Here is a 72,089-nt window from a genome sequence, read left to right as displayed (position 1 = left end):
AAATAGGTGCAGGAGTAGGCCATTCGGCCTTTCGAGCCATTCATTATGATCTTGGCTGATTATCCAAAATCAGTACCCCGTTCCTGCTTTCTCCCCATATACCTTGATTTTATTAGTCCTAAGAGCTATATCTAACTCTCTCTTGAAACCATCCAGTGAACTGGCCTCCACTGCCTCCAGTGGCAGAGAATTCCACAGACTCACAACTGTTAACAATTGAGAAAAGTTAGGAAAAGTTAAAAATCAACCCTTCCTTAAATAGCAGGGTCAACCGAGGAAAGGGTCTCGACCCTAAACGTCACCCATTCCTCTCTCCAGAGATGCTGCCTGTCCCGCTGAGTTACTCCAGCATTTTGTGTCTATCTACAGAACAAAGGGAATGTTCAGGATGGTGCAGGAGGAACCGAATGACATGACTGGTAGGTGTACTGGCAATGGAGAGAAAGTAAGGAGAGGAACAATGTATATGCAAACAATATTTAAAGCTTGCACCATAGAACATGGAACAGTATGGCACATGAACAGGCCCTTCTGCCCACAATGTCTGTGCCGAACAAGACCATCATACCCCATGGGTCTCTGCGCATCCCTCTGCAACTGGATCCTCGACTTCCTCGTCCACAGACCACAGTCTGTTCGTATTGGTGGAAATGTGTCAGCCTCAATAACAATCAGCACGGGAGCACCTCAAGGCTGCGTGCTCAGCCCCCTGCTGTACTCACTCTATACCCATGACTGCGTAGCGAACCACAGTGCGAACTCCATCATCAAGTTCGCTGACGACACCACTATTGTGGGGCGTATCACTGATGGGGATGAGTCAGAGTACAGAAGAGAGATCGAGCAACTGTCCATATGGTGCCAGCGCAATAACCTGGCCCTCAACACCAGCAAAACCAAGGAACTGATTGTGGACTTTGGAATGAGTAGGAGGGGGACCCACAGCCCCATTTATATCAACGGGTCGATGGTTGAAAGGGTCAAGAACTTCAAATTCCTGGGCGTGCACATCTCTGAAGATCTTTCCTGGTCCGAGAACACTAACGCAATTATCAGAAAACCTCATCAGCGCCTCTACTCCCTGAGAAGATTACGGAGAGTCGGATTGTCAAGGAAGACTCTCTCTAACTTCTACAGGTGCACAGTAGAGAGCATGCTGACCGGTTGCATCGTGGCTTGGTTCGGCAATTTGAGCGCCCTGGAGAGGAAAAGACTACAAAAAGTAGTAAACACTGCCCAGTCCATCATCGGCTCTGACCTTCCTTCCATCGAGGGGATTTATCGCAGTCGCTGCCTCAAAAAGGCTGGCAGTATCATCAAAGACCCACACCATCCTGGCCACACACTCATCTCCCTGCTACCTTCAGGTAGAAGGTACAGGAGCCTGAAGACTGCAACAACCAGGTTCAGGAATAGCTACTTCCCCTCAGCCATCAGGCTATTAAACCTGGCTCGGACAAAACTCTGATTATTAGCAACCACTTTCTGTTATTTGCACTTTATCAGTTTATTTATTCATGTGTGTATATATTTATATCATGGTATATGGACACATTTATCTGTTTTGTAGTAAATGCCTACTATTTTCTGTGTGCTTAAGCAAAGCAAGAATTTCATTGTCCTATACAGGGACACATGACAATAAACTCACTTGAACTTGAACTTGAACATATCCATCCATTTCCTGCATGTCCATACGCCTATACAAAAGTCTTTTAAATGCCGCTAACGGATGTGCTTCACCCACCACCTCCGGCAAAACATTCCAGGCACTCACCACCCTCTGTGTGAAAAATAACTGTCTCAGCACACCTCCTATCAACTTTGCCCCTCTCACCTTAAGACGTACACATAAGGGCCTGTCCCACTTACGTGTCCTTGGCACGCAAATTACGCGACCTCGTGGTCGCGTTGAGGCGCACGGGCATCGTATGACCGCGCGGGGCCGGTCCCACTTAGAAGCGCGGAGGGGTATGTAGTTATGTGCGACGTCGCGCGGGGCTCCGAAATTTTTGTAGCGAACAAAATCTTCGCGCGCCAACGGCCTGTTGTGGCCAAAGTGGGACAGGCCCAAGACCCTGGCATGATGCAACGTCTCATCTTCAACAGCAGCAGAAGCAGACAAACGATCGCCGAGCTCGGCCTGGGGCTCACGGCCGTTGCGGTCCTGATCCGCCCCCACCTCTACTACCAGAGCGGGACCAAGAAAATTGAAGATGGACACAAAATGCAGGAGTAACTCAGCGGGACCGGCAGCATCTCTGGAGAGAAACAATGGGTGACGTTTGGGGTCAAGACCCTTCTTTTCAGACTGAAGAAGGACCTATAGTATGATGCATGCAGACTTTGAGATGTGCTTCTGGCATTTGAGGTTCCCCACCCAGTGGGCAGACTGGGGAATTACATCATAAGCATTGTCTTGAGAAATTTACAGATTGGATTTGTAGATCTCAACACAAGGTGGCAGTAGAAAGCAGCAGTGTAATCCATTTGTAGAAGGGTCTCGACCCGAAACGTCATCCATTCCTTCTATCCAGAGATGCTGCCTGTCCCGCTGAGTTACTCCAGCATTCTGTGTCTATCTTCAGTGAAACACATTACCCAGTGATTACACCAAGTAGAGAGACTCTACCATTTTTAAGAACTTATGAACTTGAAGGATGCAAACTGGCGCCGGAAACATGGCAACCCTTGTGTACAGCCTCAGAGTAATCTACTATTCTCATACAGAAGACGTTATTACACTGAGCAGCGGACTGGCTTGCGAAGAAGCAGACGGGATTCGAGGATGGTGTGCTGCCTTCCTGGTGCCAGGATCCAGGATGTCACGGACAGAGTGCAGAAAATCCTCAAGGGCGAAGGTGAACATCCGGAAGTGGTAGTGCATGTCGGCACAAACGATGTCGGAAAGAAGGGGATGAATATTCTGCAGCGTGACTTTAGAGAGCTCGGAAAAATGCTGAAAAGCAGGACCTCCAGGGTTGTTATCTCCGGTTTGCTTCCAGTTCCTCGTGCTGGCGAGAGCAGGAACAGGGAGATACGGGACCTGAATGTGTGGCTGAGGAACTGGTGCACGGGGCAGGGATTTAGATTCTTAGATCACTGGGATCTGTTTTGGGGTAAGGGGGAACTGTACAAAAGGGACGGATTGCATCTTAACAGGTGTGGGACCAGCATTCTGGCAGGCAGGTTTGCCACTGCTACACGGGTGGTTTTAAACTGAATAAGGGGGGTGGGGTGTCGAATGGGATAGTGGAGGATGGAGTTAAAGGGAAAGGGTTTCTTAAATGTGTGAGCGTAGAGACAGAGGGGTGTAAAATGAGGGTAGAAGCAATAGGTAGCAAGGTGAAAAGTAAAAGTGGCAGGCAGACAAAACCAGGGCAAAAATCAAAAAGGGCCACTTTTCAACATAATTGTATAAGGGGTAAGAGTGTTGTAAAAACAAGCCTGAATGCTTTGTGTCTCGATGCAAGGAGCATTCGTAATAAGTTGGATGATTTGAATGTGCAGATAGCTATTAATGACTATGATATAGTTGGGATCACGGAGACATGGCTCCAGGGTGACCAAGGCTGGGAGCTGAACATCCAGGGATATTCAATATTCAGGAGGGATAGACAGAAAGGAAAAGGAGGCGGGGTAGCGTTGCTGGTTAGAGAGGAGATTAACGCAATGGAAAGGAAGGACATTAGCTTGGAGGATGTGGAATCGATATGGGTAGAGCTGCGAAACACTAAGGGGCAGAAAACGCTAGTGGGAGTTGTGTACAGGCCACCTTACAGTAGTAGTGGAGTTGGGGATGGCATCAAACAGAAAATTAGAAATGCGTGCAACAAAGGTAAAACAGTTATACTGGGTGACTTCAATCTACATATAGATTGGGTGAATCAAATTGGCAGGGGTGCTGAGGAAGAGGATTTCTTGGAATGTATGTGGGATAGTTTTCTAAACCAACATGTAGAGGAACCAACGAGCGAGCAGGCTATTCTAGATTGGGTATTGAGTAATGAGGAAGGGTTAGTTAGCAGTCTTGTTGTGCGTGGCCCCTTGGGCAAGAGTGACCATAATATGGTTGAGTTCTTCATTAGGATGGAGAGTGATATTGTTAATTCAGAAACAAGGGTCCTGAACTTAAAGAAAGGTAACTTTGAGGGTATGAGACGTGAATTAGCCAAGATAGACTGGCAATTGATTCTTAAAGGGTTGTCGGTGGATATGCAATGGAAGGCATTTAAAGACTGCATGGATGAACTACAACAATTGTTCATCCCAGTTTGGCAAAAGAATAAATCAGGGAAGGTAGTGCATCCGTGGATAACAAGGGAAATCAGGGATAGTATCAAAACAAAAGATGAAGCATACAAATTAGCCAGAAAAAGCAGCCTACCAGAGGACTGGGAGAAATTCAGAGTCCAGCAGAGGAGGACAAAGGGCTTAATTAGGAAAGGGAAAATAGATTATGAAAGAAAACTGGCAGGGAACATAAAAACTGACTGCAAAAGTTTTTATAGATACAGGTGCACAACCTTTTATCCGAAAGCCTTGGGACCAGACACTTTTCGTAATTCGGAATTTTTCGGCTTTCGGAATTGAAGATTTTTAGCGTAGATTTTAACGGCTGGCTCAGTGGTAGAGTGCTCGGCTCATATCCGCAAGGTCGCGAGTTTGCGCCTCGATCCCGGCAGTTACTCGATCGCGAGTTTGAGTCTGCAATGTAGTTTTTTCTTGCAGAATAGGAGAGAATAGGGAGGGTTAGGCTGGGATCATTCTCTGCGAGATGATCTTAGTGCGGGAGACAAGTGTAGGAGAGGTGTACTGACTGGGCAAAACTTTGGAAGTGATTGCCCACCATTCTCAAAAGCCGCTGTGTCTCCCTGTCCCTGGGATAGCAGGGGGCGATCAAACAGCACAATACCCCCCTCCCCCTCCAACTCCAGAGGAATCCGCTCCCCGATGGGCCGCTACGGCGACAAGTGGCAGTTCGCCCACAGCCCGAGCTGCGCCACCCCAAGAACAAGACGTACCTTGCACACCATCAGTTTCTGCCCCTACGGGGAGCATGTTCCTCTGGAGTTGGAGCGGGGCTGGGCTGGAGTTGCTGATCTGGGATCTCCGTGCTTGCAGTGGGCCTGGGGGTCGGTGTCCCGATGAGGGGGCGCAGCTCGGGCTGTGGGCGAACTGCCACTTGTCGCCGTAGCGGCCCATCGGGGAGCGGCTTCTGGTGGTCCTGAAGTCTCTCAGCTCCTGTCCAGGGGGGTGGCCGGAGACGTCAGGACCAACAGGAACCCGCTCCCCGATGTGCCGCTACAATCGTAACCCGGGTTCCTCTGGAGTTGGAGCGGGGCTGGGCTAGAGTTGCTGCTGGCTGTGAGTCTCTGGGATCTCCGTGCTTGCAGTCGGTGTCCCGTTGGTCCTGACGTCTCCGGCCACCCCCCTGGACTGGAGCTGAGACTGGGAACTATACCGCCCTTGCCCCCTCCCTCTGCAACTGCAAACAACCCCACAGTTCCCAGTCTCAGCTCCTGTACAGGGGGGTGGCCGGAGACGTCACAGCCCGAGCTGCGCCCCCTCATCCGCAACCCCAAGAACAAGACGCACCTTGCACACCATCAGCTTCTGTCCCTACGGGGAGCGTGTTCCTCTGGAGTTGGAACGGGTCTGGGCTGTGGGTCTCTGGGATCTCCGTGCTTGCAGTGGGCCTGGGGGTCGGTGTCCCGTTGGTCCTGACGTCTCCGGTAACTGGCACTGACCTGCTGGCATCGCCGACGTGAAGACAGTGCAAAGCCCCCGCGCCGGTGCAATGGGCGGGGAGCTGGAGAGGGGAGGGAAGGGGTCACACACATGGCCGGGAAGCAGAGGGGTGTAGGTGGGGTGAAACTGAAGGGAGCGACAATCTGCTGCTGCCTGCCCGCTGAGTTAAAAAGTTCCCACGCAAGACTCACGATACACTGTGTATCGTGAGTCTACCGTGGGAACTTTTTAACTCAGCGGGCAGGCAGCAGCAGATTGTCAATTATTAACCCTCCCGCGCAATATACCCTCACCTTCTCTTTTATGAATGGGGATTTAGTTCCCCTTTCTTCGCGGACCGACCGGAGGTTCCGCTGTCACCGCTGCGGGCCGCCCACGGTGAACGTCTTCAAGGACCGAAAAAATGTCCGCTATTCGGAGCTTTTCGTTATTTGGAACTTCGGATAAAAGGTTGTGCACCTGTATGAGAAGAGAAAAAGATTAATTAAAACAAATGTAGGTCCTTGCAGTCAGAAACAGGTGAATTGATCATGGGGAACAAAGACATGGCAGACCAATTGAATAATTACTTTGGTTCTGTCTTCAACAAGGAAGACATAAATAATCTGCCGGAAATAGCAGGGGACCGGGGGTCAAATGAGATGGAGGAACTGAGTGAAATCCAGGTTAACCGGGAAGTGGTGTTAGGTAAATTGAATGGATTAAAGGCCGATAAATCCCCAGGGCCAGATAAGTTGCATCCCAGAGTACTTAAGGAAGTAGCCGCAGAAATAGTGGATGCATTAGTGATAATTTTTCAAAACTCTTTAGATTCTGGAGTAGTTCCTGAGGATTGGAGGGTAGCTAATGTAACCCCACTTTTTAAAAAGGGAGGAAGAGACAAAACAGGGAATTACAGACCAGTTAGTCCTACATCGGTAGTGGGGAAACTGCTAGAGTCAGTTATTAAAGATGGGATAGCAGCACATTTGGAAAGTGGTGAAATCATTGGACAAAGTCAGCATGGATTTATGAAGGATTTATGAACATCTCCAAGTTTGCGGATGACACGAAGCTGGGGGGCAGTGTTAGCTGTGAAGAGGATGCTAGGAGGCTGCAAGGTGACTTGGATAGGTTGGGTGAGTGGGCAAATGCATGGCAGATGCAGTATAATGTGGATAAATGTGAGGTTATCCACTTTGGTGGCAAAAACAGGAAAGTAGACTTTATCTGAATAGTGGCCGATTAGGAAAAGGAGAGATGCAACGAGACCTGGGTGTCATGGTACACCAGTCATTGAAAGTAGGCATGCAGGTGCAGCAGGCAGTGAAGAAAGCGAATGGTATGTTAGCATTCATAGCAAAAGGATTTGAGTATAGGAGCAGAGAGGTTCTACTGCAGTTGTACAGGGTCTTGGTGAGACCACACCTGGAGTATTGCGTACAGTTTTGGTCTCCTAATCTGAGAAAAGACATTCTTGCCATAGAGGGAGTACAGAGAAGGTTCACCAGACTGATTCCTGGGATGTCAGGACTTTCATATGAAGAAAGACTGGATAGACTCGGCTTGTACTCGCTAGAATTTAGAAAACTGAGGGGGGATCTTATAGAAACTTACAAAATTCTTAAGGGGTTGGACAGGCTAGATGCAGGAAGATTGTTCCCGATATTGGGGAAGTCCAGAACAAGGGGTCACAGTTTAAGGATAAAGGGGAAATCTTTTAGGACCAAGATGAGAAAAACATTTTTCACACAGAGAGTGGTGAATCTGTGGAATTCTCTGCCACAGAAGGAAGTTGAGGCCAGTTCATTGGCTATATTTAAGAAGGAGTTAGATGTGGCCTTTGTGGCTAAAGGGATCAGGGGGTATGGAGAGAAGGCAGGTACGGGATACTGAGTTGGATGATCAGCCATGATCATATTTAATGGCGGTGCAGGCTCGAAGGGCCGAATGGCCTACTCCTGTACCTATTGTCTATGTTTCTTGTACCTCAGTATGGTTGGTCAAGGATACGCTGCCGAGATCAAAGAGGGACCTGGGGGGGGGGGGGGGACATACTCTGTGTATGCAACAATAAAGTATGTGACAATTAAGTATCATCACCAACAGATAGATGGATTCAAATACAATTCTTCATATTCCTTTTGGCATTGGTATTGATTTTTTTATTATCACATGTGCCGAGATGGAGTGAATAACATGGTTTTGCGTGTTATCCAGGTTAAATTATCCATAGAAGATTTCAATCTAAACAATAAATGAGTACAACAGAGAATGCAAAGGGAAAGGAAAAAATGCAGAATATAGTTTAACAGCCACTGAGAAAGTACAGATAATAGAAAGGGTGCAAGGGCCACAACAAGGTCGATGGTGGCAATCAGGACTACATCCTTAGTTTATGGGAGGTTGGTTCAAGGGTTTGACAACAGTGGGGAAATGCTGCCCTTGAATCTGGTGGTATGTATCTTCTGCCCAATAGGAGAGGGGAGAAGAGGGAATAACTGGGGGTGCGAGTGCTGCTTGATTAGTTGGTTGCTTTCCATGTAAGTGTGACCTGTACATGGAGTTACTAGTGGGGTGAGGCCGGTTTATGTCATGTACTGGGTTGTGTTCAACTCTCTCCAATTTCTTACAGTCTTGAGCAAAGCAGCTGTGACCCAAGCTGTGACCATTCAGATAAGATGCTTTCTATGATGCATCTATAAAAATTGGTAAGTCATCGGAGACATGCCGAATCTCCTTAGTATTTTGGTGAAGCAGAGGCTTTCTTGGCCTCAACATCAATGTGGTTGAATCCCTACAAATTATTGATCATATTTATGTCTAGGCAGTTGAACCGCTTGACCATCTCCACTTTAGCACCATTAATGTTGACTGGGACCTGTACACCACCTCATTCACTGAAGTCAAAAACTAGTGCCTTCGTCTTGTTGACATTGAGGTTCTTCCTTGCACCCAACGTTATTCCCTGTCATGTACACTGGGTGGCTCAATTATAATCATGTATTGTTGTCCGAGACACTACATTTGGAAAATATTGGGCTTGTCTTGGCAGAAAAACCAGACCAGTTTTTCAAGATATGGAAACCCTTTACCGAATTCTTACAAGGATAGTATGGCGCAACACAAATTTGGATTGTAATCCAATTATGGGTTGGGTGAGGTGTGCGGGGGGGGGGGGGGGGGGGGGGGGGGGGTTAGAATGAACTGAACTGAGGACGTGAATTGAACTGAGGAAGTGTTTGTAGTCTTGGCACCATGTTACTAATTTCTCAATCTCCTTCCAATGCTCTTTCTCATCTTTGTTCAAGATCCTGCCAACTACTGTGGTTTCACCTGCAAACGTGCAAATACAATACAATACAAATTTATTTGTTATTTGAACCTCGAGGTCCAAATGAAATGTTGTTTCTGCAGTCATACATACAGAAAGAAAAAGACCCAAGACACAACACAATTTACACAGACATCCATCACAGCGCATCTCCTCCTCGCTGTGATGGAAGGCAAAAACGTATCTCTCCCCTGCACTCCCCTCTCCCCCCCGATGTCAGAGTCAAAGTCAAAGCCACCGGCGGGCGATGGTAATTGTCCCGCGGCCATTAAAGCCACGCCGGGTGATGCAAGGCCACGCTCCGGGTCTTGTTCTTGGAGCCCCCAGCGGGGGCTAGCAAAGTCCCGCAGCCATTCCAAGCCGCGCGGGGCGGTGATGTAAGGCCCCGCTCCAGGTACTCTTCAACCCCGCAACTCGGGCGGGTGAAGTCGCCGTTGCAGAAGCCCCGAAAAGCGGTCTCCCAGCAGAGACCCGCGGGCTCCCGGTGCTCCAGTCTGCCAGACCTGCGGTTGGAGCCTCCGAATCTCCGGGGGTCGGGTCACAGCAGCGCGCCACCACCGCTCCACCCGCTCCGGACTCGGCCAGCTCCGTGATGGTGAGTAGGTCCGCAGCTCCGCGACTGGAGCCCCAGGTCGTTCCTGCCGGAGGCCGCTCCACGTTGCAGCCCCAATGACAACGGAGACCCGATAAAGAAAAGGTCGGGTCTCCCGTGCAGGGGAAAGATTTTAAAGTTTCACCCCCCACACATACCCCGTCAAAAAAATAAATAAAAACTACATTAAAACGAGACAGAAAATAATAAAAAAGACAGACAGACTGCAGAGGCCGCTGCGACGCGAGTCGCGCCGTTGGAAGAGAATTGCAGTTGGAAGAGAATTTGGCTGCACAGTCATGAGTATAAAGTAAGGGGCTGAGATTGCAGCCCTGCAGGGCACCAATGTTGAGAATTGTATCCTGTCGGAAGGAACTGCAGATGCTGGTTTAAACCGAAGAGGGACACAAAAAGCTGGAGTAACTCATCGGGACAGGCAGCATCTCTGGAGAGAAGGAATGGGTGACGTTTCGGGTCAGGTTCCGACCCGAAAAGTCACCCATTCCTTCTCTCCAGAGATGCTGCCTGTCCCGATGAGTTACTCCAGCCTTTTGGATCTACCTTGAGAATTGTATTGTTGCCTGGCTTCACTGATTGTGATCAATGGCCAGGAAGCTAAGGATCCAGGTCCTTGGATCCAGGTCCTTTGCTAGGTCTAGGAGTTTGAAACTGAGTTATGGTATTGAAGATGGAGCTGCAGTCAATGAATAAGGAGTCTGACACGGGTGTCCTTGTTATCCAGATGTTCCAGGGGTGATTGTAGGCCAGGGAGATGGTGTCTGTGATAGACCTCTTGCGGTGGATCAAGGAAGTATGGGAGACTGGAGCTGATGTGCATCTTGACCAGTCTCTTGAAACATTTCATGGTGAATGTCACAGCCACTGGACAATTGGCATTAAGACACACCACAGTGCCTGTCTTTAACACCCGGTGATAATAGTTTTCTTAAAGCAGGTAAGAATCTCAGAATGGAGTGGTGAAAGATGTCTCTGAATACTCCTGCCAGCTTATCCCAGGGCTGCCAACTCTCACGCTTTGAGCGTGAGACTCACGCCCTCAGGCAAACTCTCACGCCCTCACGCTGATCAGAAATTTCTCACGCTCTGTGGTGAGAAATTCTGTGATCAACGAAAATGTCAAAACTCGGTTAAACTGCATGGGCCGCGGGTGTTGGAGAGCCGGGGCCGAGGGAGGGATGGGAGCAGAACCAGCGACGAGAACAGATGCGGGGAGCCGGGACTGGCGAGTGTTTGCGGGGCTGACGAGTCGCTCGCTGCATCTCCGGCCATGGAGCAGCTCCAGTGCGAGTGTCCCGGGCCGTCGGAGGCGTCGGAAGCGTTGCGCAGCTGCCGTGAGAGTCTCTGTGCCGAAGGGACAGACTCTCAAAGGGAGGTGAAGAGAGAGAGAGAGGGGAAGGAGACAGTGAGACAGTGGGGATAGAGAGAGGGTGTGAGGGGGGAGAGACAGGGGGGCGTGAATGGAGAGAGAGAAGAAGGGGGGGAGGGGAGAGCGATGTCGGGGAGAGAGATAGGGAGAGAGGGGGGAGAGTGAGGTGGGAGGAGAGGGAAGAAAGAGGGAAGAGAGAGAGGGGGAGGAGAGGGTAGGAGAGAATGGGAGAGAGGGGGAAGAGGGAGGGGTGGTAAAAGAGAGAGGGAAAGAGGGGGAAGAGAGGGTGAAAGAGAGAACGGGGGAAAGAGAGAGAGAGATGGGGGGGCAAAGAGAAAGAGGAGATAGAGACAGAGGAGAAAGAGAGAGGGGAGAGAGAGCCAGGGGAGAGTGAGGTGGGAGGAAGAAATGGGGGAGAGATGGAGAGAGGAGAGAGAGAGGGGGAAGAGAGAGAGGTGAGAGAGAGAGAGAGAGAGAGAGAGAGAGAGAGAGAGAGAGAGAGAGAGAGAGAGAGAGAGAGAGAGAGAGAGAGAGAGAGAGAGAGAGAGAGAGAGAGAGAGAGAGAGAGTGTGGAGAGAGAGCGGGGAGAGAGTGTGTGGAGAGGGAGAGAGAGGGGGAGATAGAGAGGGAGGGAGAAAGAGAGAGAGAGAGGAGGGGAGATAGAGGAGAAAGAGAGGGGAGAGAGAGGGGAGAGAGGGTTCGGGGAAAGAGAGGGAGAGAAAGAGGAGAGAGGGGATGAGAGAGAGGGGGGAGAGTGAGGTTGGAGGGAAAGAGGGGGGAGAGAGAGTGGGGAGGGAGAGGGGGAGGGAGAGAGGGGGGAGAGAGAGAGGAGAGAGAAGGGAAGAGAGGAGAGAGAGAGAGGGGGGGTGAGAGAAGACAGAGGGAAGGGGAGATAGTGAGAGGGGGAGACAGGGGAGAGAGAGGGGGTGCGAGGAGAGACAGAGAGAGGGGAAAGAGAGAGGGATGGGAGAGAGAGGGGGAGAGAGAGGGGGGTTGAGAGGAGAGAGAGCGGAAGAGAGTGGGGAGAGAGAGAGAGGGGGGAAAGAAAGAGGTGGAGAGAGAGGGGAGGGAGAGAGTAAAGAGAGAGGGGGACAGAGGAGAGAGAGGGGGAGAGAGAGGCGGAGAGAGGGGGGAGAGGGGGAAGAGAGAGAGGGAGGGAGGGAGAGAGAGAGAGAGAGAGGGGGGGAGAGTGTATAGAGAGGGGGATAGAGAGGCAGGGCTGCCAACTCCCATGCATTGAGCGTGAGAATCACGCATTTCACCAAATTCTCACGCTGATCACAAATTTCTCTCGCTCTGTTGTGAGAAATTCTGTGATCAATGAAAATTTCAAAACTCATATCAACTGCATGGGCCGCGGGTGTTGGAAGCGGAAGCAGCGGCGGAGACAGATGCGGACGGGGAGCGGGGCTGGAGAGTGTTTGCCGGGCTGGCGAGTCGCTCACTGCAGCTCCGGCCATGGAGCAGCCTCAGTGCATGGCGTCGGAAGCGTTGCGCCGCTGCCGTGAGAGTCTCTGTGCCAAATTTGCCCAGGCTGAGGCTCGGTGCATCCAGGAGGACAACCAGTGGCTGCTGAAAGTAAGTACCAAGCACTGGGTAGAAACGGTGGATGATAGTGGACTTCAAATGGGGGTGGTTGGTGAAAGCATCCTGCTTGCCTGCTAGATTTTCACTTACTGTAACTGCAGGAAAAATGTTCCCGATTTTGGGGGCGTTCAGAACCATGGGTCACTGAGATGAGGACAAACTTTCTTCTCACAGAGAGTTGTGAATCTGTGGAATTCGCTGCCACAGAAGGCAGTGCAGGCCAATTCACTGGATGTTTTCAAGAGAGAGTTACATTTAGTTCTTGGGGCTAACGACATCAAGGGATATGGGGAAAAAACAGGAAAGAGGTACTGATTTTAGATGAATAGCCATGATCATATTGAATGGCAGTGCTGGCTCGAAGGGCCGATGGCCTATTCCTGCACCTATTTTCTATGTTTCTATGCTTGAGTATATGGCAATAAAACTTGATTTTGAAGCATTCATGCATGGTGGAGGTATAATGTAGTCATAGAGTGATACAGTGTGAAAACAGGCCCTTCGGCGCAACTTGCCCACACCCGCCAACATGTCCCAGCTACGCTACCTGCTTTTGGTCCATACCTCCAAACCTGTCCTATCCATGTATCAGTCTAACTGTTTCTGAAATGTTGGGATGGTCCCTGCCTCAACTACCTCCTCTGGCAGCTTGTTCCATACACCCATCACCCTTTGTGTGGATAAAGTTACCCCGTAAAAGGTTACCTCTTAAAAATACTTCATACAAAAAACATTGAAATCATACTTCTACAATGCACTAAAACATGATTTGAATACATCAAATTTCAAAAAGTTCCTACCCTGGGAGGGGGGACACCCTACCTCCACACCCTCTCCCCACTCGGTTGCTCCACTCCCTCACCGGGTACCCCTAAGGCCAGTGATCAGTGATCGTTCAGCCTCCCCCTTTCAAAAACGCTCAAATCCAATTTAAAGCATATATATTGCATTCAAGTGTAAGTTAAAAGACTCGCTACAGTATGCACCATATTGCACAATTTCAAGCTGAAAAATGCAAAATTCCGTACCAATGGGGGGGGGGGGACACCCTCCTCTCTCCCCCCCCCCCCCCCCCCCCAGGTCGCTATGCTACCTCGGGCTTGGTCTCTCACAAATTTCTCACTCCCAACTCTCACCCAATGTTGGCAGCCCTGTTATCCATGTATTTTCTGAGGACATCTTTTCTTGGGTTTACTCTCAAGAAAGTCGAACTGACGTCTGCAATGGTGACAGTGGGCACAGGGTTACGCGAATTACATCATTTAGACTTTAGAGATACAACGTGGAAACAGGCCCTTCGGCCCACTATGTCGACCAGTGATCATTCTGTACACCAGAATTATCCTACACACACGAGGGACAAGTTACAATTTTACCAAAGCCAATTAACCTACAAACTTGCATGTCTTTGGAGTGTGGGAGGAAGCCGGAACATCCAGACAAAACCCACACAGGTCACAGAGAGAACATACAAATTCCGTACAGACTGCGCTTGTAGTCAGGATCGAACCTGGGTTTCTGGTGCTGTAAGGCAGCAACTGTGCCGCATGCAATTTCATTGCCCTGCTTTACAAAGCAAGCATAGAATGACATCCCCATTTTTAGCTCATCAAGGAGGGACGTGCTAATGCCAGTGATACTGCACCACTTCACTTTGTAGCTCATCATAGCTTGCACAGTAGCCACAAATAACGTGTGTCCGTGAAGTTGGACATGTAGCTTGTTCTGGTAATTTCCCTTGGCATCCTTGATGGCTTTGCAAAGCCGGCCTATAGATTTCTTGCACAGGTCGTGTGGGTGCAACTGGAACATCGCAGACATGGACTTCACCGTGGATCTTTTAGCGTGGATCTCACAGTTCATCCATGACACCCCAAATCCCAAGACATGACTTTCGTTTCAAAAGTTAGGCCAAATGGCAGAATTAGGCCAATCGGCCCAACAAGTCTACTCTGCCATTCAATCATGGCTGATCTACCTTTCCCTCTCAAGCCAATACAATACAGTTACCAGTCTGCCAACAACATTACGCAAAAAATACCCAAGTATATAGTGTTCACAAAAAAGTCAGTCAAATCCAATCCAGTTAACTAACACCTAAACAGCCTATTTTGGTGAGTCGAGATGGTGAGTGAATATAAATTGCTTTATTTTGCAACGGTAAAACAACGAATTAATTCTTGTCAGTAAGACAGCCAAAAACGTGATGCTACTTCCACAAGTGTGGCGCTAGACTCATACAACTCGGTAAAAATCCCGCAAAACCCGCCCCCCACGTGATCGGTGCAGCCAATCCGAGGGTTTGGCTAACCAAAGCAACCACCAGGTGTCGCTACACTATTCTAATTCATCAGCAAAATGATTGTGGGTGTTCTCAAAAATGCTATTGAATGGCACAGACTCTCCAACAAACCTTGATGTCCCCATCCATCCCCCACAGAGAGGATAACTTCACCAGAGGAATTGCAACAGTTCAGGTGGAGCCTCACCCCATTTTCTGAAGGGCAGTTAGGGATAGCCATTCAATAGTTTTACCAGTGATATGCATACCCCCCTTAAAAAACCCCAAAATAATTCAAACCAAATTATTCCTAAAGGCTGTTTAGGGGGGGGGGGGGGGGGGGGATCACAGCTTCATCACATAAAAATAGTTACTGTATTTGATTTAGTTCCATTTTATTACCCACAAAACTTACTTCTTCAAGGTGGTTAATAGACCACATTCAGTTGCCAATAAGCCATAATATCCCCCTTCTTTAAATTTAAGGAAGTGTTCTCTGTACTCTGCATCTCATTAGTCATCACGCACTTTTCTACACCACCCGACCCCCCAAAAGAGAGATTCTGTGTTGAGATGAACAATGGGAATGACGTGGAATCCCAATAGCTGTTCGTTTTGTTAGAAGAGGAAGAACTGCAAGTTTCTGCTCATTAGAACGTTTCACAGCTGCCTTTAGTCTCATAGTTTCTGAAGGAAAAAACACTAAAAATTTAACCCGGATATATTCAAGTAGGATTGTACATTATTTGCAAATGTTGTAGATCCCATGCATGAAGCAAAATGGCCAGAAGATTTTGATGAATACATAGAAATGTATTGTCGTCTCTGGGAACAGAGCTCCTGCACCTCATTCTGCAAATAACAAGACCAAACAGAGGCCCATTATGAATATTACTTCCTCCTCACCCACTGTCGAAACCAAATGTTGCCACATCCTCCTTCAATGGACTGGCATTAGGTCTGGTCTATTCGTGCAAGGACAAGGCAAAGGTCTATTCGTGCAAGGACAAGGCACAGCTGCTGCAGCCACAATCAGATTGTGAGGATGCATTACGAAAATTCGACTGCATCACCAGAAGACTTTGCTTGCAGGATGACAAATGTAATACAATGAGTGACCTATTGTACACGGTGGTACAGTAGTAGTTGCTGCCTTACATAGAAACATAGAAAATAGGTGCAGGAGTAGGCCATTCGGCCCTTCGAGCCTGCACTGCCATTCAATATGATCATGGCTGATCATCCAACTCAGTATCCTGTACCTGCTTTCTCTCCATACCCTCTGATCCCTTTAGCCACAAGCAAAGATCATAGAGGAGCAAGATAGACCACTCCTCGAAAAACGCGTAGTATGACGCGAGTGCTTGTCGACGCCATTTTTTGAGGCATTTTTTTGGGCTTCCCCCACACTGTCATGGCGTCCTTATCTAAATCTTCACATCACTGCTCTGCTATCAATTGTTCTAATCGTAAATCTAAACGACCCGACCTGTCAATCTTTAGGTTCCCCAATAAAAAAGAAAGGTGAGAAAATATTATTATTATTTTCAGTCGATATTCTGTCGTGAAAATGTTATTTTCTGTTCTCCCATCAACGGCCATTGGGAAACTAGGTTTGTCGGTACATTAGAAAGTTATTAGACTTATTTTTAATAGATCTTTACTTACCATAATAATAAAGACAATTTTAACACTTCTGTACGTTTTTGGTTTTGTTCTTGTAAGGGATTGGTCTCCAAAATATGGCCCGCGGGACACATTGGGTGCAATGGTGGGCCGGGGGGTTCGGCGGCGGCCGCAATCAAAGATACGAGAGGAGATCTGCTCTATAATCTTTGGTCGGAATGGGACGGCTGCGCGTTATAATGTGTTATCGTTCCACTCCCTCTCCCCCTTCTCCCTGTCCCCCTTCTCTCTCTCCCCCCTTTTCCCCTTCTCCCTCTCCCCCCTTTTCCCCTTCTCCCCCCATCTCCCTCTCCCCTTCTCCCTCTCTTCTCTCGATCTCTCTCTCCCCTCTCTTCTCTCGATCTCTCTCTCTCTCCCTCTCTTCTCTCTCCCTCTCTTCTCCCTCTCTCCCTCCCTTCCCTCTCTCCCTCCCTTACCTCTTCGTGAGAGTTGGCAGCTCTGCTATGCCTTGGGTCCAAAGAGGATAGAAAGAAAATACTTAATGGTCTTTGTAAGAAGATTTTAATAAGCTCTTCTACATTTAAGGTAAATTGACATATTAGAGGCAAAAAGCATCTTCAACATACAGGTCTCTCCACACAACTGAAAACAATTGCATTTAAGTGACATATCATCCATTGTTCAGGCATGTAGTTATGATCATCTTTTTTCTTATTAGTTAATCCTAAATGATATCTCCTGTAATTTCAGATGTCAACAGTGGGTCCAGAATATTCGTCGACAAGATCTCCTGCACCGAACTGCAGAGTATTTGTCAAATAACTGCTGTCTTATGTACATTGTGTGAAATTGTGATTTGCTAACTGCACAAAACTAATGCAAATGGCGATATATTTATTATTGTATCTGCGTTGGACATTTTGCTCTTTGGTGTCAGAACGCGGGGTGGGAGATTGCAACCTTCACGTGGTCCGCCCTGTTTCGACAAATCCAATCAACCTGGTGTGCACAGTCAAATAAGATCAAATAGAACAAGTTGTCCTACAACTTTAGGCTGTGCACGCCATACGCAAGAAGAAGAAGAAGAAGAAGTGTCAGAACGCAGTCTGAAGAAGGCTTCCGACCTGCAACGTCACCTATTCCTTTTCTCCAGAGATGCTGCCTGACCCACTGAGTTACTCCAGCATTTTGTGTCTATCTCTGTTTAGATTGGGCTCGTGGGTGGAGATTGCGGCTGGTCTGGTGATCTAGAACGAGGGCCAAAGTCTCAGAATATGGGTCATGATATTTAGTAATGAGACAAGGAGCAGTTTCTTCACTCAAGGGCTGGGAATCTTGGAATTCTTTATCGCGTGAGATGGTGGAAGTCGAGTCCGTGATATTTTTTTTTTTCAAATATACGAAAAGGATGAAGGATAATGGAGAGAATGTGGGAATAAGGTGTTGAGTTGCAGAATCAACAATAATCTTACTGATGGTGGTTTGAACTTAGATGGCTTATCCTTGCTTCTATTTCTTACAGAGATACAGCGCGGAAACAGGCCCTTTGGCCCACCGCGTCCGCATTGACCAGCGATCCCCGCACACTAACACCATCCTACACACACTAGGGACAATTTACACTTATACCAAGCCTACAAACCTGTATGTCTTTGGAATGTGGGAGGAAACCGAAGATCTCGGAGAACACCCATTCAGTGACGGGGAGAATGTACGAACTCTGTACAGACAGCACCCACTGTAAGGCAGCAACTTTACCGCTGCACCACCATGCCGCCCTTAATCCACTAGGGCACTAGGTTACAATAAACTTCCTACATATTCCAGGAATGCATCTCATAAAAATGGGAGAGGTTTAAATGCATTGTAAAATCTGCTCTCAGTTTCCTAGATCGGTATTGCTCTAATGGCCTCTTTGTATCATTTTCTTTGATTTAAACCATCCATTGTTCTGCATTTAGATTTTATTTTTTCCCCTGTGGATCACAAGGCACTGTTTGTTTCAGGGGTGACTCTAATCTCCAGCGTAATTTGACAAGACAGCCAAGAGGGCAAACACAGGCAGTTCAGATCTGCTGCCTGTATCGCATGAGAGAACAAGAATGAGACCAACTTGTTTTTTGCAGATCATCAACCCCTGACTGATGTTATCAATGCCGATGGTGACTCAAGGAGACTCAACCAGGTGGTGGTTTACAAAGGTCCATGCCCATTGTTCCTCATGGCATGCCACCAGCCTCAACAGAACACCTAGTCATAGAGTCTCACAGCGTAGAAGCAGGCCCTTCAGCTCAACTTGCCCACGCTGGCCAACATGTCCCATCTACACTAGTCCCACATGCCTGCATTTGGCCCATACCCCTCTAAACCTGTCCTAACCATCAAATAACCTAAAAGAACTGTCATATGAGGAAAGATTTAAAAGACTAGGCTTGTATTCACTGGAGTTTAGAAGGATGAGGGGGATCTTATCATATTGTTTACAGTGTACTATGTTTACAGATTCTGTTGTTCTGCTGAAAGTAAGAATTTAATTGTTCTATCTGGGACAAGCTAGATGCAGGAAATTGTTCTACATGACAATAAAACACTCTTGTTAGATGCAAGGGGATCTTATAGAAACATATAAATGAATAAAAAGACTGAACAAGCTAGATACAGGAAAATTTTTCCCAATGTTGGGCGAGTCCAGAACCAGGGGCCACAGTCTTAGAACAAAGGGGAGGCCATTTAAGACAGGTGAGAAAAAACGTTTTCACCCAGAGAGTTGTGAATTTGTGGAATTCCCTGCCACAGAGGGCAGTGGAGGCCAAATCACTGGGTGGATTTAAGAGAGAGTTAGATAGATCTCTAGGGGCTAGTGGAATCAAGGAATATGGGGAGAAGGCAGGCACGGGTTATCGATTACGGCTGATCAGCCATGATCACAATGAATGGCGGTGCTGGCTCGAAGGGCCAAATGGCCTCCTCCTGCACCTATTTTCTATGTTTCTAGAACACTCATCCAGCAATCCTCGAGCCCACCAGCTCATCCCGTATTCAATTCATCAGCTTTTCCATAAGAACTTCCATCAGTTCTTCCAAAAGAATGACAATCAGACAATCTCGATAACCCTCAGCCCATTAAGCAGCCCCTTAATTCACCCAGGTCTGAACTATTGAATGCTCACTGCATCTCTTTCCATGTCGGCAAGTTAATATCCAGCTGCATGAACCATGGGAAAAGGGAATAAATAGATGCATGTGGTGCAGTGATTTGTGCAGCACTATAGGCCTGGAGACCAAGAGGAGTTCACCATTGAACGGAGTTTGAACGGGGGGCTTGAGGCCCCCGACCGAGGAAGAACAAAAGGAAGGGACTTGAACTTTATTTCGCCTTCCATCACAGTGAGGAATGTGTAGGAGTCACTGGTGAATGTCCGTATTAAAATGTGTTTTTGAGTGCTGTTGCTTTTAATTGTATGACTGACCTGGCCAATGAAATTCCTCGTATGTTACAAAACATACTTGGCAAATAAAATCTGATTATGATTCTGAAAAGCCTTTCCCTTCCATACTCTCCTCTCTTTGATCTTTTTGCAGTTGACTGCCTTTCTGTACTCGTTGCAAGAGATTGTCGCGGCATCCAGCATCCTCGGAGAATGTAGAATTAAAGGCAGAGGCAATGCCAGTTTTAAAGATGGTTATTTGCCTCAAGATTGGATTATTGTATCTCCAGAAACTCCCCAGAGGCTCTGGGAGACACAAAGTTCAAGAGGGAACACAAAAAGCCTAATTAGGAAGAATATTAAGAGTAAGATTTTCAATTAAAATACTGTAATTGATGGAACCTTGCCTTTAAATTGGTTCTTGGATGAAACCCTGATGGGTCTCACATTGTCTCTTTAAATTTACTCTCCTTCTCACACTTGCATTAAAACACACAGCCACCGCCATTCACAGTGATACTGCCCGGCAGTCTCATAATTACAGTCAACACAGCCACCTTGACAGCCACACAAAATGATGTAAATAAAAATTGTTTTCCTTGTTTAAGAAGTTTAATTTAGAATTATTTGAAATTGTGGGGGTTGGTACAAAATACTGCTGACCCACAAATGTGTTGCTATGAGACATTCACATTTTAAAAATCCATGTCTCAAAAAAAGCAAGAAGGTGCCCATGTTATTTGACCAACTTATCAGATGAATTTAAATATGTAGGTATGTATGCATTAGTTTTGCTCCTAATTCCCTTTTCCAAATCATTAATATGTATGGTAAACAGTTGCGGCCCCAACACCAAACCTTGCAGCAAAAAAATCCAGAAGATTAGTCAAACATGATTTCCCTTTCATAAATCCATGTTGACTTGGACTAATTATTTTACTGCTATCCAAATGCCCCATTATTACATCTTTAATAATTGACTCCAGCATCTTTCACACCACCAAAGTCGGGCTAACTGGTCTGTAATTCCCCGTTTTCTCTCACGCTCCTTTCTTGAAAAGTGGGATAGCATTAGCTATCCTCCGATCCACAGGAGCTGATCGTAAATCTATTGATCGTTGGAAAATGATCATATGTATAAATATATATGTATGTGTATATATGCATGTATGTGTATATATATATGTATATGTGTGTATATATGTATGTATATGTTTATATATGTGTGTATGTATGCATATAAATGTATCCATATGTATGTGTGCATGTGTATGTGTGTATATATGTATGTGTATATATATGTATGTGTATAAATATATATATATATATATATATATATGCATATATTTATTATTGCTATATAATTATATATATAATTGCCTTTATGGTTTATGTATATCATCTTACAAGACAAATGAATTAATAGTGATTATTTAAATCAAAGTTGCTTCTGATTTATGAGAATAAACTTTATTATCTCTAACTTGCCTCTCACACACAGACACCCATTCATATAAATATATAAAATATATATACGTTAAATTTAATTTTGTGCAGTGTGTGTTAAAGGGAAACTGCACAATGCAAGGGAAACTACGCAAAGGAGGGGGCTGTTCCCGCAACAAGATACTCGAGGATCTTTGCTTTGGATCAAAGATTATAGAGGAGCTCTATAATCTTTGCTTTGGATCACAGCGGGTGGCATACCGGAAGTCGCGTGTCGCATTAAGAAATGGCGGCCGTGACGTTCCGTCACGTACTACACGTCAGTCCATTGGATTTCGGAGGAGTGGTCTATCTTGCTCCTCTATGATCTTTGGCCACAAGGGCCACATCTAACTCCCTCTTAAATATAGCCAATGAACAGGCCTCAACTACATTCTGTGGCAGAGAATTCCAGAGATTCACCACTCTGTGTAAAAAATGTTTTTCTCATCTCAGCCCTAAAAGACTTTCCCTTTATCCTTAAACTGTGACCCCTTATTGTGGACTTCCCCAACATCGGGAACAATCTTCCTGTATCTAGCCTGTCTTACCCCTTAAGAATTTTGTAAGTTTCTATAAGATCCCCCCTCAATCTTCTAAATTCTAGCGAGTACAAGCCGAGTCTATCCAGTCTTTCTTCATATGAAAGTCCTGACATCCCAGCAATCAGTCTGGTGAACCTTCTCTGTACTCCCTCTATGGCAAGAATGTCCTTCCTCAGATTAGGAGACCAAAACTGTACGCAATACTCCAGGTGTGGTACAACTGCAGTATAACCTCCCTGCTCCTATACTCAAATAATTTTGCTATGAATGCTAACATACCATTCGCTTTCTTCACTGCCTGCTGCACCTGCATGCCTACTTTCAATGACTGGTGTACCATGACACCCAGGTCTCGTTGCATCTCCCCTTTTCCTAATCGGCCACCATTCAGGTAATAGTCTACTTTACTGTTTTTGCCACCAAAGTGGATAACGTCACATTTATCAACATTATACTGCATCTGCCATGCATTTGCCCACTCACCCAGCCTACCCAAGTCATCTTGCAGCCTCCTAGCATCCTCCTCACAGCTAACACTGCCCCCCAGCTTCGCGTCATCCGCAAACTTGGAGATGTTGCATTCAATTCCCTCGTCCAAATCATTAATATATATTGTAAATAGCTGGGGTCCCAGCACTGAGCCTTGTGGTACCCCACTAGTCACTGCCTGCCATTCTGAAAAGGACCCGTTTACTCCTACTCTTTGCTTCCTGTCTGCCAGCCAGTTCTCTATCCACATCAATTCTGAACCCCCAATACCGTGTGCTTTAAGTTTGTATACTAATCTCTTATGTGGGACCTTGTCGAAAGCCTTCTGAAAGTCCAGATATAACACATCCACTGGTTCTCCCTTATCCACTCTGCTAGTTACATCCTCGAAAAATTCTACATGATTCGTCAGACATGATTTACCTTTCATAAATCCATGCTGACTTTGTCCAATGATTTCACCACTTTCCAAATGTGCTGCTATCCCATCTTTATTAACTGACTCTAGCAGTTTCCCCACTACCGATGTTAGATTAACTGGTCTGTAATTCCCCGTTTTCTCTCTCCCTCCCTTTTTAAAAAGTGGGGTTATCCCCCAATCCTCAGGAACTACTCCAGAATCTAAACAGTTTTGAAAAATTATCACTAATGCATCCACTATTTCTGGGGCTACTTCCTTAAGTACTCTTGGATGCAGCCTATCTGGCCCTGGGGATTTATCGGCCTTTAATCCATTCAATTTACCTAACACCACTTCCCGGCTAACTTGGATTTCACTCAGTTCCTCCATCTCATTTGACCCCCGGTCCCCTGCTATTTCCGGCAGATTAATTAAGTCTTCCTTAGTGAAGACAGAACCAAAGTAGTTATTCAATTGGTCTGCCATGTCTTTGTTCCCCATGATCAATTCACCTGTTTCTGACTGCAAGGGACCTATATTTGTTTTAACTAATCTTTTTCTCTTCACATATCTATAAAAACTTTTGCAGTCAGTTTTTATGTTCCCTGCCAGTTTTCTTTCATAATCTATTTCCCCTTTCCTAATTAATCCCTTTGTCTTCCTCTGCTGGACTCTGAATTTCTCCCGGTCTTCTGTAGGCTGCTTTTTCTGGCTAATTTGTATCCTTCATCTTTTGTTTTGATACTATCTCTGATTTCCCTTGTTATCCACGGATGCACTACCTTCCCTGATTTATTCTTTTGCCAAACTGGGATGAACAATTGTTGTAGTTCATCCATGCAGCCTTTAAATGCCTTCCATTGCATATCCATCATCAACCCTTTAAGAATTAATTGCCAGTCAATCTTGGCCAATTCACGTCTCATACCCTCAAAGTTACCTTTCTTTAAGTTCAGAACCCTTGTTTCTGAATTAATTATGTCACTCTCCATCCTAATAAATAACTCGACCCTATTGTGGTCACTCTTGCCCAAGGGGCCACGCACAACAAGACTGCTAACTAACCCTTCCTCATTACTCAATACCCAGTCTAGAAAAGCCTGCTCTCTCGTTGGTTCCTCTACATGTTGGTTTAGAAAACTATCCCGCATACATTCCAAGAAATCCTCTTCCCCAGCACCCTTGCCAATTTGATTCACCCAATCTATATGTAGGTTGAAGTCACCCATTATAACTGTTTTACCTTTGTCGCACGCATTTCTAATTTCCTGTTTGATGCCAACCCCAACTCCACTACTACTGTTAGGTGGCCTGTACACAACACCCACTAGCGTTTTCTGCCCCTTAGTGTTTCGCAGCTCTACCCACATCGATTCCACATCCTCCAAGCTAATGTTCTTCCTTTCTATTGCGTTAATCTCCTCTCTAACCAGCAACGCTACCTCACCTCCTTTTCCTTTCTGTCTATCCCTCCTGAATATTGAATATCCCTGGATGTTCAGCTCCCAGCCTTGGTCACCCTGGAGCCATTACAGCGCCAGAGACCCGGGTTCGATCCTGACTATGGGTGCTGTCTGTATGGAGTTTGTACGTTCTCAACGTGACCTGCGTGGGTTTTCTCCGAGATCTCCGGTTTCCTCCCAAAGACATACATTGGCTTGGTATAAATGTAAATGATCCCGAGTGCAGGATAGTGTTGGTGTGCGGGGATCGCTGGTCGGTGCGGACTCGGTGAGCCGAATTGCCTGGTTCCGTGTTGTATCTCTGAATTAAACTAAACCAAAGTGCTGGAGTAACTCAGCGGGTCAGGCAGCATCTCCACAGAACAACACTTCTTCCCACCCTGCTTCCTGTAAGGACTCCATCCCCTACTCCCAATTCCTCCGTCTACGCCACATCTGCTCCACGGATGAGGCGTTCCACACCAGGACATCTGAAATTTCCTCATTATTCAGGGAACGGGGGTTCCCTTCCTCCACCATAGATGAGGCTCGCACCAGGGTCTCTTCCATACCCCGCAACACTGCTCTCTCTCCCCATCCCCCCACTCGCAACAAGGGCAGAATCCCCCTAGTCCTCACCTTTCACCCCACCAGCCGTCACATACAAAAAGTAATCCTCCGTCAGTTTCGCCACCTCCAACGTGACCCCACCACTCGTCACATCTTCCCATCTCCCCCCATATCTGCCTTCCGCAAAGACCGTTCCCTCCATAACTCCCTTGTCAATTCTTCCCTTCCCTCTCGTACCACCCCCTCCCCGGGCACTTTCCCTTGCAACCGCAAGAGATGCAACACTTGTCCCTTTACCTCCCCCCTCGACTCCGTTCAAGGACCCAAGCAGTTGTTCCAGGTGCGACAGAGGTTTACCTGCATCTCCTCCAACCTCATCTATTGCATCCGCTGCTCTAGATGTCAGCAGCTCTAGCGGAGGTTGGGCGATCGTTTCGCCGAACACCTCCGCTCGGTCCACAATAACCAAGCTGACCTCCCGGTGGCTCAACACTTCAACTCCCCCTCCCACTCCGTCTCCGACCTCTCTGTCCTGGGTCTCTTCCATGGCCACAGCGAGCAGCACCGGAAATTGGAGGAACAGCACCTCATATTCCGTTTGGGGAGTCTGGGGGCATGAACATCGAATTCTCCCAATTTTGTTAGTCCTTGCTATCTCCTCCCCTTCCTCAGTCCCCCTGCTGTCTCCTCCCATCCCCCAGCCTTCGGGCTCCTCCTCCTTTTTCCTTTCTTGTCCCCCCGCCCCCCCCCCCCCCCCACCCCCCACCCCCGATCAGTCTGAAGAAGGGTTTCGGCCCGAAACGTTGCCTATTTTCTTCGCTCCATAGATGCTGCTGCACCCGCTGAGTTTCTCCAGCTTTTTTGTGTATCTCCACAGAACATGTTTTAGGCCGGAACCCTTCTTCAGACTACCGTGAATATTGATGTGACGAAAGGTCTCAACCGGAAACATCACCCACCTATGTTCTCGCGAATTGCTGCCTAACCCGCAGTGTAACTCTATCTGCTCCCAGGATGAGGTGCATCGGAAATGTCCTCATTCTTCAGGGAACAGGGGTTCCCCTCCCCTACTATAGATAAGGCTCTCACCAGGCTCTCTTCCATACCCCGCAACACTGCTCTCTCTCCCCATCCCCCCCACTCGTAACAAGGGCAGAGTCCCCCTAGTCTTCATCTTCCACCCCACTAGCCGTCACATACAACAAATAGTCCTCCATCATTTTCGCCACCTCCAACGTGACCCCACCACTCACCACATCTTCCCATCTCCCCCTCTGTGGGATTTCCGCAAAGACCGCTCCCTCCATAACTCCCAGGTCAATTCTTCCCTTCCCTCCCGCACCACCCCCTCCCCGGGCACTTTCTGTTGCAACCGCAAGATATGCTACACCTGTCGTTTCACCTCCCTCCTCAACTCCATTCAAGGACCCAAGCAGTTGTTCCAGGTGCGACAGAGGTTCACCTGCACCTCCTCCAACCTCATCTATTGCATCCGCTGCTCTAGATGACAGCTGATCTACATCGGTGAGACCAAGCGTAGGCTTGGCGATCGTTTCGCCGAACACCTCCGCTCAGTCCACATTAACCAACCTGATCTCCCGTTGGCTCAGCACTTCAACCCCCCCCTCCCATTCCGAATCCGACCTTTCTGTCCTGGGCCTCCTCCATGGCCAGAGTGAGGACCACCGGAAATTGGAGGAGCAGGACCTCACCTTGGGCCGTCTGAAACGTTGGTCTGAAACTTTGCCTATTTCCTTCGTTCCATAGATGCTGCTGCACCCGCTGAGTTTCTCCAGCACTTTTGTGTAACTCCAGCACTTTGTGTCCTTTTGTGTAAATCAGCATCTGCAGTTCGTTGTTTATACAAACCTAAATTGCTGAATGTATATCAAGGAACAAGTTGTATGTTCTGCTTACATTCATCCTTGCCCATCTTTGTTTAGTTTGGTTGCCCATTATGGTTCTAAAACGGCAAGAGGTCCCATGGCCTTATTAAGTCCCTCTCACCATCACAGTCAGAATCTTCCATGCAACCTGTTTCTCTTTTAAGTGCCATTCCCAATAAGATCCAGCAGCATCTCCACGTTTAGCCGCAGGCAATTTTATTCACTCTTTTCAAAGGGGTACATTGTCCTTTAATTGAATGCAGCCCTTTAACACAGATGGCATAAATTTTCTTGCACGATTTTATCCCCAAACCCCAACCCATGCCCTGGTATCTAAATTAGCTGATGCTCTAGCAATTAGCCTCTCAATGTCTATTGGCAACACTAAGTCACCTATTAAGCTGGCGATAGAGCAGAGTCGATGCCTGATAATGGTATGCCATAAGTGATAGAATTAGGCCATTCGGCCCAGTGTCAATTCTGCCATTCAATCATGGCTGATCTATCTCTCCCTCCTAACCCCATTCCCCTGACACCTGTACTAATCCAGAATCAATCTATCTCTGCCTTAAAAATCTATGTAGAGAAATGTTGATGAATGCTTTCATGTCTTTGTGCTGAATATATTAATTATTAATGCAAGATATGCAATTGATAATTTGTGTGGACAGGGTGCGCTGAAGGCCCTATTTCTGAATGGTTTGTATCTCTACACTTATGAAACCTTATTGCCTCTCCAATAGTATGTTTAGTCGCTGCCTTACAGCACCAGAGACCCAGGCTCAATCCTTACTATGGTGGCTGTCTTTATGGAGTTTGTACGTTCTCTCTGTGACAGCGTAGGTTTTTTTCAGGAGGTGTGTGGGGCGAGCAGTTGTGGAGTGAGGAGTTGTGGTCAACGTCGCGGTTTGGTTCCAGGACAATGATGATGCAGCCATAACACAACTCAAAACATTCACACTCTTAGCCATCAACTAAGTAACTGATACTGGGTGTAATGTGAATGAAGTGGGTCAGTGGTGAGGAGTTGAGTTGTGGGGTGGGGTGGGGTGGGGTGGGGTGGGGTGGGGGGGTGGGGGGGTGTGGGGTGGGGGGGGTGAGAAGATCCAGCCCATAGACACTATAACTAGTAGGTATGTTGCAAAGCCTACCTGAAGCGTCGCTGAAAATCTGTCGCTGCGGGTGTGCGCGATTTTGGCGCCGTTTAGAGGGGGGCGGGTTTAAAACGCGATTTTCTCTAGGCTGTTCAAATCGAAAATGTTCAGCCTAGTTAATTATTAACGAAAAATCGCTGAAAGACCCCGTCGCAAAAGCTATTATTAGGTTTAAAGGCCTTGAATAATAGTTATAGTAGCTTAAAAATCAATCTCTAAACCCGCGACCAACAGCAACCGCAGGGTCTCATAAAGCAAATAATAGAAGGCAGGCTGTATATTTTTACATTAAAAAGGGCTTCTAAAGATCCCTTTATACAAAGTTTAATATTGCAAGTAGCTCATTTTGGGCCCATTATATCCCGCAGTATTTTCTCGGCATTTGAGGGCACAAATCTACCGCAATGTGAACGTTCTAAACCAGCGCGTTCACAGGATCCCACTAGAAAGCTGATTTAAATGGGCATTTATTTACAGCAATTAAACACTAAATTCCTTCCATTAGGCCTATAAATTAATGTAAATGAGATTTAAAAATCATGTTTAATTGTGAATTATTTGTGAATATTATTTGGACATTTAGGCTATTTAAAAATGTTAATCATTTATTAAGAAATGGATAGATGTTTAGATCTAGTAATTGGTCTGAAATTAGCTACAATTAGGTAACTAACTAATTATATGCTTTAATATCAGGTCATCCAAGTAAGATTATTTTATATTTGTTTCAGAATGCTTCAATCTATGATAACTGAAAATTTCATTCAGTTCTCTTAATTTTTAAGAAAGTTATGGGCTTTTGATTGTTCACGATCACAGCTTTTTTGTTATGTCCATAGAAAATCAATAGGGAACAAGATGCTCATTTCCCAGTATGAAAATGGCCATAACTTTTTAAATACATGAGATATGAAAGTGAATTAGGTGTCAAATTAAACTTATTTTTATGCTTTATCTGATGGGATAAATTGCAGACTTGATTTTTTAAATCTCAAAATTTTGTAACATTGCTACAGGGTGCGCTGAAGGCCCTATTTCTGAATGGTTTGTATCTCTACACTTATGAAACCGTATTGCCTCTCCAATAGTATGTTTAGTCGCTGCCTTACAGCACCAGAGACCCAGGCTCAACCAGGTGGTGAGGGGTGAGGAGGTCCAGCCCATAGACACTATAACGTGCACTGACTTGTATCTATGGTCCAGCCCGCACCCTCCCACCCACCCATCCCCGGAACCTTTCTCCGGAGACCGCGCTTCCGGCGGAACCTTTGCGCGGGGACGGCCGGAAGTCCCCCGGACGGGATATCCCGGCGGCACCGCGGACCGTCCTCTTCCGGTGGTGGCGTTGTCGTTGGCGGGAGGTGAGATGGCGGATCCGCGTCCATCTGCGGCCCAGGCTGTGTCCCGGCCCCCGGCGCTGCCCGCCCTGGCCTGCCCCGCATTGTGGGCCCATCATCCCGGCCCGGCCCGGCCCGGCCCGGCCGCGCCGTCAGTGTAGAGACAGGGAGACCAGACCCCCCCCCCCCTGAGACCATCCTCGCCCCCACAGTCCAGGGGAGGGGGACATGTGTGAGACCCCCCCCCCCCCCCCATTTTCGCTCGGTCGAGGGGAGGGGGAGACGACATGCAAGATATCCCCCTCCTCTCCTCTTGGAGACTTCCCCCTCACTCCATCCTCGTTTCCCCCTCTGTCCAGGAGGGAGAGGTGGAGCATGTCAGAGACCTCCCGATCCTCTCCTGGAGACCCCAGTTCTCCCTCAGTCTAGGGGGCAGAGCATGTCAGAGACCCCCCCCCCACTCTTCGTGATACCCTCTTCCCCCTCAGTCTGGGTGAGGGGTGGGAGAGTAGGTGAGGACAGATCATTGAGGGAACCCCCTCTCCGTCTCGGGTAAAGGGGTACCGTGTGGGAGACTCTACCCCCACCCCTCTCAGTCTGCCTGGGGATTAACTGTGTGTGCTGATTCCTGATGTTCCTCTTCAATCTTCCAGGTCACTTGAACCATGGCCAAGTCCAAGAACCACACCAACCACAATCAGTGTAAGTCTCAGCCTGCTGCTTTGTATTCAGCTGCTTACTTTGTTATCTGCTATCTGTGCCCTAAAACATAATCTTCTGAATCTTGCAGCCAGCAAGTGGCACAGAAATGGAATCAAGAAGCCCAAATCGTTTCGATTTGAACCCCTGAAAGGAGTAAGTATTTCTCTTGGTTTTTAGTGTTAGAGCAGAATTACGAAGGATGTCCTGTTTTGTTTGGTTCAATTTGTCACCTGTGAAGCAGTCTGAATAAGGGTCTCAACCCAAAACATCACCCATTCCTTCGCACCAGAGATGCTGCCTGTTCCCCTGAGTTTCTCCAGCATTTTGTGTCTTAGACTCTTCGGTAACATAGAAATTAGGTGCAGGAGTAGGCCATTCGGCCCTTCGAGCCTGCACCGCCATTCAATATGATCATGGCTGATCATCCAACTCAGTATCCCGTACCTGCCTTCTCTCCATACCCTCTGATCCCCTTAGCCACAAGGGCCACATCTAACTCCCTCTTAAATATAGCCAATGAACTGGCCTCGACTACCCTCTGCGGCAGAGAGTTCCAGAGATTCACCACTCTGTGTGAAAAAAGTTCTTCTCATCTCGGTTTTAAAGGATTTCCCCCTTATCCTTAAGCTGTGACCCCTTGTCCTGGACTTCCCCAACATCGGGAACAATCTTCCTGCATCTAGCCTGTCCAACCCCTTAAGAATTTTGTAAGTTTCTATAAGATCCCCTCTCAATCTCCTAAATTCTAGAGAGTATAAACCAAGTCTATCCAGTCTTTCTTCATAAGACAGTCCTGACATCCCAGGAATCAGTCTGGTGAACCTTCTCTGCACTCCCTCTATGGCAATAATGTCCTTCCTCAGATTTGGAGACCAAAACTGTACGCAATACTCCAGGTGTGGTCTCACCAAGACCCTGTACAACTGCAGTAGAACCTCCCTGCTCCTATACTCAAATCCTTTTGCTATGAAAGCTAACATACCATTCGCTTTCTTCACTGCCTGCTGCACCTGCATGCCCACTTTCAATGACTGGTGTACCATGACACCCAGGTCTCGCTGCATCTCCCCTTTTCCTAGTCGGCCACCATTTAGTTAATAGTCTGCTTTCCTGTTTTTCCACCAAAATGGATAACCTCACATTTATCCACATTATACTGCATCAGCCAAACATTTGCCCACTCACCCAGCCTATCCAGGTCACCTTGCAGTCTCCTAGCATCCTCCTCACAGCTAACCCTGCCCCCCAGCTTAGTGTCATCCGCAAACTTGGAGAGATTGCCTTCAATTCCCTCATCCAGATCATTAATATATATTGTAAATAGCTGGGGTCCCAGCACTGAGCCTTGCGGTACCCCACTAATCACTGCCTGCCATTGTGAAAAGGACCCGTTTACTCCTACTCTTTGCTTCCTGTTTGCCAGCCAGTTCTCTATCCACATCAATACTGAACCCCCAATGCCGTGTGCTAACTAATTATCCCAGTAAATTCATTCAGTGTAGGTAGTTTTCCTACTAATGGTTGTGGTTTTGTATCTGACACCAATCCAGTACTGAAACTGTTATTGATTGGGTATGGGCGTTACTGCATTTCAATTGTTAGTCTTTCTGCATTCTGAGGATCTTTATTCTGTATTTCAGAAGGAACTGCAGATGCTGGAAAATCAAAGGTACACAAAAATGCTGGAGAAACTCAGCGGGTGCAGCAGCATCTATGGAGCGAAGGAGATAGGCAACGTTTCGGGCCGAATCGTTGCCTATCTCCTTTGCTTCATAGATGCTGCTGCACCTGCTGAGTTTCTCCAGCGTTTTTGTGTATCTTTATTCTGTAGCTGGATTCTGCACTAGTCCAAAAGCATTTTACAATCAGAATTAGCACTCTTACAACCATACCCAACTTTAAAAGTGAGTGCTGTTCTCAAGTGACAAGATAACAGAAGACGTGATGAAAACACTTTTTCTGGGCTAAGCTTTAATCATCAATAAATCTTAAGAAAGGAGATAATTTTGGGTGTGACATCTGTTCTGTAGCACTATTTTATCATTAACATTTTACAATGCAATTGAGCATTGTGGCTGAACCAACACAGTGAAGTCTCTTAAACATAAAATGGTCAAATGGGTAGATAGGTAGATGTTCCCCTCATGCTTATGTAGAAGTGGACCAGGAGAAAGCCTGGCTGGGAAAATAGGTGAGGGGGGAGTTGTTAAACAGGTGAAGGCCAGAAATAAAAAGACAGCATCTGCAGTTCCTTCCCGCTCAAGAGGACGGTCCCTTGTGAAGGATGAAAAGTGTGAGATAAAGGATTGAGCAATTGTGAAGCTAGAGGAAGGAATAGATAGGGGCTGGTCAATATTTATCTCGCAATGAGCAGCGCGGAGCAGATTATCTGACAATTATACTGATATTTGTGAGATCTTGCAGAAATTCACTTTTACAACAGTACATGACTGGTAACTCTTTCAGTGGACTGATGCTTTAAGAGGTTCTGTTTCAAAAGCAAGCTCTCTGATTAGTTATAGCAATGCAGATTTTCTACAAAGTGAATGAATATGTAGTTTGCACCTGTATTCGAAAGTGATTATGGTACTGACCATTACCAGATCATTGATACTGCAGGAAAATTAAATCAAAAGAACTTCCCCGTGTTTACTGGGGCTGCAACCTCCATTAAACCTCGTAGATTTTGAACACTTCATTTTGAATTGTACAATGGACTTTGCATACAGTTTTGATGTCTGGTGTTCCCACTGCCATCTCAACTTTGGGTGGGAAGCTTTATAATGTATGTTGCATTTTAAATTTATCATCTTTGCAAGTTGGAAAATATATGCTTTCTATCATAGTTGCCTAGGTATTTTTCAGACATAGTTGTATTGTAAAAGGATTGTGGGTCTTTATTTAATTTTGGAATCTTGTCGTTAATTAACAAAATCTTCACTTGGCTCCTTTAAAGGTGTCTGGTATGATTCTCCTTGCTTGTCTCCAACCCACTTTACAAAGCTTCCCTTCATGGACCCACCATCATAAGCATGGTTAAAGACTTTCTCAAGGGACCAGCGTCTCTTTTAATAAACTATGCCAATATACCTCAGATATCTCGTTCTTAGAAATGTCCCCTCTAGTTTGCATAGTCTCTCTTCATTCTTCTTACCAGAATTAACATTTAATATTTCTCTGCATCAGCTACCCAGCCTGCCTGTAGCTCCCTCCTCACTGTTCATTGGACTTCCAAATTTAGTCCTTTGCGCATTTGGAAATTGTGCCCTTTACACTCCAGTATATCGGGGCATTGTGTAAGATGCGGGAAGTGATGTTGCCAGTGTATAAAACTTAGGAGTGTCATTGTAGTCTGGCAAGCTAACCTCTACCATGCTGAGGCTAAACACCAACTCTCGGACACATCCTCACACCTGCCTCTTCTTGACCATGACCCCCTCAGGCGAGCACCAGACTTTCCAATCTCATCCCTTCTGGCGATCTGCCCCCCACACCCTCTGCCCTTATCGTTCCCTAGCCCCGCGCTGCCTGTTTCTACACCACCTCCCCTCCCCAGAATCCACAAACAGGACTGCCCGCGTGGGCCGACCCATTGTTACTGCCAGCTCCTGGCCCACAAACATCATTCCCAAATACCGTGATTCTATCCTATCCCCTCCACACACCCCACCTTGTCCAACCTATATCTGAGAAACCTCGCTCACCCTTCAATTCAATATTTTTAGGTCCACATTGCCTCATCATTACCATGGACATCCTGTCCCTCTACACTTCCATCCTCAGCCATGAAGGTTTCAAGGCCCTCTTTGACCTTTTCAAGGCCTTGGAAAGGATGCAGAAGAGTTTCACTGGGATGCAGCCTGGCTTAGACTGGGCAGTACACTTAACTTGAGCCTGCGAAGCACCTTTGCTGCTGTTGTGCTTTCTGTTCCTTTGTTGGATCAAGACATGCTGAATCAAATGTCTTTTGAAATCCACATGTCTCAACAGCTTCATTTCCCATATTTATCCTTTCTGTTATCCCCTCATTAAAAAACCCTTTGCCAAGTTAGGTACAATTTGCCTTTAAGAAATCAAACCACACCTAAGTGACTTCTAAATCTGTCTTTTTCCAGGTGTTACCCGGGGTTACGGTTAAACTGATCTGTGGTTACCGGGTTTATCCATGCGTACCTATTTGTTTCCAAACATGTCCCTTCTGTTCCTTGGGCATGCAGCAAAATCTATAGGTGTTTGGTAGATCCCTTGGGCCAGGCAATTTACACTCTAAGTTAAGCTGACCTTTCTAGATCCTGTTCATTGCAGAATAACAATGGCCTCTTCCTATCCTAGGACATCAGCGGCATCTTCTACCTCTGAACAGAGTGGTGTAAAGTGCTGATTTTGTCCCTCAACCATGCCCTCTACTGCCTGAATAGAGTTTTCTTTTTGTCTTCAGCTCCAAATCTCTTTTTAGCGGTTGCTAAAGTCCCAGACCATTTTTTCTCTCCGGCTATTGGTCTCAATCAATTTTACTTTCCCTCTAAACTTTTTGCAATCAGTTTGATTATAAATTATCGTCTTGTGTATTCTTTTCCTCCGCTGAAGTTTCTCTGCCATTTATGATCATCCATGGAGCTCTGGTTTTAATTTCTATACCCGTCGCCCTCTTAGGAATACACCTCGACTTTCACTGAAATACCTCCACCACAAATGAAAAGCCCTACCGTTGTTCAGTTTCACTTCCAAACCTTCACTCCAGTCTATCTCGGCAGGATCTGTTCCCGTCCCATTGAACCTGCTCCTTCTCCAGTTGATTCGTTTTGCTTTTTTCCGTGGGCTTGCAAATTAAAACATGAATACAGTTCAAGAATAAAGGCAAATAGTTGTGAAGAGAAGACTTGGAGATATCAAAATGTTTTTTAAAAAGTAAACAATTTGAATTTGAGTTGATTAGTTGAGAACAGTAAAGTCAGCTTCGATCCTCTGGAGGAAAGAAACGTAACCTAGAAAGGTTTTGCTCATGTCTGGTGATCTGTACTCTGCATAATGTGTGATATGTCTAAACTCTTGGGGCTGATTGAAAAGCCTGGGTTGCCATATTGCTACTCACATTGGCTGTTATGCAGCGCGGTCCTTTCGACTGTTAAATAGGCAACATCCTGGGGAATGCAAAACAAAACGTTAACGATAGTTTTTAATCCAATTTGTCCAGGTTGATCCTAAGTTTCTAAAGAACATGCGGTTTGCCAAGAAGCACAACAAAAAAGGGAAGAAAAGAATTGAAGGCAAAAAATAAACTGGAAATAGCAGCGCTATAACATCCTGACAAGCCAACATCTGCAGCCCTTGGACAATGGTGGCCAAGTGGAATATGTATTTTTGAATTGTTCATTTTGAATAAAATGAGTGTGTGAAAGTTGAATCTCTTTACCTTTTCGCTGAGGGTTTTCAACAGGTTCTTGTCTTGCTGAAAAGCCACACGTGTGTTAACTTGATCTAGTGAGCACATCTACACTGTTCACTTGTTTACTCTTCTAATTTCATGCTAGGGTCCATAATGTTATTATCTTTGTTCAAGACTTGGGGTTTAAAATATAACGGCAGAGCAAAGCCACTCATGGTCAAACATGTGTGCATGGTCAAACATTTCTCAAATGCTTCAATGAAGCACAGATGGATATGTGAGCTCAATCTGTTTATCTTTCAACAAAAAAATGAAAAATATGACTTTTACTTCACTTAAAGTTGGCCTTGCAACTTGATTTGTTACTACTAAAACACATGTGTGACTTAAAATGTGTGATATCTGATGATTAGCAGTCCTTGTACGCCCATTCTTTAAGTAGTATTGTAGTGGGGTCTACTTTACAAATCTAGAGAAGTGCAATCTGAAATATTTTGAGCTCCACAGCTCTGTATTGCTCCACAATATCCAGCAGCATTGTTTAACTGGTTCTTTACGGGAATCGGTACATTGTTACGAAATATATTTATATTTTTAATATCCTTGGCATGAGATTCAATATGCTAAGACTTCTTTGTAATGTTCATTGAACATAGTTCTGCTACTTGAAGGCAAGTACACATTTTTGGTGTTTTAATGGCTCGTTTACTGAGGATCGGTCTAGTTTGATTATAAAAATAAATGGCACTGGACTTTACAAAGTCTTTGTACATTATCATAAGTGATAGGAGTATTAGGCCATTTGCCCCATTATTTACTCCAACATTCAATCATGACTGATCTAACTCCCCTCAACCAATTCATTTTCATGCCTTCCCCATAACTCTTGACACCTGTACTAATCGAGAATCTATCGCCTTGCCGTAAAAATACCCATTGACTTGGCCTCCGCAGCCATCAGTGACAATGAATTTCACAGATTCACCACCCTCTAACTAAACAAATTCCTACTCCTTTCCTAAAGGAACGTCCTTTAATTCTGAGGCTATGACCTCTGGTCTTGGACTCTCCCACTGGTGGAAACACCTTTCCACATCCACTCTATCCAAGCATATTTTTTAAATGCTAATTGGAGTAATGACAATTATTGAGTAAAACACAGTGCAGGAGTAACTCAGTTGGCCAGGCAGCATCGATAGAATGAAAGGATAAGCAGCATTTTGGATCTGGATCCTTGGGATTGATTATTGTAGGGGGATAGAAAGCTGGAACAGAGGTGAGGGTTGGACCAAGCCAGGCAAGTGATAGGTGAATACAGGTGAGTGAACCTTTTGATTTGGCAGATGGGTGAACAAAGGCCAGAGGTCAAAGTGAGGTAAAGATAGAGGAGATGTTTAATGTGGCGTGATCTTGTTTGTACGTTCTCCCCGTGATCTGCATGGGTTTTCAACCGCCGCTCCGGTTTCCTTCTGCATTCCAAAGATGTACAGGTTTGTATGCTAATGGGCTTGGTAAAATTGTAAATTGTCCCTGGTGTGTAGAATAGTGTTAAGTGTGTGGGATCACTGGTTGGTGTGGACTCAGTGGGCCGAAGGACCTGTTTCCGACCCTATCCAAAACTCAACTTAGAGGATGGACATAGAACACTACACTTAGAATGGATTCTGTGTCTTTGCCACTCAGTGATTCTTCCAAGAGTTACTCAACATAGAGTGGTGCCGATTCATCAGCAGGTAGGTGGTGATCTGAAGGTTTAATCAACCATGTTTGACCTAAAGCCTTGAGCCTTCATGGGGTCACTGTTGAGTACCCGCAAACCACTCTCTCATGCTCGTATATCATGTCCCTCTTGTCTGTACCAAGGGCTGTATTGGATATATCTTACCTGTTGCCTTTATGGTATGGTTTTGTGATTGCAACTGTGTCAGAACGGGAGACAAAAAGCTGGAGTAACTCAGCAAGTCAGACAGCATCCCTGGAGAAAAGCAATGGGTGACGTTTCTGGTCGGGACCCTTCTTCAGACCTCAAAGTGCATCTGGGTGGAGGGGGTCGGGACTATGGCTGCCAGTACAGCCGGCCCTTCTGTCCCAGCATCCGGACTCCACATTCGCGGACCCCAGGCCGTCTGTCGGTGGGGGGGGGGGGGGGGTCGGTGGGGGGGGGGGGGGGGGGGGGGGGGGGGGGGGGGGGGGGGGGGCGGGCGGAGGTAAAGTTGGGGGGGGGGGGGATTGAAAAATCTCCAGTCTTACGAGTGGTGTGTGGACGTTTTCTATCATTATGCTATTGAGATGTATATTTTGGCAAATTATAAAATGTCCTGACAGCTTTTAGGGTGGTTGCACGAAAGGTCATTGGGTCATAGGGCTCGACGCACGGAGCCGCTAAATCCAACTGGAAGACATCCGTCACTTCCAGTACAAGTTATTAATGCTAGAAACGCGTACTTTCCTATCTGTTAAAAACCGCCAAAATGTTGAATTTTTGCGCTGAAATAAATTGTGGGAGTCGGGGTAAGTGTGAGAGACATGTACCCAACTTTAGAATTCCAAACGTGAAGCGAAATGAAGGTATAGAGAAGCGGGAACTGAAGGGACTACAGCAGCTAAAGTGCTTGGTAAACATTGAAAATATTGGGAATTATCGCGTTTGCTCACTGCATTTCATCAAGTAAGGCATTATTTGAGTTTTTTCTTGATTCCTTTGGTATCTAAAAATTCTCAGGTGATAAATCTGGCTGTAAATGTTTCTTCAGATGCGTTTTCATTTTGTATGTAAAAACCCACGAGAACCATGGCCGATTTAAAACAATTACAGCCAGATTTATCACTTCTGAAACTTTAAAAAGTTTCAGAAGTGATAAATCTGGCTGTAATTGGCATCTAAAGCCAAAGGAATCAAGAAAAAATACAAATAATGCCTTACTGTTGATAAAATGCAGTGAGCAAACGGCCAATGTTCGCCAAGCACTCTGGCTGTTGTTGTCCCTTCAGCTCTCGTTTCTATCTACCGTCATTTCTCCTCACTTTTGGAATTCTGAAGTATGCTAAATGTCTCACACGCTTATCCCGATTTCCATAATTATTTACAGCACAAAAATTGACCATTTCAGCGGGTTTTAATGGGCCCGCTACGCTGGAAACAATGGTAAGTGCCTACCTGCAGTACATCGCGTGTAATCCATTTGGAGTAGCGTAGCAACAGTACGGGTCATGGGTCGTGACCCGACTGCCGTGAAACCTCCCTATACAGTCACTCCCTTTGAAATATATTGTCAATTTGCTGAGGTTGATTATGTCCAATTAATAGCTAACAATTGTGCCATTCCCGGCTTGCATCTAAGTAAAATGTAATTCAAAACCCATGTATGGTCTGCGATTTTATTTATTTATTTTTTTAAATGATAAATTTAGTTTCAGAAGTGTTTTCTTTTTGCATGTAAAAACCCACTTGAGAACCATGGGCGATTTTTAACATTTTACAGCCAGATTTATCATTTCTGAAACTTTTTAGATACGAAAGGAATCAAGAAAAAACACAAATAATGCCTTACTGTTGATGAACCCTAGTGGCGGCGCGGCTCTGGCTGCAGCGGCTCTCCGGCAGTCCTGTTTGTTTTGTGTTTTTTGGGTTGTTTATTTTCGTTTTGGTTAGTCTAGTTTTGGTTTTTAGTTTGTGTTTTGGGGGGGGGGGTTGAAACGGGGCTTGCTGTCTCTCCCTGCGGGGGAATGCGACTTTTTTGTCGTATTCCCCTTCTCTGCCTCCGTCTGCGCTGAGGCCTAATGGCGGAGCTGGCGACCTCGAGGCTCAGGAGGCAGAGCCCGCCAGGACTCGCACTGAGCTCGCTCCCGTGAGGACGGCCCGGCTCGGGGCTGGAACAGGGCTTTCGTGAGGGGCTGTGACGGCCGGCCCGAGGAAGGAACGGTGCTCCCGTCGGAGTAGCCGAGCTCGGGGAGGTACGGCGTTCCCAGCCCGAGGGAGGAGCGGCGCCCGGTCGGGGCGGCCCAGCCCGAGGGAGGAGCGGCGCCCAGTCGGGGTGGCCCAGCCCGAGGGAGGAGCGGTGCCCGGTCGGGGCGGCCCAGCCCGAGGGAGGAGCGGCGCCCAGTCGGGGCGGCCTGGCGCGAGGGAGGAGCGGCGGCCTGGCGCGAGGCTGAGACGGTGGCAGTACTCACGTGAGGGCGATCCGGCTCGGGGCTGGAACGATGCTCCGGGGGCTGGGACGGCAGTTCTGGTGGCGGTGGCCTGAGACCGGCGGTTCGGCCGCGGGCCAGCGGCTGCGTGAGCAGGTCTGGTGAGCGGCAGCTTCGACTACCCCGGGCCGCGGTGTTTGAGCCGCAGGACAGGTTTTAACATCGCCCGGGGGGTATCGCCTCAGCGCAGAAGGAGAAGAGGAGGGAAGAGACTGCAGCCCTAAGACTTTTGCCTCCATCACAGTGAGGAGATGTTGGGTGGACTCACTGTGGTGGATGTTAATATGTGTTTATTGTTGTTTTTTATTGTATTGTATTATATGTATGACTGCTTAAATTTCGTTCAGACTTCGGTCTGGATGACAATAAAAGGCTATTCTATTCTATTCTATTCTATGAAATGCAGTGAGCAAACGCGATAATTCCCCATATTTTCAATCTTGATATCTGCACGGTCAATGTTCGCCAACCACTTTAGTTGTTCAAGTCAAGTTAAGTTTTATCCGTCACTTGCACATAAAGTGCAGTGAAATGAATTTGCCAGCAGCGGTACAACAACAAAAAAACACACAATACACAATAAAAAAATGTGACACAAACATCCACCACAGCATTCATCACTGTGGTGGAAGGCACAAAGTTTGGTCAGTCCACCATTTTCCCCCGTGGTCGGGACCACAACCCTCCATTTTCCCCCGTTGTTGTCCCTTCAGCTGTCACTTCTCTCTACCATAGTTTCTCCCCACTTTTGGAATTCTGAAGTAGGATAAAAATGTCTCTGAAAGTTACCCCGATTTCTACAATTATTTACATCGCAAATATTGACAATTTCGGCGGATTTTAACGGGTAAGAACGCGTACTTTCATACCTGTTCAAAAACGGCGAAATTATCATTTTATGTGCTGTAAATAATTGTGGAGGGTGACTGAGCGCCCTGAACTCTAGCAAGGTGTACGCGGTTGAAGGAGCGCATCCCTCGGGACAGTAACCCCATGGTCAGCGGTGTCTGGCCACGGTCGCCCTGTCTCCCTCCGTGCGACCGCGCTGTCATGCGCTGTGAGCGACACACCGAAACGACCCCTCCCCCGACCGCGGGGACAGACGGCCTGGGGTCCGCGAGTGTGGAACCAGAGTTTGGAGTCCCAGATGCTGGGACAGAAGAAGGGCCGGCTGTATTGGCAGCCATAGGATGTGCTTACCTGACATTCACCGCGAGTACTCCAGGCGGCGTCACGGGTTGTGACCTCGACTGCCGTGCAACCTCCCTATGTATGTGTGTGTATATATATGTATGTGTGTGTGTGTGTATATATATGTGTGTGTGTGTGTGTATATATGTGTGTATGTGTGTGTATATATGTGTGTGTGTGTATATATATATATATATGTATGTGTGTGTGTATATATATATATATATGTATGTGTGTGTGTGTATAAATGTGTGTGTATGTATGTATGTGTGTGTGTGTGCATATATGTGCGTGTGAGTGTAGCTGGGTACTTGACAATAACATGGCCATAGTGATCTGAAGCAAAGCTCATGCTCACGGGTTGTGACCTCGACTGCCGTGCAACCTCCCTATATATGTGTGTGTATATATATATATGTGTGTGTGCATATATGTGTGTGTATGTGTATGCGTATGTGTGTGTATATATGTGTGTGTGTGTATAAATGTGTGTATGTATATATGTGCGTGTGAGTATATGTGTGTGTGTATATGTGTGTGTATGTATATATGTGCGTGTGAGTGTGTGTATATATGTGCGTGTGTGTGTATATGTGTGTGTAGCTGGGTACTTGACAATAACATGGCTATCGTGATCTGAAGCAAAGCTCACGCTCTAGTATCTTTGATCTTTATGACAACCACAGAAGACGATGGGCCGATTGGCCTCTTGCGGTATAATAATCTTTCCATAATTCAGGTTGGTTTTAAAAGACGGACTGAGCTGCTTCGCCTGGACCTTACACAGACGCAGCTATAGGATCTTTGGCTGCAGCTGCCAATGCAGTGATGCGGACCAACGAGACGCTTTGAGCTGCTGTGGGTTTGTCGGGCTGGGGCGGCCGCTGTGAGGGGCTGACGGGCCGCTCTTCTTCTCGCCATCTGCCTTGACTGACTGAGCCCGCATGTGGCAGAAGGCGATGAGTTTCGTTTCACGGAAACTGGAAAGCAAAGATTAAAAGGCACAGTTTCACTTTCTATTTCAACCGCAGTAACACAACCAGTTCTCCGGGGAGGCTTTGCCGGGCTGATTCTAACTTGAAAACCGGAGCCAAGCATCAGATAGAAAAACATCCGCTGTGCCAAGACTTTGCCACCTCGACAATCCGTGCATTGAAAGTGAGAAGGGGCGGGGAGGTTTCAAGAGTGTGGAAAGCAGAAGTTGAGACTATGTTTCCCATGAGAATGGGTTAACCTCGCCAAGACCTTGGTTGAGTCAATACAATTGTACACGTTCTTACGTCTGTCCAACCTTATTCTCAAATAACAAAGCTTAATCTTTATTACGATTATCAATATTATTAATTACTATCAATGTCAATAAAAAATAACAATAGATCCACCGTCAATTACAGTTTGTGGTGGAGTTACACATTCCTGCTACTCTATGTGTGTACAGTGCTTCCTGCTTTTTAACTCCTGAATCTTTGAGAGTGAGCCATGTCCAGTGGCAAAGAATACAGAATGAAATATGATTGGAGTCAATAGACAATAGGTGCAGGAGTAGGCTATTCGGCCCTTAATGCCAGCACCGCCATTCAATGTGATCATGGCTGATCATCCACAATCAGTACCTCGTTCCTGCCTTCTCCCCATATCCCCTGACTCCGCTATGTATGTTCAATATGTCCTCCGGTCATGGAGCATGGAAACAGGTCCACTTTGCTCATGCTGACCACAAAATCCTATCTCACTAGTCCCATCACCCTGCGTTTGGCCCGCATCCCTAAGCCTTTCCTATCCATGTGCCTGTCCAAATATCTTTGAAATTTTGTTAAACCACCTACCACCTCTACCACTCTGTGAAAAAGGTGCCCCTCGAGTTCCTATTTAATCTTTCTCCTCTCACCTTAAATATATGTCCTCCAGTTCTTGATTGCCCTACTCTGGGTAAAAGATTCTGCACATTCATCCTATCTACATCTCCGTAAGATCTCCCCTCTGCCTCCTACACTCCCTAGAATGAAGTCTTAAGCCCCTGTCCCACAGTACGAGGTAATTCACGAGTTCTCCCGAGTTTTCCCCTGATTCGAACTCGGAAAATGTCCGTAGCGGGTCCGTAGGAGTTCGTGGATGTCTCGTAGCGGCTCGTAATGCTAACGGTAGGTACTCGGAACACCCGGTAAACTCGTGACGTTTTTTCATCCCTGCAAAAAATGTCCACAAGTAAAAAAAAATACTCGTGATGGAAAAAATTGTTACTTTTTATACCTACCATTATGAGACGCTACGAGACATCCACAAACTCCTATGGACCCGCTACGGGTTCGAATCGGGGGAAAACTCGGGAGAACTCGTACAGTGGGACAGGGGCTTCAAGGGTCTCTCCCACTTTCACGACCTAATTCACGACCTTTTTTACTCGTGGACATTTTTCATCAGGCTATAAAAAACGCCCCGACCTACTTGATGCCACGAGTACCTAAGACTAGCACCACAACCTGCTATGACCTACCTGCGACCTCCTACCACCTCGTAACGACCATGCTGCGAGCATGAGTGAAGGGCAAACTCGGCAGAGGTCATGAATTAGGTCGTGAAAGTGGGACAGGTCCTTTAGGCTATCTAACCTCTCCCTAGAGCTCAGACCCTTGTGTCCTGGCAACATCCTCCAAGATCTTCTCTGCCCTCTTTCCAGCTCTACAACACTCTGCAGCAAGGTGACCACAACTGAACATAATACTCCAAATTTGACCTCACCAACATCTTGTACAACTGCAACGCAACATCCCAACTTCTATTGTCAATATCCTGACTGCTGAAGGCCAATGTGCCCAAAGTGGTTTTTTGATCACCATATCTACATGCAATGCCACTTTCAGGGAAATCCTTATGTATCTTTTCCCTCAGAATCCTCTCCAGTAACATGCAGACGACAACAGATTCCAGACTTTCCTTGAGGACCTTCTTTAATTGAGGGACAAAATTAGCCATCTTCCAGTCAATCGGCACCTCATCTGTGTCATACAATGATTCACTTCAATTTAGTTTATTAACACGTACAGTAAAAAGCTTTTGTTGCGTGCTAACCAGTCAGCGGAAAGAGAATCCATGATGACAATTGAGCCATTTATGAATAGTGATGAAGATATGCTGACTTGAGTCATATCTCAGGTCAGTAATGCAACAGAGGGGATATAGCATCAGCAACTCTGTCCTCGCCCTGCTCACGCTGGGATGAAGCTGCAGTGTGATGTATGTTTGGGTGTAGGATATTTTGAGGGAAAAAAAGTTTTATGTGTATAGGACCTTCTGTGGTGTAGGGTGACACCCACCCTTCCCCCCCATGCAATCACCTGCAGTATGGTCACTCCTGCAGGGAATATAGCTATCCTGCAGGAACAAATATTTTGTATCCAGTCAAGTGGCAATCACCAATTTATCTTCTTTTCCCCATGTTATTTGGAAAATAAACTTTGGCCAGATCACCCAAGTAACAACTCTGTTCCTCCAATCTACCTTATTGCAGCCCTTGCAGTTTTTTTCACCTGCACTTTCTCTAAAACTGTAGCATTCTAAAACCACAACGCTATCTTCAGTATTTTCTACTTGCGTGCGGCTTGTAGCGTTCATGTCTGGTCTGATTTGACTGGAAAGCAGGCAAAGAATGTTTTTAACTGAAAGACACAAAGTGCTGGAGTAACTCAGCGGGTCAGGCAGTATCTCTGGAGAAGAAGGATCCCGACCTGAAACGTCACCCAGAATTTTTCTCCAGAGCGTCTGAACCCCTGAGTTACTCCAGCACTTTGTGTCTATCTTTGGTATAAACCAGCATCTGCAATTCTTTGCTTCTATACTTTTCACTGCACCTTTTAAGTTTGTTCAAGTTTACGTTTATTGTCAATGTACCAATTGGGACAGTGAGATTTGTGTTGCCTTACAGCCATACAAATAAAAAGAACACAACACACGATAGAATTTAGCATGAACAATTTAAATATCTAGGTATTTATGTAACTAAGATATATACATCATTATTTAAAGCAAATTTCCCCCCATTATTGAACAAACTACATAAGAATATTCAATACTGGAAAACACTTCCTATCTCAATGGTAGGCAAAATCAATGCCATAAAAATGATTTTTTTACCGCAAATATTATATCTTTTTCAGACAATTCCGATATATCTGGCAAAAATTTTTTTTTTTAAATTGGACTCTATTGTTAATGATTTTATCTGGGATTATAAGAATCATAGGATAAACAAAAGACACTTGTGTAAATCAAAAATAAATGGAGGCTTGGTTTTACCCAATTTTTTGTTTTATTTCTGGGCAGTTAACATTAAAAATATGAATTTCTGGTTGGAAGAAATAGATCATCAACCAGACTGGTTAAAAATGGAAAAGGAAGATTGTTTACCTTTTGATATCGGTTCGATATTATTTGCTACGTCTAAATTAAACAAAAAAATTTATAGGTAAAACCCTATAATATTTAGCGCTATACGAATTTGGAAACAATTAAAAAAGACATTAAAATTAGATAATTTATCACTTTTTCTTCCAATTGTGAATAATCCTTTGTTTAAGCCTTCATGGTTGGACAGGGGTTTTACACAATGGAAGAATTATGGAATTAAAAATATGGGACAACTTTACAAGGAAGGCACTTTTCTGACATTTCAGGAATTGCAACAGACTTATGGACTTCGAGGAAATGATTATTTCAGATATCTTCAACTTAGAGATTATGTAAAATCGAACTCCCAAAATTTTCGAATTAGAAATTCAGAAATTCTTGATGAATGTTGGAACAAACATCCTAATACAGAAAAATTAATATCTTATATATATAATATCTTATTAGACAGTGACATTCCTTCGACGGACTTACACAGACAAACATGGGAAAAAGAATTAAATCAAGTAATAACGAAAGATACTTGGGAAGAAAGTTTGCAACACATACATCAGTGTTCACTAAACGCCAGACATTCTCTAATACAATTTAAAGTAATACATAGGTTACATTATTCAAAAACAAAATTACACAAAATTTTTCAACATATCTCACCTATATGTGATAAATGTCAACATTTAGAAGCTACATTATCTCATATGTTTGCAAACTGTATAAAAATTTAAAAATTCTGGGTAAATATTTTTAGTATAATATCTAAAGTAACCAGCACACAATTGGACCCAGATCCAAAATTAATAATACTCGGAATATTAGAATTAAATCAAACACTTAGAACAACACAAAGAAACTTTATTGATTATAGTTTAATAACAGGAAAAAAATTAATTCTAAAATTTTGGAAAGGCCCTATGGCCCCCACAATCAAAATGTGGATTATAGAAATGACGGAGACCTTAAACGTGGAAAGAATCAGATTTTCCCTGTTGGACAAACAGGAATTATTCGTTGGAACATGGTCTCCTTTTATTGATTACTTAAAGGGTCAGAATGGTTCAGCACAGGAACCTGACTAGCACGTGGGCTAAAGAATGGATGAAATACTATACTCTGAAATGTACGAATATATCTCGAATGAAGTCTTTTTTATTTTAATAAATTTTTCCATTCTTCTTTAACTATCTTTTTCCTTTTTTTTTTTTGTTTTTGTTTTTGTTTTTCTTCTCTTTCTTTTCTTTCTTTACTTCATCTATCTCTTTAGTTCTATCTAGTTTTTAAAAAAAAAGGCAAAAAGTATTGGAGACAATGTAATAATAATTGACAATATTATCAATTTAAAAATGTAAGACTATGTAATGATGTAATGATGTAATTAGGTTATGTACCTATCTCCAATAAAAAATATTTTCAAAAAAAAAAAAAGAATTTAGCATGAACATCCCCACACACTGGAGTTAACGTTTCCCACTGTGAGGGAAGGCAATACTTCCTCTTGTTCCCCGTGGTCGGGGCCTATTGAGGCCTCCACAGTGCCCGATGTTTCAGGCCCTCTCGCCGGCTGATGGAACTCCGGCGTCAGAAGAACACTCTCAGCAGCTTGGAGTTCTGAATCGGCCGCCTCCTACCAGAGACCGCGCGCGGCTCCCGAAGTCCACAGGCCGAACTGGGCGGAGCTCCAACACTGGCGACCATCTTTGCTGGCGACCTCGGCGAAAGATCCCAGGGCTCCGCGATGTTAGAGTCAGCGCCGCCGGCGGCTGGAAGCTCCGCAGACCACAGCTCCACGATGATAAAGTCGGCAGTCCCAGCTCCAACACGGCGATCCCGGTAAGGCATCGTCCTGCTCCGCGATGGAATTCAGCGCTGCGCCGCTGCTGAAGCTCTGGCTGATCTCCGGCAGGAAAGGCCGCGAGGAGGGGGCGAAGATGCGGTTCGGAGGAAAGACACATCCTCGACCAGGTAGAGACTAAAGAAATCGGTTTCCCCCCTTCTGCCCCCCCATCCCCTACATAAAAAAGACTAAAAGACCTCCAATACAAAACTTTTGACATAAATTTTTTTTAAAAAGATGAAAGGACGGAAAGCTGCAGGCGAGGCAGCCACACTCAACACGCCACTCAAGTACAAGGGTGGAAGTACTTGGAACACATAGCTACAATCAACCAATACCAATAATAAACCAATGCCAAAACATTACTTTAACATTTATCTAAGAGCGATGAGGCCTCCTGTTAAGGTTGTTTAACAAATAACACCATTGATTGTGTTCCTGCCCCACCAGAGGGGAGAGAACACTCGATCATTGTTATACTACAATCAAGAACCCAGGCGGCTCTGGGACACTCTGATCATTGTTTAGTTCACCTTGTTCCGACCTACAGGCAGAAACTAAAAGCTGCTAAACCTGTGGTCAGAACAATGAAAAGGTGGACAAGCGAGAGCATTGAGAACTTACAGTCATGCTTTGACTGCACGGATTGGAATGTGTTCAGGGAAGCAACCACAAGCCTCGATGAATATACATACACTGTGACATCATATGACAGCTTTTGTGAGGACAGTTGCATTCCCACTAGGACCCGGACCTGGTTCAACAACGACAAGCCCTGGTTTACTGCAGAACTCAGACAGCTCCGCCACTCTAAAGATGAGGCCTACAGGAGCGAGGATACAGGCAGGCCAAGGAAAGGTACTCTGAGAAGTTGAGGAGCAAGTTATCAGCTAATGACTCTTCTTCAGTTTGGAAGGGCTTGCAAGAAATCACTAGCTACAAGTGGAAACTCCCCCACTCCTTGGACAATCGTCAGCGGACCAATGACTGAACGAGTTCTACCAAAGATCTTATAGCAGAGCGCTCTGCTATAGGATCTTTGAGTTCTACTGCTGGTTCGATAAACAGAAACATAACCCTGGAACCGCTTCTCCCCCTCCCCCATCACCACTTCACACCTACTTACAGACTGACTCCAGTCTGCTGAAGAAGGGTTTTGGCCCGAAACGTTGCCTATTTCCTTCGCTCCATAGATGCTGCTGCATCCGCTAAGTGTCTCCAGCATTTTTGTGTACCAGTCTGCAAAGACTGAGCCCTCGTTCACTACCCACCCCCTCCTTGCTACCCAACATCAGTCTGGCCACTTCTCCGTCACCAACAATAGAAATTGAGGAGGTGGAGACAGAAAAGCAGGAAATCTCCAGGACTGGACAATGTTTCCCCCTCTACTCTCAAGCTCTGTGCCGAACAACTGGCCATCTTAATGCATGGGCACGCTGGGCAGTTGCCTGGGGCTCCACCAGCATAGGGCTCCATGCTAACCTATGTATGTTGTGACTTGCTGTCAATAAATAAATACTATACTATACTAAACTATAAATATTTGTTATTGGAAAATGCATATTTAGCATGTGTTTTACTGAAGATAATGAACAATATTAACGTTGATTTTTATGATAACGTGGACATTGGCATTCGCCCCTGATTTAGTGGCATGATCACCTCTGCAACCACACGTGCATGTATGTAGCAATGTTACAAAATGTTGAGATTTTGAAAATCAAGCCTGTAATTTATCCCATCAGATAAAGCATAAAAATAACTTTAATTTGACACCTAATTCACTTTCATATCTTCAGTATTAAAAAAGTTATGGCTATTTTCATACTCGGAAATTAGCATCTTGTTCCCTATTGCTTTTCCATTGACTTAACACAAAAGCTGTGATCGTGGACAGTCAAAAGCCCATGACTTTCTTAAAAATTAAGAGAACTGAATGAAATTTTCAGTTATTATAGATTGAAGCATTCTGAAACAAATATGAAACATCTTACTTGGATGACCTGAAAATAAAGCATATAATTCGTTAGTTACCTAATTGTAGCTAATTACAAAATTGACCGTTGTGACGGAAATAGTAATAAATGCCCAGACTGCTTTGAAAATTCAAAAATGTGATATTCTCAAGATCAGAACTTTAATATTATTGTATTATATGCTGTAAAACCGTAACAGATAGTAAATAAATTACAATTTCCAGCAATAGACCAAGTCTTTATGAAGATCAGTTGCTAGCTGGTACATTGGCATACCATAACCAGTAGCTTCAACATACTCCTCAGATTGTAACCAATAAGCAACTCTGTACACCTTCTTTTTCCTCAGCTTTTCAATTTTGGCATCGTACAGGTTTTTGCTCTTTAAACCACGCATGACATGCCTTTCTGCCCACTGCTTTCCCGTTAACAATGTGTTGTACATCATCACATTTGGAGTAGTCCAAATTCGGATAATCTCTGCGAATGCTGTCTAACTCAGTCTCTTTTGCTGGGCATTTGGATTGACAATTTATTGACAATTTATGAATTAATGGGACAACATGTTCTTTGTGCTATTCTTGAAGCAAAAGTATTATTCAATAAGTGTGGATTCCACTCCAGACATCTCACACACTGATCAACTGACATTTACTGTCCGGTACATTCGAGGATGTGAGCCTGTGGAACGTTTCATTAAGTTCATCCCCATCTTTTCTCATGGAGCAAGGAATCTAGCAGACACTGTTGTGGATTTCCTTAATGAGAACAAAATTCCACTATCAAACTGCCCTGGTCATTCATATGGCAATGCCTCAAATATGTCTGGATGCTGTACAGGATTCATCAACTGAATGAGTTCGCCATTTATGTCCCCTGTGCTGGACACAGCCTGAACTTGGTGGGGGTAAAAGGGACAGAGTGTTGTCCATAGACTGTAAAATTCCTGTTCAGTGACTGTATTCCTTTTTCTCTGCTTTTACACATGGATGGAATGTTCTGGCATCATCTTTAGGAAAAAATGCTGTGGGCAAGCGTCTGTCTGACACGAGATGGCCGTCACATTTTGATGCGGTTCGTGCTCTGTGTGGGGGTTTGGAGAAAATTAAACATGCACTGGATTCTGGATCAGCTGACACTGAACAGGAAGTGAACACAAGGCGAGAGGCAGAAGGATTGAGCGAGAAAATGGAGAACATGGAAATGGATCTTTCTCACAATTCTTTGGAATGACATTCTTGAAAGAGTGAACAAAACAAATAAGGTCCTGCAGTCAGAGACTGTGAACACACTTGTTGCCATGAATCTTGTTGAGTCTTTGAAAACCTCTCTTCAGGAAATTAGAGACAAATTTAGTGAATACGAATTGAAAGCCAGGAGTAGGTGTCCAGATTCAGATTATAGCGATGTGAAACAAAATGTGTAGGTTGGGGCGAGCCCCAGTGCACTGCTTTGCCCGGGGGCCTTTAATGCTGTTAAGAAGAACCTGGGCACCGGTCCTTTTTAACCAGTCCCTACAAACCTGCACTGTCCCTGCCTGCTTCAAAGTCTCCACTATTGTTCCCGTACCCAAAAAGCCAAGGATTACTGGTCTTAATGACTACAGGCCTGTCGCACTGACTTCTGTAATCATGAAAGACCCTTGAAAGACTTGTGGTGGCCCAGCTGAAAAATATCACCCCTGCAGTTTGCATACCAGGCAAATAGGTCAGTGGATGACGCAGTCAACCTAGGCCTGCACTTCATCCTCCAGCACCTAGACCGCCAGGGGACCTATGCAAGGATTTTGTTTGTTGATTTTAGCTCTGCATTCAACACCATTGTGCCAGAGCTACTACACTCCAAACTCTCCCAGTTGACTGTGCCTGAACCCTTCCGTCAGTGGATCATCAACCTCCTGACAGACAGGAAGCGGCGTATGAGGCTGAAAAAGCACATCTCAGACCCTCGGCATAGGAGCACCGCAAGGCTGCGTACTCTCCCCTCTCCTCGACTCTCTCTACACCAACGACTGCACCTCCACAGACTCCTCTGTCAAGCTTCTCATGTTTGCGGACGACACAACCCTGATTGGACTGATCCAGGATGGGGAGGTATCTGCCTACAGACAGGAAGTGACACAGCTGGCGTCCTGGTACCATCGTATCAACCTGGAGCTCTATGCTCTTAAGACAGTGGAATTAATTGTAGACTTTAGGTGAGCTCCCCCTCCCCTCCCTCCACTCACCATCAACAACACCACACATCTGTGGAGTCTTTTAAATTCCTGGGAACCATCATCTCCAAGGACCTTAAATGGGGGTCTCCACAGTCACAAAGGCCCAACAGAGGATGTATTTCACGAGGCAGCTGAGGAAACACAATCTGCCGCAAGCAATGATGGTCCAATTCTATATGGCCATCGTAGAGTCTGTCCTCACCTTCTCCATCATGGTCTGGTTTGGCTCAGCCACCAAGCACGACATCCAGAGACTGCAGCAAATCGTCCGATCAGCTGAGAAGGTTGTTGGCTGCAACCTTCTCCCCATTGACGAACTGTACACTGCAAGGGCCAGGAAGCGAGCGGGTAAGATCATCTCTGGTAACAAACTCTTTGAATCACTTCCCTCTGGAAGGCGACTCCGGACTGTCAAAGTTGCCACAGCCAGAGATAAAAACAGCTTTTTTTCCACGAGTAGTAGCTCTACTCAATAACCAAAAATCTGTAGCCTCCTTTTGCTCTGGTATTTTATTTAATTCACATGTTTAATCAATAATGATTTACTATTAATGTTTAATGTTTTATGTGTCATTCCTAACTGTCACTGTATGTCATGTTGTCACTTGCGGGCGGAGCACCAAGGCAAATTCCTTGTATGTAAATACTTGGCCAATAAACTTATTCATTCATTCATTCATTGTAGTCTTGCCCTGACACATCAACCTTGGCTTTTGTATTTACAACTCCGTGGTGGGACTTGAACCAATAACACCTTTCTCAAAGATGCAAGTAATATCCATGAAGCAACAACTGAATGTACAGCACAAAAAAGTCATAGTTTGTTTAACAAAAGACAGAGTTCCTTGCGAAGGACGGAGAAAATCCCAACTAACTGAAGGAATCCATTTCTACAGGCTGCAGTTGAGTGATCACTGTTTAATTGTTACTTTTGGGGTTGAGTCAGTGCGACTGCCTGTTGACACTAGTCTTGACTGCATACTTGTGTGTACATGCAGACCTCCAGTTGAGTCCGTGTGCCTTCTGGTAAATCACCTTCAACAGCAGAGAGTAAGCTGTACAGATACAAATTGGGTTAACCTTTGATTGACCACCAGGATGTGGTGACCTACATGGTGAAATTATGCAATTTCTTTGCACTGCATGTCCCCGCCAGCTTCCTGCTTAATGCTTGTTCTAATGTTTTCTGCAGAAACAGTAATTATGCGGTTGTGAAGGAAGGTATCCGTTGTTCAAGATGTGGAATCTTCTGTGACCATTGTTCAATAGACAATAGACAATAGGTGCAGGAGTAGGCCATTTGGCCTTCGAGCCAGCACCGCCATTCAATGTGATCATGGCTGATCATCCCCAATCAGTACCCCGTTCCTGCCTTCTCCCCATATCCCCCTGACTCCACTATATTTAAGAGCCCTATCTAGCTCTCTCTTGAAAGCATCCATAGAGCCTGCCTCTGAGGTAGAGAATTCCACAGACTTACCACTCTCTGTGAGAAGAAATGGTTCCTCATCTCCGTTCTAAATGGCTTACTCCTTATTCTTAAACTGTGGCCCTTGGTTCTGGACTTCCCCAACATCGGGAACATGTTTCCCACCTCTAGTGTGTCCAAGCCTTTAACAATCTTATATGTTTCAATGAGATATCCTTTCATCCTAAACTCCAGAGTGTACAAGCCCAGCCGCTCCATTCTCTCAGCATATGATAGTTCCGCCATCCCGGTAATTAACCTTGTAAACCTACGCTGCACTCCCTCAATAGCAAGAATGTTCTTCCTCAAATTAGGGGAACAAAACTGCACACAATAGTCCAGGTGTGGTCTCACTAGGGCTCTGTACAACTGCAGAAGGACCTCTTTGCTCCTATATTCGATTCCTCTTGTTATAAAGGCCAACATGACATTCGCTTTCTTCACTTCCTGCTGTACCTGCATGCTTATTTTCATAGACTGATGTACAAGGACCCCCAGATCCCGTTGTACTTCCCCTTTTCCCGATGCCATTTAGATAGTAATCTGCCTTCCTGTTTTTGCTACCAAAGTTGATAACCTCAAATTTATCCGCATTAAACATCATCTGCCATGCATCTGCCCACTCCCCCAACCTGTCCAAGTCGCCCTGCATTCTCATAGCATCCTCCTCACAGTTCACTCTGCCACACAGCCATCGGAAAGAAGGTGCATCTGAAAACTGTAACGTCCAGGTTCAGGAACAGCTTCTTCCCTTCAGCATTCGGGTTATTAAACACGACAACAAATAAGATCTGAACTACAATAGACTATTATTATTATTGCACTGTAATTGCTGTTTATTGAGTATGTGTGCATGCGTATATACACACACTGAACTTTTTTTCTTCTCCCGTTATGTACTATGGTTACATATTCTGTTGTGCTGCAGCAAGCAAGAATTTCATTGTCCTATCAGGGAAATATGACAATAAAACACTCTTGACTCTTCACTCTTGGTCTACATTGGAGACCTTTGACCCATCTTGGATCAGACTTTATTGGACTTTACTGAGTTGGAAGATCAGCCATGATCATATTGAATGGCGATGCAGGCTCGAAGGGCCGAATGGCCTCTACTCCTGCACCTATTGTCTATGTTTCTATGTTTATTGGACTTTATCTTGCACTAAATGTTGTTCCCATTATCCTTTATGTGTGCACTGTAGGACAGCCTGATTATAATCATGTATAATCTTTTCTTTAACTGGACAGCATGCAAACAAAATCTTTCACTGTACCTAAACATTCCAGCAGCTAAAACTGAAGAAGTGAGCTTCCACATTTGTAATAATTTAATTTTGACACAAAAGAATTTGAGTGACAAAGATAAACAACTTTCCTACGGTCGGCACGGTGGCGCAGCGGTAGAGTTGCTGCCTTACATCGCTGGCGGAGCCGGAGACCCGGGTTCAATCCCGACTACGGGTGCTGTCTGTACGGAGTTTGTACGTTCTCCCCATGACCGCGTGGTTCCTCTGAGATCTTTGGTTTCCTCCCACACTCCAAAGACGTACAGGTTTCTAGGTTAATTCACTTGGTATAAGTATACATTTTCCCTAGTGTGTATGGGGCAGCGTTAATGTCCCTACCTGGTCGGTGTGGCAGCCTTTTCTCCGGGCTGCCCGTCGATCCGTCCTCGTGGCCTACCTGCGGGCTTTGAGCGCCGTTTCCTGGCGGGAACCGCCCAGCACCTCGGCCTCGGCGGCGGCACAGCATTGGAGCGCTGGAGCGGAGCGGGCGATCCCTTGCCTGGGTCGCCGCGCTGGAGCGACGCGCTGGAGCTCTGGCGAGCTGGACCGCCGAGAGCAACAACTCCGGGCTGCGGGTCTGCGGAGCGGAGAGGCGGCGCCGACTTTGTCATCTGGAGCCTGGGAGCTCCAAACCGGCGCGGCCTTGTCGGCTTCGGCAGCCGCGGGCTCCAACCAGGATGCGGCCGTTCCAAGTGGCCCAGCCGCCGAAAGGACTCTCCCGACGCCGGGGCAAGACCACCCGGTGAGAACGGCCAGGGACATCGGGCCTCCGTAGAGGCAATTGCGGTGGCCTCAATAGGCCTGACTTTGGGGTGAACATGGGGTGGGGACTGGACATTGTGCCTTCCTCCACAGTGCTATCCACTGTGGGGGGATGATTTTTTTTGTCTATTTGTAGTCTTGTAGGTCTGTGTCCAAGATGGCTGCCGTGAAGAGAGAGTGGACGCTGGCACGATTTGGTTGCCGCTGCTCCCTCTTCACACTGTGTTCTTGATTTTCTGTTTTTGGATTGAATCCTGTTTTTAATTTGTGTCTCTGTGATGTCTTTATTGTTATATTCCGATTATATGTTATTCCGAAATACTATGTAAGGTGTCCTTGAGATGTTTGAAAGGCGCCCATTAAATAAAATTTATTATTATTATTATTATTAATGTGTGGTGATCGCTGGTCGGTGAGGACTCGGCGTTTCTACGCTGTATCTCTAAAGTAATCTAAACTACAAGAATACTTGCACTTGAAATGACGGTGTGTGTATCTCCGTGTGATCTACATCTTGGAGCAGTGCCTCCAGTCACAGAGTCATAGAGTGACACAGTGTGGAAACAGGTCCTTCGACCCAACTTGCTCACACCGGCCAACATATCCCAGCTACACTAGTCCCACCTGCCTGCGTTTGGCCCGTATCCCCCGTAAACGTATCCCATCCATGTAGATTTCATCTTGGGTTTCATGCTTGCACTCCTTAAAGCGAAGTGCACAGTGACTGGACTAAAATTCAAGCTTCATGCGTGGAATGAATCTGAGCTGGAGAACAAATAGTAGTGATACAAGGCGACAAAGCATGAACCTCAAGGTTTTAGATACAACATCTGAAGATACAACTTCCTTCTCTCCAGAGATGCTGCCTGACCCAGAGTTAATCCAGCACTTTGCATCTAACAGCATTGGATTCCCTGGACGAGCTGGTGCAGTGTAGGAGTGAGGTCCTTTCTCTTCAGTGAACCCAAAAGTCAACATGAAATATCCAAGGAAGACTGTGGGAGCTGCTAGCCATTGATGTAAAGTTCAGACAACTAGAAGCAATGCTCTGGATGCAGAGTATCAAGAAGTTTGAAGTTCTCACCACGTTCACAAGTTATCAGAGTAGAATTAGGCCATTCGGCCCATCGAGTCTACTCCATCATTCATTCATGGCTGACCTCTGCCTCCTAATCCCATTCTCCTGCCTTCCCCCCCATAACCCTTGACACCCGTTCTAATCAAGAATTTGTCTATCTCTGCCTTAGAAATATCCACTGACTTGGCCTCCACTAACCCTCTGTGGCAATGAGTTCCACAGATCAACTACTGGGATTAACTAGGTCGCGGAGAAAACCCACGCAGTCACGGGAGAACGTGCAAACTCCGTACAGACAGCACTCTGACATTGTAAGTGCTGTAGGGCAGCAACCCTACCGCTGCACCACTGTGCCCCCCCAACTTTGCCTCATTATCTGCAGCCACATTCCTCCTGAGGGTCACCATCCCAGTGCCAGCTGCCTTGACAAACCATAATGTGCCACTTAATAGTAAAGGTTGTTTGTGCTGGCACAATCTCATCAGCGTCATCAATTTCCACCTTGTTATTTGCTGTTAAGTAAACATTGCCATTCCCTTTATGTACAGTGAAAGGATCCGGCATCTAGGCAAACTAATCCCTCCATGAGGTTAAAGTTAAAGCAAGTGCTGACAAGTTTCCAGACTCTGAACTGGTTACTCATTCTTGTTGGCAGATTCTAAGACGTAATTATACTATTTTGAGGACCATCTCCTCTCCTCATCAGTTTGTGATGCGTGTGCGTATTCACACATTCATTACTTTACACTCAAACAATACAGGCTATATGGAGAAGCATAAAGACACAGGGAACACTGTTAGAACAAGTGCCACTGGTATCTTCAACCCTGTAGTGCAGCCTGAACTGCAGAATGAAAACATTTAACTCAGAATAAACCAGTGTCAGATGGGTCAACTGACAGGAAGATTTGTGATTTCCTTTGCACAGGACAGCGCCCCCTCAAAATAGTATAATTATGTCTTAGAATCTGTCAACAAGAATGAGTAACCAGTTCAGAGTCTGGAAACTTGTCAGAACTTGCTTTAACTTTAACCTCATGGAGGGATTAGTTTAAGACCATAGCAGATACTGCCAAGAGAGAAATAATGGGAGGTAGACAAAAATGCTGGAGAAACTCAGCGGGTGCGACAGCATCTATGGATAGAAGGAATGGGTGACGTTTCAGGTCGAGACCCTTCTTCAGACTCAGAGACGGGGAGATACAGAGATAAGGAAGTTCAAGGTGTGAGAACGAGACATCAAAGAGGGTTGGAGATCAAGGAAGATGTAGAATAGATCATTGTTATCTAGGAGAAGGTAACAACAAAGCAAACAGAGATAACATGTAATCAGGGAGGTCGGAGAGCTGTGAAGGGGGAGGGATAGAGAGAAAGGAAAAGCAAGGGTTTACTTGAAGTTAGAGAAGTTACCAGGAAGTGGCCGATAGAATTGATCCCTTTTACAAATTGGAACAGACTTTTATGAAATACGATACGATATGTTAGAACTTTATTTATCCAGGGAGGAAAATGGATCTACCAACAGTCATAAAACACAACAACATACATGAAACATGAAATTAAAGTGACGAGTGGAAAGGATTGGGGGGGGGGGGGGGGGGGAGGGGGGGGGAGGGGGGGAGGGGAGTCAGTCTACCCCACGACAGAAGAGGGAGGAGTTGTACAGTTTGATAGCCACAGAATAACATTTAATTTAGTTTAGAGATACAATGCGGAAACAGCCCCTTGCCCCCCCCCCCCCCCCCCCCACCAGGCGCTGTAAGGCAGTAGCTCTACCACTACGCCACCATGCTGCCTCAACAATCGTTAACCATTGTTAAGCAACGTTAAAAATCTCACACAGGACGGGCCTTCATGGGCAATGAACTAACACCCTGAAATTAGTGAAAAGGAACCATTTCACAGGCCAACTGCAAGGGGACATTATTTTTGTATCACAGGGGAAAAGGATCTCCTGTGGCGTTCTGTGCTGCATCTTGGTGGAACCAGCCTGTTGCAGAAGGTGCTCCTCAGATTAACCAATGTGTCATGGAGGGGGTGAGCTGTATTGTAAAGATGCTGTGACAAGTTGTGTCAGACGTGTTTAGTTTAGAGATACTGAGAGGAAACAGGCCCTTCAGCCCATCGAGTCCACACCGACCAGCGATCCCCGCACACCGACACTATCCTGCACACATTAGGGACTTAAATTTTTTTTTTTATACCAAGCCGATTAACCTAAGAACCTGTACGTCTTTGGAGATGTGTGGCTGAAGAGTGTCTTTCATCAACATAGTGAAAGATGCTGTGTCTGAAACACATTGGTCTCTGAGATGTCTTTAAGGGAATGCTTGTATATTCCAGGCTGCAGGAGGATGTGCTGAGGGACCCACTGAATATCGCTGTAGGCAACACAGAGCTATGGTAGGGAAGACCCAAGAGATTGCAGATGCTTGGATCTTAAATCAGGGAGCATCTGGGAAGGGAAATGGACAGACGACATTTTGGGTCAGGCCCATCCTTCAGACATTGTAGGGAAGGACTGCAGACTAGGGTCCATTTGCTGCTGAACACTGAGGGCTGGTTCCTGTCTAGAAGCCTCTCAAACTTGTGGTTGGTGGCAATGACGCGATGTGCAACAAAATGTGCAAACGCTACCAATGTACAGAATTGGTAATGCTGTGAATGCTTAGCCTGAACAACACTATCAACATAAATAGACCATGCACTGCATTTGTTTTGTACCTGTACAATTAGAATATGATGAGAACTGTACAGGCAAATAAAATTAAAAGTTAATTTTAAATTAAAATTTTAATTAATTTAAAAACGGCATGTTATAGATAGTCTGAAGAAGGGTCTCGACCCGAAACGTCCCCCAGAAGGGATGGGTGATGTTACGGGTTGAGAGGAAATGACTGAGCTTACAACCCAGCGGTATGAATATTGACTTCTCTAACTTCAAGTAACTATTGCTTTTCCTTTCTCTCTATCCCTCCCCCTTCACAGTTCACCGACCTCCTTGATTACATTTTATCTCTGTTTGAGATCCCTGATTACATTTTATCTCTGTGTTCTTCTGACAGCAGGGTACAATGTTACAGAAAAAGCGCAGATAAAAAATGTGCCATGTCCACAACGTGGTACAATGTGAGATCGGAACTACATCCTTAGCTTTTATGATGTCCGTATATGACTTTGATAACAACGGGGAAGAAACTGTTCTTCAAACTGATTGTAAATTGCTTTTAGACTTTAGTAACTTGTGCCCAAGGGAGGAAAGGAAATCACTTGGGTGTAAGTAGTTCATTAGTTCATAACTTCCAGGAGCAGAAATAGGCCATTCGGCCCACAAAGTCTACTCCGCCATTCAATCATGGCTGATCAATCTTTCCCGCTCAACCCCATTCTCCTGCTTTCTCCCCATAACCCCTGGCACCCGTACTAATCAATAATCTGTCAATCTCCACCTTAAACATATCCATTGACTTGGCCTCCTGGCAATGAATTCCGCAGATTCACCACCCTCTGACTAAATAAGTTCTGCCCCATCTCCTTTCTAAATGTATGTTCTTTTATTATGAGGCTATGGCCTCTGGTGCCAGACTTTCCATTAGTGGAAACATCCTCTCCACATCCACTCTATCCAGGCCTTTCACTATTTGGTACGTTTCAATGAGGTTCCCATTCATCCTTCTAAAGTCCAGCGAGTACAGGCCCAGTGCCGTCAAACGCTCATCATATGTTAACCCAAGCATTCCTGGGATCATTCTCGTAAACCTTCTGTGCACCCACTCCAACACCAGCACATCCTTCCTCAGATATGGGGCCGAAAACTGCTCACAAAACTCCAAACGTGCTTTGACCAGTCAGTGTCTTATAGAGCCTCAGCATTACATCCCTGCTATTGGATTCTAGCCCTCTTGAAATAACTACTAATATTGCATTTGTCTTTCTTATTATTGATTCGACTTTCAAATTAACGTTTTGGGAATCCTACGCCAGCTATCCCACTCCCAAGTCCCTTTGCACCTCCATTTTCTGAATGATCTCCCCTTTTAGAACATACACCTTTATTCCAACTTCCAAAATGCATGACTCCACACTTTGCAACACTATATTCCATCTGCCACTTCTTTGCCCACTCTCCCAACCTGTCCAAGCCCTTCTGTAGAGTCCCTGCTTTCTCTACACTACCTGCCCCTAAACTTATCTTTGTATCATCTGCAAACTTGGCCACAAAGCCTTCAATCCCCTCATACAAAGCATTGATTTACAACGTGAAGAGAAGCGGCCCCAGCATCGACCCCTGTGGAACACCTCTAGTCATTGGCAGGCGAAGAGGAAAAAACCTTTAAGGACCTGTCCCACGAGCATGCGACCTGCATGCGGCAAGCGCGACCAAACCGGAAGCGGGGGCCGCGCGGAGGTCGAGTGATCCCCGTACAGGGCCGGTCTCACCAGCATGCGCCTGCATGCGGCGAGCACGACCAAACCAGAAGCGGGGGCCGCGCGGAGGTCGAGTGAGTAACGTGAAGTTCGAGCGAAATCCGCGGGAAGTTCGAGCGAAATTCGCGGGAAGTTCGCGCGTGACGTACGGCGTCAAGACGCTGCATATTGCGTCGAGACGCTGCGCGCACCCGTCGAGGCGTTGCGTACGGCGTCGAGGCAGCTGCGGCCCGGCAGGCCGTTACCGCGTGGAATTTTTGAACACGGTCAGTTTTTTGGAGCCCCGCGCGATGTCGGGACCAGCTCCGCACAACTCCATATGGCTCCGACGATCGAAGTGGGACCGTACGGCTCAAGCGACCACGTTAGGTCGCGCTTGCCGCATGGAGTCGCATGCTGGTGGGACAGGCCCTTTAGTGTCACTCTTTGCCTTGTGCCATTCAGCCAATCTGCTATCCATGCTAGTATCGTCCCACTGATAACATGGTGCTCTCATATTCTTTAGCAGCCTCAGGTGCAGCACCTTATCAAAGACCTTCTGCAGCTCTGGGTAAACCACATGCACTGACTCTCCTTTGTCTATCCTGCCATTTACTTCCTCAAAGAATTCCAACAGGTTTATCAGGCAAGGTCTCCCTTTCACAAAACCGTGTCTCTGGCGCCGAAAGGCAACACCTCTACTGCTGCACCACAGTGCTGCGCTCCCATCCTGCCTCTTGCAAAGATGCTATCCCCTATTCTAAATGCCTCCGCTGCATCTGCTCCCAAGAAGAGGGTCTCGACCCAAAACATCACCCATTCCTTCCCTCCAGAGATGCTGCCTGTCCCGCTGAGTTACTCCAGCCTACACTCCATAAGTATTTTACCCTGCCACCACAGGAGGTGTAAGACCTGTCCTTATACCTCCTCCTACGACTCCAAACAGGGACCCCAGCAGTCATTCCCGGTGACTGTGCACCTCCTCTAACCTAATCTACCGTATCTGGTGTTCCCGATGTGGGCCTCCCGTAGATCGGCGATACCAAGCGTAAACTCAGCCTCCGTTTCACTGAAAACTTACACTTAGTCTGTCAAACTCTACTGGATCTCGCGGTTGCTGACCACTTTAACTCCCCTTCCCATTCCCACACTGACGTCTCTGTCCAGGGTCTCCTCCATTGGCAAAGTGAGACAGCAAGGAGACTAGAGGAACAGCCCCTCATAGTTCACTTGGGTAGCTTGCAATGGTATGAACATTGAATTCTCCAATTTTTGGTAGCTTCTACAAATGTCCCGTTGAGTTACTCCAGCATTTTGTGTCTTATCTTGAATTCATGTCAGTTCTCAGAGCAATCCCATGAATCTCATTCCTCTAGTTTTTTTTCCCCTTTAACTATCCTCTCCTCCAAGCTCAGTAAATCTCGCCTAATCCTGCTGCCACTTGCCTACATTGCGGACAATTTACACTGGCCCATCAACCTACCATCGCACCTTCAGCTTGTGGGAGGAAACCAGTGCATCTGTGAGAAATCTGCAGGGTCACGGGCAGAACTTGCAAACTCCGCGCTCACAGCACCCAAGGTCTGAGTTGAACCCAGGTCACTGGAACTGTGTGGCAGCAGCACTACCCGTTGCATCGTTGTGCCATCCTTTCAGGCAGTATATCCCAGATCACAATACGCAGCTATGAGAAGGTGAATCCTCACCTATGTACCTTCACTGTGAGACTGAAAGCTTTTTCCATCTTTACTCCATTCATAGTTTTGAACACCTCCAACAAACTTCCTCTTAACCTTCTGTATGAGGAGTAAAAGCCCTGGTTTCTCCAAGACTGGGCAATCATTTCACTGAAGGAGTTTCTTCCCAGAGGCCATTCGGACTGTAAACTCCTATCTCACCAGGGACTAACTTTACTGAACTTATTTCCTTCCGCCCACAATATTTAATATGTAAAAGAATATGTGATTGTGTTTATAGTTTGTTTGGTTGTTTGTTTGTTTGTCTTTCTGCACAAAGTCCGCGAGCATTGCCACTTTTCATTTCACTGCACATCTCGTATGTGTATGTGACGAATAAACTTGACTTGACCTTTGCTCAGTCTGCCTGGGCCTACCTGATCTTATTTGTTATACTTGCCATCCCCTTCATCATTAATAAACACAAGAATCAGTGTATTTTGACAGCTTTCGAAAATAGACCAACCATTAAGGCTCAACCACTTAGGCTCGGGAAACCTTGGTTCTAGAGTTCCATGGTTGTAAGTTGAATAGTTCTGAAGATTAACTCTGCTCCCTCTTGCTGTATTATGGTGAGCGAGAGTGAACAAGTGTCAGGTTTTTAAGCGCTATGAGTTCATTTTAGTTTAGTTTAGAGATACAGCACGGAAACAGACCCTTCGGCCCACCGAGTCCAAGCCAACTTGCAATCTCGGCACGCTAACACTATCCTACACACACTAGTGGCAATTAACATTTATACCAAGCTAATTAACCTACAAACCTGCATGACTTTGTAGTGTGTGAGGAAACTGGAGATCCCGGAGAAAACCCACGCTGGACACAGGGAGAACATACAAACATAATACAGACAGCACCCGTAGTCAGGATTGAACCGGGTTTCTGGCATTGTAAGGCAGCAACTCTACCCTATTGGTTATGGAAAATGAATAATCCCAATGAAATTGTGAAACCACTTCACACTGTTTTGTCCAAGCATCTGTGGATGCAGGAGGTAATTCTTCTCCAAAAGCCGTTAATGTCCTTTGCTGCTTCCTGTTGCCATGGCAATTTACTTGGGCCTCACGACATCAGCTGCCTTTCTGCCAGGGAGTTGTGGTTTCAGGCACCAGTCCAGGGACTTTAGTGTAAATAGAGTTTGGATAGGAGTTCCATTCTGTGTGAGTCACCATCCTCTGGATGGGACTTAAACCTATGACCCTCAGTCCCCATTCATTTCGATGGCACAATTTCAAAGGGAAGGGTGGTGGGTGTATGGAACGAGCTGCCAGAGGAGGTAGTTGAGGCTGGGACAATCCCGCTGTTTAAGAAACAGTTAGGCAGGTACATGGGTTGGACAGGTTTGGAGGGATATGGACCAAGCGCAGGCAAGTGGGACTAGTGTAGCTGGGACATTGTTAGCGGGTATGGGCAAGTTGGGCTGAAGGGCCTGTTTCCACACTGTATAACTCTAAGCAGAGCTCCGCAAATGTTTTAGCCAATATTAATTCCCTGACGAGCATCACTAAAAAAAAAACATTACATGGTCTCGTATCTTCTAACTTTTGTAGCACTTGCTTTGTGTTATAGATTATGACGTTTACTACTTTACAGTAGAGGGACCACATAATATTTCAGAAGCTGCAAAGGACTCTGGAGCTCCCTGGGTTTGTGAATAATAGGTATTAACGAACGGGCATGTTTGTTTTGTCCTGGACACCTATTTTTATTCATAGCCGTGTGGTGAAGACATTCGACACTGTTTGTACTCAGACATGTTTCTTAAGATGATTAATTGCCGCAGAGAAAGTTAATAATTTTGTCTCCTTATATTATGGTCAAGCAGAGCAGCTCTGGAATGCACTGCAAAGGTCAAAATCAGCAACAAGGCCTGATTAAGAATGTAAAAAAAAGTTTATTAAAAGAAACATAAATCAGAAAAATAAAGGCTGTTTCCAAAAACAGATTTTTAATTTGCAAGATCAAAAATTAGCGTAATCTAAAACAAAACATGTTGTCACCATTTTATTACTGTTAAGCTCACAGATTAAATCCAGTTTCCTTGTTTACTTTACCTGAACCCAACATGTTTTTCTATATATAACCTGTTTTATGAGGCATGTCAAAAAGCTAGAACATTACAAACAATATTCATTTTAGTTTAGTTTAGAGATACAGCGCTGAAACAGGCCCTTCAGCCCACCGGGTCCGCGCCGACCAGCGATCCCCGCACATTAACACTATCCTACACCCACTAGGGACAATTTTTACATTTACCAAGCCAATTAACCTACAAACCTGTACGTCTTTCGAGTGTGGGAGGAAACCGAAGATCTCGGAGAAAACACACGCAGGTCACGGGGAGAACGTACAAACTCCGTAGAGATCGAACCCGAGTCTGCGGCGCTGCATTCGCTGTAAGGCAGCAACTCTACCACTGCCCATAACCGCCCACGTTGAAATAAAGACCTTTAACTATAATAATCTTACCAGCAATGTAATAAGCCCTATTATTTGTAAGATCACCTTTTTTCATCATTGTTAGCATGAAAGCAGGAAAATCAGATGGGAATATTTATCATTCATTTGTGCAGTTAAGCCTGAGCCCCATTTTGAAGTTGAGGACTGACTTCCCTTGATTAAGTCACCAGGCCCATGGTCCAGATTTGTCCATGCCCCAGGTACAGTCAATGTCATAGCTCCAAGTTGGAGTTCTCTGGCTTGCTCTGATTTTGCATTCTCATTAAAAATAACAGGGTGGTAGAACATCTGGTCAAAAACATGTTGAAAGTGGTGGATTTAAATGAGCATTTGAAAGCCCTTAGAAGAGGAAGCTGAGCAAGTCTGAGAGTTTATGCCCAGATATCTGAAGGCAAGCATGATGTAGTGGAGCAACTACATTTGAGAGGCTTGTATTGAATGGGAGCAAGGATATTGAAGAAGGCCCATAGGAAGCCGTGGATAGTGTTTGGAAAAGGAATTGCCCTGGGGATTTGAAACCATGGATGGGAAGTTTAGATTTGAGACAGCAGAGTTTTAGACGTTAAGCTGCATGGAGGCTGCGTGTAAAATGTTAGGCACGAGTGCTTTAAAACAGCCAAGTCTGAGGGTAACAAAGAAATTAAGGTCCCAGAGAGAACTTGAGTCTGTGATAAGGATCTGAACTCAGACCAGGCATTATTAAGTAGAAAGACATTTCTGCTCACCATAATGGATAATGAATTACATGACAAAGACAGACAAATGCAGTAACCTCTAAAGTTTTTTGTTCTGGCAATACTTTTCTCTAACTTTTTCTAGCACACCTTCTGTTTAGATTTGCACCGAAGCCACCTATCTCACTCAACCTTGGACTTGGTTAAAGAATATTGGGAGGGACGAAAGCAGGCAGAAGCATTTTTTTGGGTGCGGCTAGTTGATTTTGTTCACATCTTCTGTTGCTCTGGATTGACAACGTTTGGATTATCATTGGTGCTTCCGATAGGGATGTATGAATGTTGTCCCATGGGATGATGTACCGGTTGTCCACCTATAACAATACAAACAAAGTCATTGAATGTTAGCTTCAAATAATGGATTTTCAGAGTTCCCCCTACCACGGGTTCCATGTAATCCCGCGCTACCTGCTCCATGGTCGGATAGTCGTCAACTAAACCGTCTCCCCCACCTGGTTTTCCAGGTGAGGAGGGGGCTGTGGACCCCCAGCAGGACCAAAAACAAGACCTGTCAAAGGGCAGATGAGCTCCTAGCGAGCCAACGGCCATCCACACTTCAGTAGAAGTTGCCATCACTGTCGTACATACTGTAGCATTGTAAGGAACGATGATAAAGCACACACACACCAAAATCCTATACTTCCAGCGGTGGAAGTTTTCAGGAACTGGAGGACAGAGACGTGTGGTGCGTCCGTCACCGTTCCCGTCGGAAACCAGCGCCACAGCGTCGCTAATGTTTTCAACGATGATACTAATATAAATAATCAAATAATGACCAAAATAGCCAGTAAACTTTAGTTTGGTTCAGAGTTTAGAGATACAGTGCGGAAACAGGCCCTACGGCCCACCGAGTCCGCACCGACCTGCATACTAACACTAGCACACGAACACTAGGGACAATTTACATTTATACCAAGCCAATTAACCGACAAACCTGCCCGTCTTTTGAGTGTGGAAGGAAACCGACGATCTCGGAGAAAATGCACGCAGGTCACGGGGAGAACGGACAAACTCCGTACGGACAGCACTAGTCGGGATCGAACCAAGGTCTCTTGCGTTGTAAAGCAGTAGCTCTACCGCTGCGCCACCGTGCCGCTCCAGCACGTTCGTTGCGCTATTTATTTAACTTTGCGTGCAAAAGTAAGTGAAATAATTCAAATTTCTCCAAATTCTTCACTGTATATTGAACCAATTAAAGCGTACATGTTTACAGGTCATTTTATGTCACGATAATTTAGAAGATAATTGGAAAATAACTGTAAACCAAGGACACAAAATTAACTTCATCACCAGTTAATTTTGGCTTGCTTAGTTGAAATGGGAGTATCGTCACCAGGTCCCAACCTGTACTGGACTTTGATGGATAGGCACCAAGCTGCACAAATCTTTACGGGCTGATCAATACTCCACGTCTACGAGAATGATCCCAGGAATGATTGGGTTAACATATGATGAGCGTTTGACGGCACCGGGTCTGTACTCGCCGGAGTTTAGAAGGATGAGGGGGCATATCCTCATTGCAACTTACCGAATTGTGAAAGGCCTGGATGGAGTGGATGTGGAGAGGATGGTTCCACTAGTGGGAGAGTCTAGGACTAGAGGTCATAGCCGCGGCATAAAAGGATGTACTTTTAGAAAGATGAGGAGGGATTTATTGATTCAGAGGGTGGTGAATCTGTGGAATACATAGCCACTGAAGGCCGTGGAGGCCAAGTGAATGGATAATTTTAAAGCTGAGATTGACAGATTCTTGATTCGTAAGAGTGTCAGGGGTTATGGGGAGAAAGCAGGAAAATGGAGTCGAGAGGGAATTATAGATCAGCCATGATTGAATGGCAGAGTAGACTTCCTCATGAATGTCCTCATTCTGCTCCTACAACTTAAGAACACGAACAACTTGCACTTTATGTGCAATGTGACGAATAAACCCGTATTGTATTGTATTGTATTGGTATAAATATTGATTTATCTAATTTCAAGTAACCGTTACATTCCTTCTCTCTCCTTCCCTCCCCATGCTGGTCATCCTGCTAGTTTCACTGTTCGAATCCCTTTGTCATCACCTCTTCCACAACCAACAATGGACCATTGTGGCCTCCACCTTTCCTGAGGCATCGATGCGGGCTCTGATTGTTCTGTACCTGTACCTTAGTTTCCCTCTTCCCTGACTCTCAGTCTGAAGTAGGCTCTCGACCCGAAACGCTACCTATTCCTTCCCTCCAGAGGTGCTGCCTGTCCCGCGGAGTTACTCCAGCGTTTTGTGTCTGTCAATATGGACATTGTTGTGCAAAGTTTATTTACCAGATGCTGCCTCCATGTATGCAGGTGGGTGTGCTTGACCTGCTGGTGGGTAAACGTTAGCATAAGGAGCGGCAGTCATAGCCAGTTGTGCAGGAGAGAGTTGAAGAGGCATTGGCTGGTAGGCACTGTAACCTGGGTACATCGCCACAGGTTGTCCATAGCTCATCGGCACCACAGTGGTGGCAGCTGTGTTTATAACATCTGAAAGACAAGAGGAGAGAAACATTAATTAAATAAAAGGAACTATCCCTGACCGAAAGTTACCTAACAACGTTTGCAGGGCCGGATTTACCTATAAGCTAGACAAGCTTAAGCTTAGGGCCTCGAGATCCAGGGGGGCCTCCGGCCAAGGCAGGACATCTACCGTTCAACTCTGGGTGGGCCCCCCTCTCTATCTCTCTCTCTCTCTCTCCATCTCCCCCCGCTATCCATGTCCGGGCCGCCGGGCTCCGCTCGCTCCTCATCCGCCGGCACGGCAGGCCGCCTTGCACATGCGCATTGCTGCGGCCTGCACGTCCTCCCCCCTGCACATGCGCACAACCACGGCCAGCACATCATCAGCCGCCCTGCGCATGCGCACTGCAACGGCAACTGGTCGGCGCTGGGCACTTTCTCCCTCGCTTTGAATTGTGGGAGATCTGGCCGCCATGGCTGTCTCGCCGCCAGCGCTGAACACCAACGTGGAGGGGGCCTCACAAGTGGAACAGTTTAGGGCCTCTCTTCATCTAAATCAGGCCCTGAATGTTTGGTTGTAATATGCAAGCGTAATCTTGCCTAATCACTGCTGCCATGCCTGACCAGCGCACTCTGTGGCAACAGATTTGAGGCCAATATGTTTACAGAAAATCACAGGATGAAGTGCAAGCTCATTCGGCAACCATCTTGTGCTAGCTTCTTTACAATAGAATTCCCAAGGCAGCTTGCCATTCCTCCTGACTGCCAATGTTATCTGTCGGAAGGAACTGCAGATGCTGGTTTACACTGAAGGCGAGACCAAGCGCAAGCTCGGCGATCGTTTCACTTAACACCTTCGCTCAGTCCGCATAAACCTACACGATCTCCCTGTTGCCAAACATTTTCACCCCCCCCCCCATTCACACACTGATCTTTCTGTTCTGGGCCTCCTCCACTGTCAGAGTGTGGCCCAGCGCCAGATGGAGGAACAGCACTTCATATTTTGCTGGGGCAGCTTACACCCCAGCAGTATGAATACTGACTTCTCTAACTTCAAGTAGCCCTTGCTTTCCCTCTCTCTCCATCCCACCCCATCTTCTCCAACCAGTCTGACTGTCCCCAGACGACATTTTATCTCTGTATGCTTCATGGTCACCCCCGCCCAGCTAACAACGATCTATTCTACATTTTCCTTGTCTCTTTCCCTTTGATGTCTTGTTTTCACACCTTTTCTCTGTCTCCCTCTACCCTGACCAGGTCCTCGCGTGGATGAACTGACGAACTGAGGCCCAGGCAATGTTAGAGGCCCCCAAATCAAGATCCCTTTGAAACAGACAAGTATGAGGCCCATCGTTGTGCTAGCTTCTGAGGCACTCGTTGCCCCCCCCCCCCCCCCCCTCCCCTCAGTCTGAAGAAGGGTCTCGACTCATTCCTTCTATCCAGAGATGCTGCCTGTCCTGGTGAGTTGCTCCAGTATTTTGTGTCTGTCTTCAATGCTAACAGCATCTTCCACCCTGCTTTCATCCCTACTCTCTGCCTCAGAAGGCGGTGGAGGCAGGTTCTCTGGATGCTTTCAAGAGAGAGCTAGATAGGGCTCTTAAAGATAGCGGAATCAGGGGATATGGGGAGAAGGCAGGAACGGGGTACTGATTGGGGCAGATCAGCTATGATCACATTGAATGGCGGTGCTGGCTTGAAGGGCCGAATGGCTATTAGGAAGCACCTATTGTCTATTGTCTCTGCAGTTCCCGTGATGAGGGACCAGGCACAGTAGGTGAGACTTGCTGTGATCATCTAAGTATTGAAGTATCTGGTAGTAATGCTGCTAACCCATTGTGTGGATCAATCTTGTCTCTGCTGTGTGATGAGATGCAAGATAGAGTAACATTCAAGCCTCAAGAGCCGGCCTGTTCCTCTTTTGTTGGGCAGGTGGACTGTTAGCGTTCAACTGAAACAGTTAAAAGGCAGCTTTGTGAACTAGTGTGTAGGAAAGAACTGCAGATGCTGGTTTAAATCGAAAATAGTACACCAGCACTATCAGCCTGAAGAAGGGTCTCGACCCGATACATCACCCGTTCCTTCTCTCCAGAGATGCTGCCTGTCCTGCTGAGTTACTCCAGCATTTTGTGTCTAGCTTTAGTGAGCTCTATTGATTGCACTGCCTCTTGTTTGTTTGGAATATTCCTTTCTGTTATGTTCCAATTCAATCTGATCGTCAAGCTTAAGAAGGGTCGAGACCCGAAACGTCGCCTATTTCATTTGCTCCATAGATGCTGCCTCACCCGCTGAGTTTCTCCAGCATTTTTGTCTACCTTCAAGCTTAGTCCATGTGTGGGGTTGGGTAATTGCCTCCTGCAGTTTGGTCTCTGCACCTGTGCCTGCCTTTGTGAGTGTTTGTGCATGGTTGCTCCCCGTGCTACGAAGCGATTCTGGAGCTGCAGCAAGTTAGTAATCAGTGGTGCACTTACTGGTGCACACATTGCCACCACAGTACGATCTCCTCCTTTGGGTCCTGTGGAGAGCCGATCAGGAGCTCGGGGACCCAGTTTGAGTTTAGTTTATTGTCACGTGTACAGTGACAAGCTTTTGTTGCACACTAACCAGTCAGCAGACAGACAATGCATGATTACAATCGAGACATCCACAGCACTAGCAAGGAGCCTTGTTTCCCATCTGCTCTGAAGTCATGGGCAAGGCTTGCAGCTTTTGGGATGGCACGGGCAGATGGGACAGAAACTCATGGCTGTTAGACCTTAGCCTAGCTTTGAATTTAGGCTTTAGGGATACTGTGTGGAAACAGGCCCTTCGACACACCGAGTCCGCGCCGACCAACGATCACACATACACTGGCACTATCCGACACACCAGGGACAATTTATAATTTACTGAATCCTGACTGTTTACAGTTTCCTTTTTTTCTCTTTTTTTCTCTTTTTTCTTTTTCTCTTTTTGTTTTTTTTTATATATAAGTTTTCTTTTAAACATTTAACTATATTTACATAGAGGTCTATATTCAATGTGTATTTTGACACTGGACTCATATTTAGGTTATACCTGTTATTAATGTAATCCTGATCCCTATGTATCAATATCATTGTTTTGTTTATCATTATCCTTTTGTTTGTTGTTGTTTTGTTTTTGTTTTTGGGGAAAAAAAACGAATAAAAAGATTTAAAAAGAAATACAGAAGCCAATTAACCTACAAACATGCACGTTTAGGAGTGTGGGAGGAAACCAGAGATCCCGGAGAAAACCCACACGAGGAGAACGTACAAACTCCGTACAGACAGCACCCGTAGTCGGGATCGAACCAGGGTCTAAGGCAGTCGCTCTACTGCTGCGTCATCGTGCAGCCCTCTGCTGTTACCTCCAGTTTATGAATATTGTGGACACTGAAACTCCAAAATAAGAGAAGGAAATGCTGGGAATGTGCGGAGTGAAAGGGAAACGGGTTAATGGGAAACATCAACTAGCTTTCTTCCTTTGCAGATATTCTCCACCTTGCCAAGCCATTCCACCATTTGCTGCCCTTACTTCTGAACGTATTAAAAATCTTCTTGCAAATTTTAAACCCTTTGCTATTTATTTGAAGTGTTCTGATATTTGTTAATTATTTTTAAATGTTTCTGAATGCGATAAGTATCTACATAGCTTTTGGCATCTGCAACAGGTATTGCTGTTTAGAGGCATAGAGTCCTAGAGTGGCACAGTGTGGAAACAAGCCCTTCTTTCCCACACCGGCCAACATGTCCCAGCTACACTAGTCCCACATGCCCGCGTTTGGTCCATATCCCTCCAAACCTGTCCTATCCATGGAGCTGTCTAACTGTTTCTTAGATGTTGGGATAGTCCCTGCCTCAACTATCTCCTCTAGCAGCTTGTTCCATACACCCACCATCCTTTGTGTGAAAAGGGTACCCCTCAGATTCCTATTAAATCATTCTCCCTTCACCTTAAACCTATGTCCTCTGGTCCTCGATTCACCTACTCTGGGCAAGTGCATCTACCCGATCTATTCCTCTCATGGTTTTATACACCTCTCTAAGATCGCCCTGTAAGTTTCTATACAGCTGTTTCATGGAGCAGAGCTGGTTCTGCCACAACGCTCTTCCCCCATCAACACAAAATGGCACTTGCATGGAAAGGTCTGTCACTGTGTGCTCTTGTGCCAACCATTGAAGTTGACCTCTCTGAACAAGTTCCCAGCAGGATGTCGTCAAGGCAAATGTGTATCGTTTGGAGATACAGCATGGAAACAGGCCCTTCGGCCCAGTGAGTTGATGCTGACCACAGATCACCCATGCACTCTAGTTCTATGTTATCCCGTTTACTCATCCACTCATCACACACTGGGGACAATTTACAGTGGGCAATTAACCTATACGTCTTTGGGACGTGGGAGGAAACGGAAGCAGTCATTTGGGCAGGTACATGGATAGGAAAGGTTTAGAAGGACATGGGCCAAACGCAGACACCGGGATCATGGTAGATGGTGCATCTTGGTCAACATG

The 72,089-nt window shown here is 45.9% G+C and overlaps 1 protein-coding gene, 1 long non-coding RNA gene and 1 other non-coding gene across 3 annotated transcripts; 2 read left to right on the top strand and 1 right to left on the bottom strand.

Annotated features, from left to right (window-relative positions):
* Positions 1-17,760: 17,760 nt before the first annotated feature.
* On the bottom strand, positions 17,761-36,116 carry LOC116983469. Its single transcript, XR_004414698.1, has 3 exons — positions 35,931-36,116; positions 31,372-31,373; positions 17,761-17,771 (listed from the first exon to the last, which is right to left on the bottom strand). It is a non-coding gene; the product is annotated as an uncharacterized LOC116983469 (long non-coding RNA).
* Positions 29,194-35,379, top strand: rpl29 (ribosomal protein L29). The gene is made up of 4 exons (XM_033037257.1): positions 29,194-29,297; positions 29,927-29,975; positions 30,064-30,128; positions 35,170-35,379. Exons 2-4 carry the CDS (start codon positions 29,939-29,941, stop codon positions 35,251-35,253), a joined length of 186 nt encoding a protein of 61 aa, XP_032893148.1. The 5' UTR covers positions 29,194-29,297; positions 29,927-29,938; the 3' UTR covers positions 35,254-35,379.
* LOC116983614 lies at positions 32,539-32,668 on the top strand. Its single transcript, XR_004414766.1, has one exon. It is a non-coding gene; the product is annotated as a small nucleolar RNA SNORA71 (small nucleolar RNA).
* Positions 36,117-72,089: the final 35,973 nt, after the last annotated feature.

The sequence above is a fragment of the Amblyraja radiata genome, chromosome 18 (assembly GCF_010909765.2).
Source record: "Amblyraja radiata isolate CabotCenter1 chromosome 18, sAmbRad1.1.pri, whole genome shotgun sequence".
NCBI lineage: Eukaryota > Metazoa > Chordata > Chondrichthyes > Rajiformes > Rajidae > Amblyraja > Amblyraja radiata.
Note: the sequence above shows the minus strand (reverse complement) of the source record. Positions and strands in the feature narration are given on the sequence as shown.

Bases quoted from the DNA above. Each gene is read 5' to 3' on its own strand.
- rpl29 (XM_033037257.1), top strand. From the start codon at position 29,939: ATGGCCAAGTCCAAGAACCACACCAACCACAATCAGT. The intron at 29,976-30,063 runs GTAAGTCTCAGC...TGAATCTTGCAG, and splicing joins CCACACCAACCACAATCAGT to CCAGCAAGTGGCACAGAAAT. The intron at 30,129-35,169 runs GTAAGTATTTCT...CAATTTGTCCAG, and splicing joins GATTTGAACCCCTGAAAGGA to GTTGATCCTAAGTTTCTAAA.